The 72,089-nt window shown below is 40.0% G+C and overlaps 1 protein-coding gene across 3 annotated transcripts; it reads right to left on the minus strand.

Moving 5' to 3' along the window:
- Nucleotides 1-16,750: 16,750 nt before the first annotated feature.
- On the minus strand, nucleotides 16,751-42,463 carry SLC38A4 (solute carrier family 38 member 4). 3 transcript variants are annotated; one of them, XM_026099915.2, is made up of 16 exons: nucleotides 42,360-42,463; nucleotides 37,668-37,898; nucleotides 36,723-36,813; nucleotides 35,500-35,615; nucleotides 32,259-32,332; nucleotides 32,034-32,126; nucleotides 30,260-30,341; nucleotides 30,084-30,166; nucleotides 29,904-29,962; nucleotides 28,888-29,166; nucleotides 28,691-28,770; nucleotides 27,424-27,524; nucleotides 26,318-26,442; nucleotides 23,152-23,296; nucleotides 21,831-21,928; nucleotides 16,751-19,318 (listed from the first exon to the last, which is right to left on the minus strand). In XM_026099915.2, the coding sequence occupies exons 2-16, from the start codon at nucleotides 37,784-37,786 to the stop codon at nucleotides 19,217-19,219; spliced, it is 1,647 nt and encodes a 548-aa protein (XP_025955700.2). In that variant the 5' UTR covers nucleotides 37,787-37,898; nucleotides 42,360-42,463; the 3' UTR covers nucleotides 16,751-19,216. The 3 variants fall into 3 exon arrangements, with proteins under 3 accessions (XP_025955700.2, XP_064364349.1, XP_025955698.2); XM_026099913.2 differs by lacking the exons at nucleotides 16,751-19,318; nucleotides 21,831-21,928 and adding an exon at nucleotides 21,947-22,718; XM_064508279.1 differs by lacking the exons at nucleotides 35,500-35,615; nucleotides 36,723-36,813.
- Between the last annotated feature and the right edge of the window lie 29,626 nt (nucleotides 42,464-72,089).

Below are 72,089 nucleotides of genomic sequence, written 5' to 3' on the forward strand. Positions count from 1 at the left end.
CCTGAAAAAGGGGTTTTAACAAAAGTCCCCACAATTAGTTATTCAGTAAACAAGTGGATAAACACCAGACCAGATCATGAACTGGTTATAGATTTGATAACACATGGATCTGTCTTGACTGAGGTTTTAAAAAAATATTGCTTCTTCTTAAGCTGTTGGAAGAGGGAATAAAGATGATCAGCCATAACTCTTGCAGATAACAGTTTTTCTAGGTTAATCAAAAATACTGGGGAGGATTGTGAGGAACTCAGTAGTCAAAGTAACCAAACTAAGCCACCCAACACAATGACACAATAGCACATTAAATACTGTGTATGCATATGCGATGAGCAATCTGAGTTCCAAATGATTTGTAGCTACTCAGGAAATCAGATGTCCTTGTGGATAGATCAGTGAAAACATCTGGCACAGAGGATCAAAAGCAAATTCTATTTTGGGTTGGAGTAGAGTGCTATTGAAAGTAATATGATACCATAATGTTTTAATCAATAGTGTTTGGTTGGTTGTGCTCAGTTTCAAGTATAGAGGAACAGCCAGAGGAGCACAGTCAAGAGAACTAGGTTTTCAGAGGCAGTGTTACTGAATAGAGAACTGGACTCTGGGACCACAACATGGCTGGGCTTGCTTCCTGATACTACTGTTGGATTGTAGGACACTTACATTGACCCATCATTTATTTAGCTGCAATAATGCAGCTATCATTGGAATTGCTTGTGTATTGTAGTGATAGATACACCAGTACCGAAAATCTTTACTTAAAGGCTTTATCTTTTTTTTCTCACAAAAATCTGGGGAGTCTTCTGGTCTGTGGTCTCCAGAGGTGAAAGTAGATAGCAATCCCTGGCCTTAAAATCCATCAGTTAGGATGGAATAAGAGGGGAAGGAAAACTATAGGAGACTGTGGTGTTTCTAAGAGAAACTATCCTCATGTGGGGGCTTTCCTATCATATGATAGGAAAGAAAGTGCTTTAGGATTGCTTTAATGACTGAAAAGTACAAAAAGAAAGACACAAGAATATTGCATGAATGGTGACTGCACAAGCATGTAGCAATGAAACCTGAAAAGCAGACAGTAAGCTAATGGCAGACAGTGAGTCACAGCTCACATAAAAGATTCTAGAAACACATAATTAGAAGGTGAAGAAACACATAGAATAATTTCTTAATGAAGAGGACTAGTGAACAGTAACAGACCCAAATGGAATACCTATGTTGCCAGTTCATCCACATTCACATGGCTGGATTGTCCAGCTTTAAAATCCCTGACCCTAAAATCTTTCGACCAAGACAGAAAACTTTTCCTTGTCCTAGGGTGAAATCATTCCTGTGTGCCAAAACCGCACCTGAATTTCTTCCTTAGAGCAGTCTGTATAGGATAAGAGGATGCTGAAATATTCCGTGTGTTGTTTTGTTCCAAACTTCTGTTTTCAACACAACTTTACCCATGAGGGGCTCAGAGCATGGGCTAGAACAGCAAAAAAATAACAAATATTTTAATAAATTAGTTATCTTCATCATCAGGTAGTGGAGAAACTCAAGATACTAAGAGGGATGGGGATTACCGTGGAGAGCAGAAGGACCATTCCAAATGAAAGCAATTGGAGAAATGTCATTATTAAGTTTCAGCTCATTGATTTCATGACAAGTGCAGAATGCTGTGTCTAGTAGGGCAAAATCAAAGGCAGAATTACCAGTAAGGAGTAAGTGCTTATGCAGCAGCAAAGCAAAATAAAGATCTGGGATACTGGATTGCAAACCAAATACAAGCCAGCTGTATGTGGAGACAGAGTAGGAAGCATGGGGAGGCATTGTCCTTCCTTTCTGCCGGCCATAAACTGACATGATGGCGAAGATAGACTGCTTACCTATTCTCCCATTCTATGGAGTTGCCACGTAAAACGATTGCTGCTATATAAAGGGCTGAAAATGTGTTTCAGGAGTATATGAGCAAGAATGCTGCAGGATCTGGAATAAAAAATGCAGATGAATTAGATGGAGTCCAGGGACAGGCAAGAGAAACTCCTAAAGGTTTAGAAGACAGGTCCTGTGAGAAAGGCTGAGAAGAATATATGACTCTCTGGGTTGGATGTTTTATTTAGGGTAACTGGGATAGAAAAAACTAGTGTAGAGTGTGGCCATTATAATGAGCTACTCTGAATATTTAGTTTGGATAGCACAGGCCCCAGAATTTCCTGTTGTAATACCTGCTTCATGTTTGATGTCATGTGGCTCTGTTTCAGAAGGGCATACCACCTTGATTAAAAAACTTGGCATGAGGAAAACTGCTAGCGTTGATTACATTACCCCTGTGTTTGCTCCCAGTGTGCTATTTTTAATCTATGAAGAGCCTTTTTTTTTGGAGCAAAGCTCCAGGAATGCTCAAGCAAGACCCGACTTGGTTTTCTGGTGAAGTGTCCTTTCACTGCAAGGCAGACTGGCAGGTGAAAGTGCCTAATGCTGTGCAGTTGCGTAAGGAAACCTTTGCAGGAGAGCAGCTCTTCCCTTTCGCACACTGTTCGGGCCTCAGTCTGTGCTTGGACGCCTACGCACAATTCCCACTGGAGTCGGAGACAGCCCTGTGCGGGCAGCCAAGGGACCTGTGTGTGTCAGTTCTTCCAGGATTGCATCCAAAGCAAATTCTGTTCCCTTTTGAAAGAAATTTTTATAAGGCATTGCTGCTCAACGACAACAAAGAGTTTTCACATTGCAGGCTATCTTCTTTACTCTGCACAATCTACAAGTGGTGTACGTGTCTGGGCCCTGCGGGTGCCACCAGCCCTCCCTGCCTGCCCCCCCCGGGGCTCCCGCCGCCAGCCCAGCCCCATCTCAGCCCAGGCCAGGGCTCTGAGTCACTGCCCCGCGCCGCTGCCGCGGTGCTGGCTCCAGGCCCGCCACAGCCTGGCCCTGCCCGGACACAGGACCTCTGGCCCCCGCCCCGGCCCCCGCCCTGGTCATGGTCCTGGCCCCAGCCCACCCCATGGCAGTGCCCAATGCCCCCTGGGGCTGGGGGGAGGGGGGTAATGGGTTCCTCCCAAGTTGCCATTGTTCGAGCCCCAGCAAAGGGACACCACAATGTCCCTAATATGTGAGTTATTATGCTAAAAGGGTCTTAGCCTCCTTTGTGTTGGGAAGTCTAATGATTCACGAGCAGGACATGTAAACTGCAAGGAGGCTGTCTTGGCCATCAAAGCCAAGCAGTCAGTGCTGTTTGAACACTGTATAGCAATTGCCCACTTCTGGAGTGGCCAGCTTTTCATGGCCTAGGAGCCACAAAACCAAAAATGGATGACACTAAAGGGCAACAGGTCTTAAGTTGCTCAACTTAGGATTTCACAGAGGTTACAAGTGTACCACATGCTATTCGCTTGATCTTTGCTTTTTTTGACTCTTTTTTAAAACATTATGTTTGTATATATCCAAAAAATCCTGTTCTGACAACGGACTCATCAGTTTTGGTTATTCAGAGGCAGAACTACAAAACGAAACCCTCTAGGATTCAGTGTCTCTGTGGCTGTTTCATGCTACCCTGCAGCACCCTGAAGGCTGAAATTTAGTGCCTCTGACACACACTGCTAACTAACCCCCAGATGCTGCAGCTTCTGTTTGATGTATTGGGATTCGACATCTTTGGTTTCAAGTAAGAGAACAGAATAAGCCTTATTTAGCAGCTCTCAGTTGCTGTAAGCTGCAGTTTTCACTGCTATCCAGACTGAAAGACTCCCCAGCATACTCACGCCTCCTTTAGTCTTGTAAATTCGCACCCAGCCAAGTACAAGTTCAGTGGAGTAAGGTGCAAGCTTTCTGCAAGCCTTGTCCCTGCTGAGGTGCAGCACAACTTCGTGATACAACAGGAATGACAGGACTTCAGGAGCAGCAGGAGCACACCTGTCTAGACCCTGATGCGCATGTTCAATCAGAGGGACCCAGTGGCCAAACAAAATCAGCTTGGGGACCCTGTTGTTTCAAATTGTGCCTCTGACAGGGAAAATGTAAACAAACCAGGTGGGCTAGTCATGGATGGGGCTGTGGAGGGATGTGCAGCTTTCTTCCTGTCAGTCAGACTGCCAAGCTGGGGATGGGTCAATTCAAGCATCTGTGGTAAATGATTCAACTGGTTCAATATGGGGGACAAAGGTTACCATTTCAAAAAAAGTCCCATGTGTTGCAATAGTTGAATGTACAACTTCATTACTGGCAATTAGCAAAGCCACAGTGGGAGACCAATGGCAATAGATACTGTGGGTTTTTCATTATCAGACTTTTTTAAAGCAGTTCATGATATATTCAATGCCGATCAAAATCTTTCCCCCATTCTGCAAATGCCCTGTGTTCAGAAGCAAGGCATACAGCTCTGAAGAATCAGATCTGAAAATCTGCAGAGACTGAGGCTTTTGGTTATTTTTCTCCAGTTGTCTCCCAAGTTCAGAGCCAAGGGTGTTGAGCTAGCAGCGCTACCTGTGGGGCAGACCTCACCTGGGAACTTCTCCTCCTCTGCCCCAGTTTCCCAGTTTAGGGGATCAGCTGGTTATCTCTCAGCTGGGTGCAGTATTGATGATCTAGAGCGTTGGGCTACAGACTGAACTTGAGTCTGAGCTGTAGATCAAGTCATCAGTGTGCACTGAGCCTAGTGGAACCCAAGCTAGCTGGAGCCTTTCAGCACAACAGCAGTAAGAATGTTAATAATAAATCAGTGAATGGCTGAGAGATTTGCCCTAAAAGGAAATCTCTCCAGCTCTATTCTTTCCAGCTATGCTGTTTCTGGGAGGTTGGTGTGCTGTTTTCTTACAAAAAAGGCCCTTTATATGCTTGACACAAGATGCCAAGACCTAAGGTCCCACTGCTCTGAATAACTGAGAACACAAAGTCCTTTCTTACAATGTAATTTAGGCCTCGTGATCTACTATGATATCGTCATATCTGATTCTGACTTTAAATGACCAGATTTTGAATTCTGTATGAGTCTGAGTAAGTAGTTACTCACACATGCAACCTGATTTCATTGAACAGAGCTAACTGAGCATGACTGCTTAGTTGCTGGTATAAAGATTAGCTCATGACCTGCCTGAAGTGAGGGTATGGTCATTTTTAGCAAAGGTACATTTTCCTTCCTTCTCAGACTTCAGGCAAATACGTTCCTGGATGCAGGAAAGAAACACAGTATGTATCTGAGATCCATTGCAAAACAGAGGAACAGTCTTAACTGAACAAAAAGGGGAAAGAGTCCTTAGCTGACTATGTCAAAGCCATGAATAAAGTTGTGTTATCACCTTTCAGCTTTTTAGACAGCTTGCTAACCCAGTGACTTAAGAGGACCCTACAGCACAAGGGAGGGCGATCTGACCTCTTTTAGCCTCCAAGGGATCCCTTGGTGCTTTTTCCAAAGTAGCAGGTGTTAATTCCAGAGTCCTGGCAAAATGTGATCATTGGATTAGAGCTGCTGTCCTTGGGAGTTATTACTGAATCAGTACAAGCTTTCCTTCAGTAAGAACTGGATGTGTACCAAAGAAGGTCTCAGGATCTGACCACAAAGTTCTTACCTAAAATTCTTTCGGTTTCTATTGAAAAAGATATTTTCTGGCTGTTTTCCTGTCTGTAGTTTTGCTGTTGCTTAGTTCTGTGTTTCAGCCCAGAGATGGTAACATTTACTAGTGGCTGAAATACCTCATCTGTTACCTCACCAGTTAAAGAGGTGTTAGACACTGATACCTCATCAGTTAAAGAGCAATCCAGGACACTTCAGACTTCATATGAAAATATATTTGTAGATGTTAGTCCAGTTGATCTGACTTACTTTTGTGGTCCTAACTTGATTATAGAAATAAGTTATGTATAATCAGAAGGTATGCAAATAACATAATTATCCCGCAGAACTCTATAAGAGATTGGGAGACAACATGACAGGACCAAAAGAGACGAAACTGGGAATACTCAACGTAAGTAAGTAATCTGGGAATTATTCAGTATAAGTTTCCTCTATTATCAAATTTCCTTGTTGGCCTCTCCAACCAGTAGAAAACCCTCTATCTATAGAAAAGCTTATGGACAGCTGCCAGTAGATGATGCCTGAAAATCAGGAATGGGACAGCTGGTGTGGAATGCTTGACCTTGCTTTACATGATCTTGATTTATAAAGAAAGTTAGAAATCTCAGGTCTCCCATAACTATAGTGGGAATTACCTTTTCCAGTCCTGTGGAACAACCTTCCCAACAAGATCTATAAATCACAGCTGAAGTTTTCCATGTCCACTGGAGCCTTCTCCTGCCAGCCATTGATTCGCTCCCCTGATGGGAACTTCAAAGGTGTTCACTGGTACTGTTTGATTTTTTAAAACCTTTCACAGGAGTCATGGAAGAAACCATGCAATAGTAGCTTGAGAAAATCTGTATAATAACCATTCAGCAGATTCATAAAATTGCATGCACAGTGGGACTTTAAAAATCTGGGCATAAAGCCTGAGTGGCACGAGAGTTTTCAGAAGTGCATTAATAATGAACATAATAAACATGATACATCATTGAGTAAAATTTGGAGGAAAAAAGGGTGAGTTATATAAGAACTCTCCAATGCTATAACCCATGGATAAAAACCAAACAAAAAAATCGAATTCCCCTCTTTCTTCTTCTTCCCCTGCTGCTGTGGTCTGTCTGCTCAATACAGCAAAAGTAGCTCAGAAAAATGTTGCACTTCAGATTTACTTCCAGAATTCCAGAGTCTTCCAGCAGAGGGAAGTATTGCTTCATTTCCTTTGGCTTTCAAAGGTTTTGCCAGGAAAATAAGGCAAAAGTACAAAGAGATGATCAATACATTACAAACACGGAGATGGAAATGGTCACTTAGACCTTAATTCTGCAGCTACATGTATACTGCACCTTATCTCAGGAGCAGACACTGAAAATAAGTGAAGGCATAAAAGCTTCAGGTTAAGGCCCTACTTCATTTAATGTGTAAGGAAGTGAAGGACAAAGAAACTGTACCAAATAAAAGTCCTGCAATGGAAGGTGAAAGTGCAAATTAAAATTTTGTATGTGCCACTATAAATGATTTTCGGATGGCAGTCTTTCTCCTATGCTTTTGCTTTTTTCCTTACTGTTATAGGATATAACCTGCTAGCTTTTTGTTATCCAAGGGAACATGGGGCCGGAGGACCTGGATAATACAGGTATTAGGGTGTCACAAGATGGTTCTGCCTAAAGCCAACCTGAAAATTTCTGCATCATGTTGCCTTGGGCGCGCGTTCTGAGAGGGCTCCCCAGCTTGTGCGCGTTGTCACGTGGGTGCCCACAAGCCCCCTCCCGGGGGATCGGAGGCCTCGGGGCTGAGCTATCATGCCCTTCTGGCGCAGCGAGCACCAAGGAGCACGGGGCAGGGTATGGAGCCCATGCAGGTTCGCTGGCTCCTGGTGCTGGCCTCTGACTGCAGATGTACTGCTTCCAGCTGGCTCAGCAGGAACGGGGGCGTGTTTGAATTAAAACAGCTGACCTGGATACCTCAATGATACTAAACAGAATATGGCCAGAGTATGGACTCAAGCAGTGGCCCTTGATTGTTCATACTGTTAATTGTTCACCCATTCCTTGGGATGCTTTCCCCCTTTACCTGGGTGGACTGGGATAGTTTGGAGAGCATGGGCTGGCGACTGTTCCCAGAAGGCAGTACAGACAAGGCCATCTCACTCTGGGGTGGAAGCGATCTGTCCATATGGACATGAGCTGTATGGTACTGCTTGTCCTTGGGGCCAATCTCAGATCCGTTTTCCATGCAAGTGTAGCTGTAGACGTGCTTCCCTGTGCAGATCCAGCTTCAGTGTTTCTACTCTGGGATGTGTGTTATCTGCAGAGTAGATAATCTGCTGACTGGTAGCTGAGAGCTGACTGAACTGATGCTGCTGCTGAAGGTAAGCCTGGTTGCAGGGCCATCTGTGCTCCACAGCATGGCTGCAGCATATGTAGGTTTACCTCCTCCAGGCACTGCTATCCGTGTATAGTCCCAGCAGCATGGGCTGCAAAATCAGCCACAGGAGCAGGTGGATCCAAAACCAGCCACCTGCTCCCTCCCAGTTCAGTGATCTGTTAGGTTTGAGACTGACCTGGCATTTTCTCAATTATAATCATATGGATGAAGTAAAACAAGTCTTCTCTGAACGTCTGTTTTTTTTTCTCTTCTAGCATCTAATCTGCGAAATGTGTCATTTTAAAGTCAACTTTGTTTCTTCCATCCTATCTGTGCTGACTGCCTCAGATATTGTGATGACGTTGCTGTTGGGAATTATGTGAAATCATCCCTCTACACATGACCCTGTGGCATGTAGCATCTTCCTCGAAACATGAGTCAAAGAGTTTGACAGACAGCAAAAAGAGGTTGAAAGACCAGGCTCTCTGCAACGTGGTATGGAACAGCACAGACTGCGTGTGATCTGTAAGCATACCTGACTTTCATTCAATCAGTTCAGGAGTGGCTATGGCAGAAATTCCTCCTCAGCTTGTTTGTAGTAGTTTTGAGGATTGCTATGTCATGCCCTGCAGAAGCACAGGAACTTTTCACACTCTTTATACAGGCATGAGCAATGTGGATATTATTTAAAAATATTCATTTCTCTCATGCATATTGTGTGCTACTGAATGCAGAGCTGTTTGACCTTGCCAGAACTGCAAAGAGAAATTTTCCCCTCGCACACAGAGAAACAAATACAAGTGAATGCAGTTTTGTTGGTTAGAATAAACAGATTAGCTCAGAGAACAGATATTAATCAAGTTGTTTTAATACCAGCTTGTCTCAACTCTTAAACTGAAAGTTAAAGGGTATCTGCTGGCTGCCTTCAGTAACCATGCATATGCTGATAGACATTGAAGGAAAGGGCTTCAACATCTGAAAAGTTACTTTCCCTCTGCTCTCTGTTACTGCCCTTTGCAGGAAATTGCAGTCCCTACAGCAGAGCCACGGGGACGGACACATGAGCATTTGGCACTACTTTCAGAGCAAAGTCAGCCAGCTTGGTTCAAACTGCTCCACAGACTCCGGTGTGGATGCTCCTGTTTGGCAGTAGCTCCCTGTAGCTAGGTTCACTTCTCTACCATCTCATGGAAGGATTTAATGTGCAACCTTTAGCAGTTTATATATATATATATATATATATATATATATATATATATATATGTATGTATATGTATATATGTATATGTATATGTATTTTGTTAATGCTGAAAACCCTTCCCAGAGAGATGTATCTGGATGTTTCTACAGGAAGAAGTACAAGTGATATTGTTCAAAGGCACTGGTCAGGGCTAGTGTTTGAGCGTTTCTGATTCCTTCAGTTAAATGCTGTTGTGGTGACTTGGGGATGGTAATGATTCATGTGGAGGATGCCGGTGACCAGTGCCAAGGAAAGGCTATTTAACACGCCATGATCTAAACAGTGCCTAATCAAGAAAGACATCTTGCCTTGTGTCAACAGTTACCCTGTGCACATGTCTACAGCTTCCTCCCACCCTCTGGTGACTATGATAAGTAGCTTTGTCCGACAGTGTTTAAAATAGCCATCTGCATAAGCTGGTTGTCTTAAAAATGATGTTGTTATGAGGATCATCAGTGTGATGAGGCACATAGAAAAAGAAAATGCAAAATACAGTTCCTTATATTGCCTAAACTTCAGAACTAGTTTCATGAGTTTTCTGCTGTCCAATTGCATCCCTGCCTTTCTTCAGGTTTCGGTGAGGTTATATCTATGGATAAATGTGACCAGTGAGGAGAGCTGTCTGACAAACATACATTCTGAATATGGGGCAAAATTTTGCATAATAATAATAAAAAAATGCTTATACTTATGGTTTCTGATTAGGATTTTACCACACAGAGATTAAAATCTCTTTGAGTCTTGGATGCAGCTGAGCTGAATGCTTTTAAAGGACACGTTAACTCTACCAGTAGATCAGTGAAAACCTGTCTGACATTCAACTCAATTCTTTGTGTTCAGTATGCATGTAAATATAAGGTGATTTTAACTAAGAAATTCAAAATATTCATCATTTTGTTCCATATATCAGGTGCTTGGAACATCATATTTTGTGTTCCTGATTACAATGAATTTCAGAGAACAATGATGCCCCAGAAAAAAGGCCCAGAGGATTATGCTGTAATTGATAGTTTATACAGGGATGATGGCCTTCATGCAGTAAGGCACATGCTTAGAGTTAATCTGTGTTAGTACTTACATGATTTCTTTCCATTAAAAGATAATATATGGGGAATCCTCAGAACTTCTGTTCAGAAACATGTTTTAATGTGTTCTTTCTTGTGATTTCATTCCCACTTGTCTTTGTGTGCATGCAAATTTCTCTACTTGCCCTTAGTAGAGTAACTTCATGCCATGCCGTTCATGCTAGATATATGGCATATCAAGTTTGCATACCTTAGCGAAGATGACCTAACTGTTCAAGGCAAACAATTAACTCCATACATTTACTGATTCCTGTGAATTGTCATAGGAAGACTTGGATTTTTATAAACATGTTTATTACTTGGTTAGTTCTGGACAGTTTTAGTCGGATGCTAGATTTCTCACAAACTATTTCCTGTGACTTGTTTCAGCCCGTAGTGACTAGTAATTCTTACAATATATGGTGTGTTGGCCATCTACATCCCATGGGATTGTTCCTGCTCTTTCATTGGTGAGCTGAAACTTTTCATGATGGCTTGAGTGAGTCCCTCAGGGCTTGGGCCTTTGTACACACATATATCAGTGTAAGCATTGCTATAGGAACAGTGTGTTTGTGTGTTATCCATCATGGAGTGTATTTCTTCCCCAGTCAGCAGTGATCTTTCTGGTGAATTCACTTTCACATCAGCACTCTCCAGGCAATCTCCTTGCACAAGAGTTGTCATGAGCAAAGTCTTTTTTTTCATTCAAGAATAAGGAGAGCAGAGAGCATTTGGAGGATATTTTAACAGATGTTTGAGAATACTGTTACTATATTCCTGGTTCTCTGCCTTCCAGTCTCTAGCTGAAAGAATGGTTATTCATGTCTCCCTTCCAAACTGAGAGTTGGAAGGCGACATCTTTCATTCTGGTGAGCCTTCATCCCTTGTCTTCTGTTCACCAACTTCAGCATAACTATTTACCGGTGTGAACACACTGGCTGATCTACCAGAGCAAACCGAGTTACTTTTCTTCATTGTTCCTTTCAGGGACAGACATAACTAACTGCTTTTTAATGGCTTTTCCCTGGAGATTTTTGCATTAGATGCATTTAAAAATTCATGTTGAGACAGCTGTGGTGACCAGCATAGACCCCCAAATATCAAAGGCTTGGATAGCCAGAATATAGACTCAAAGAAGATTACAGAATGAATAATTTCCATTGCTCAGATGAAATAGCACATAGGACGTGAGAGCACACACACCACAGGTCTTCCTTCCCTTGTATTAAATGGTGTATTTACAGAAGCTTAAAAATGCCTGTCTCTTCTTTCCCTCCCCAATCACTCAGCGACAATTTTTAAAAATGCTGAAGTTCTCCCATTTCATTATCCTTTGCTGTTTTTCTCCCCAGACAGGTTTGCAGGAAATTATTTTTAGCTTTTGAGAGAGGAATCGGGATGAAAACAAGCAATTTCTAGTTTCCGCTCATAGAGAGAGAGAGCTGTTCCTTCCAGCTGCGATTGAGGGTGAAATGTCGTATATCATTTTGTAGCAAGCAGGATGGACTTGGACATTTGGTGTGATCTGCTACTGATTTCAAATAGTTCCTTGAGCAAGTCTGTTGTGTTTTGTCTCTAACAAAGCTCAAAAAAAGTTGGCTGTATCACTGCTGATGAAAAAAGACAAAATTCAGTGTCTGATTCTTGGTCACAGAAATGAATGTTTAACACAGCTTGCAAGCCCTTTTCTGCTAGAATTCACATTTTATTGCTGATACCTATACATTGCTTAGTACATTTTATTCACTGATCATGTAGTGTATGGTAGTATGAAAACCAAAAGTGAAACTGAAAAAGCTCCTTTGTTACTGGAAACTGCCCAGTTTGACCATAGGAAAATGTTCTTTTTCTCGTTTTAATAGTTTTCTTCCTAACATTTAATGTGATAATCAATCAAAATATTCTGTTAGACTGTTCTAAGTATTGTAAATAAATTTTTCACACATGCATACAGCTGTGGAGCCTCTCTCCGATTTGGTATTGAATCTGGAAGATGCTGGCTGAAAGCTTTAGTACTTACTTGACTCCAGTGTTTTCGCAAAAACTGGGTTGTCAGTGTTTACTATATTTTACCTTTGTCCTGTACTGAACCCAGCATTATGGTTGTTGCTGTGCTTCAAAGTGTCTAGAGCACAAATTATTTACTGCACACTCCAAATTTTTGAAGTTAAGGATGTTAAGAGATGCACTCCTTGGTGCTAGTGAAGCAGCGTCTATGAGAGGGAAACAGTTCTGGTCCCACCTTTGGTCTTGAGGCCAGTAATACTCTCTTTTTGAACAGGAATACTGAGCTTGTCCTTGTCCTTCTTTTGTACCTGAAATCAGGCAAAATATTGCTATTTAACCAAGATTAATCAGTTCATGGCTCTGGCAGTGTGTATAAATGTATATAAGAAAGCAAATTATTCCTGGACAGATTGCTTCACTCACCTGACCATACATGCTGTCTGACCAAATGCAACTCTACTGTCACACAGAGATCTTGGGCATCTGAGACAGTTTCAGGGAAACTTGCTTTCTGAGTAGTCTTGTATCTATTTGATTTCCCAACAGCTATTAAGATCATAGTTGCTCTAATGGCCTATTGTTGCGTTAGTTGCCTGTTGTGAGAGTGTTTGCCCAACTCGCTCCTGATGAGGTTACTAGTATTCAGTGTCTAACAGACTACTGATGAGTAGTATAAGGGACCAAAGGAGGAGCAGTTTCCTGGTTGTTACACACGTTCCCTACAACAGTCTAGGGTATGACATATGATGATTTACCTGGAGAAAATAGTGAGGAATTCAGTTTTCTGTTGAGCTTGTATCTATCTGCCCGCTCATTCACAGGTGTAAAACCAGGAAACCAGGGGGAGTTCCAATGCCGGATTTCTTTGAAGGTGAATTAAAAAAGGTCTGAATCGTATTTAGCATGAAGTTTATAAAATGAGTTGTAGAGTTCAAAAATATTATTAGGGACAAAGGGGTGTATTAGGACAACTGACTTCAAGTATGCATTTTAGTCACTGAAATACTCCAAAAGTGGTTTCCAGGCCCCAGGGAGTCAGAAGACTCTCAGTTCCCTGCAGGTTCCAAATACATGCAGACTATATCACTCACTCGGCGGTTGATGGAGGAAAACAGGTGGCTCCTAACCCCTGCAATGGGGTTTTGAGCACGTAAGTAGGGCGCCCTATTTCTGTCCACTGATTATATTTGAGGCTGAAGTGCTTCTGAATGGTGAGGTGGTGTTCTTCCAAACCGAGGGGAGAACACCAAGCAAGCCTGTGGGAAACAGTAAACAGCATGGGCTGTCTGAAAAGGTATCTGCCTCAGAAGCTGCTTCTTCCCAGGGGGATTCTGAAATATTAGAGCCTGAAGGCCTGTACTATGCTGAGCCCTCTAGGTTTTTCAGGGTGGACCAATCTAAAGGTGAGGACTCAAAGCAAAAGTGATAATTGTAGTATCAGTGCTTGTATTAACTCATATATACAAAGCTGTTTATTGGGTTAGTTTGACCCTAGCAATCTGGGAACTGGTCATTGTTCAAGCTCCTTGTATAATAACTGTGCCCACAAATCTCAGGAAGAAAGGATGAGATGAATCAGATGTTCTGTGATGGAAGAAACAGAAGTTTCACTCTGGTCAGACAGAGAAAAGGAGGCTGCATGCAACTGTCATTTCCTGCCTGAGAGGGGGTACCAAACCACTCTGTTGGGAATAAATAATTAGGTAATAATTTAGATGTAAACAATCTGTCTCTTAGGTCAGGGTAGCTTTCCCAAGTCTTAAGATGACTGTGCCAGAAGAGGCACATGCTATGTGAAGATGAATGAATGCTGTGAGCACTTTCCATCTCAATGTGTGGAACTTGAAACATTCATTTCAATGTGTCCCAGAGAGTTCTGGCCAAGCAAGTGTCCCATTACATTTAGTTTGACTTCTTTTGGGAGACAAGCACGTTCTGTTTTATTGTTAGCAACAGCACAAGGTCTCCATCTCATTTTATGTAGCAAAATTAGGACACTGCATTGATTTCTAAAGCTATTTATCATTATACGAGGCATTAGTTTTAGAACTTAGTTCACCATATTGCCACAGGGAATTTAGGATCCATATTACACAGCTGTTTTTACTGTTATACTCCACCAATGAAGACGGTAGCTTTGTAGCACTCTGAGGTGCTGCCTGAACCAGCTGCATGTGACAATGTGTGGGCCTGCTGTAGTGAATCACCGTACAGAGGGCAGGTGCTGGCAGACTTCTGGCTTGTCGGGAGTGTCTCCTCTGTGGCTGGAAACAGTAGCTCTTTACAGGTTTTAGTGATCATGGGACCAGTCAGCACCGCAATTTTTTTTCTCCATGGTGTTTACTGAATGTCTGAAATAAGCAGCTGGATGCAACGTTCCTACCTGTAAACACTAACCTAACACTGCTATCTAACCCATGAAAGAGGTCTGGAGTACAAGGTTACTTGAGATCCTTTCCAGCTTTGTGTCTCCTGTGCTCTTATGGAAACAGTTTTATCACCTAGGTTCAGTACAAGATTATAAAATATTTGCAGTAAGTGCTGTTTTAATTAAATAGAAAGAAGCTGCAGCTTCTGTTCTCCAGAATGGGTTTTTGTGGGCTGCTACTGGACAGCATTAAGGGATTGTCCCAGCAGCACCGAGGCCAACCTCCACAGCAGGAAAATCTGCAACCCTGAGCTCACCCTAGACCCCAAGCCAAAGCATCAGGGCTACTCGGGCTCTGTGTCAGCATGCTGGCCCTATATCAAGCCACCAGCCAGATAGCCTTGGGGGGATCCAGTTTCCAGGGTACATGGAGGTCAGAAGTTACAACTGCCGGAAGCCTTCAGCACCTTGCCAGAGGGCTTAATGGAAAACCAGGCAGGTTTCCATTAGAGTCTGCCTGGGTTCTGTCAGAATTTTGTTGCAATGGCACATTTTCCGTAAAACTTCCATTGAAATTTAGAGTCATGGAAATTTTCCATCAATACCACTGACTAAACCTCTTAGTGAGTAATTGCTGACTAGCTCTAATTATTATTATGTCAGCCATCGAGAACTAGCCAAGCATGCCAAGGTTTACTGAAAATTAACACCAGAGAGCCAGCTGCTTTTGTGACTTATCTAGGCCTGACGCTTTTCTATTCAGATAGATGTTTAACATCATCTTTGATTATTTATGGACTAGAGATGACTTTGCCCTTTAATGAGTGTCCCTTGTTCTGTTTCTTTCCAAAGCCAGAACTGAAATATTTATTGATCATTTTACTTTTCTGTATCATTCCTGGCATTCTTATCATTTCCATTTAAAGACACCTCTATGACTGCTAAAATGACTAATATACTTTTTTTTTGTCCTTGCAAACATGCTTTTTCTTTTTCTTTAACTTCCCTCATTCACTTTCTACAATTTTAATTACTTAATTAAACAAACTCCTGCCGCAGGGAACTTACAGCTTAGAAAACATCAAGACAGAGCACAAATAAATGCTGCAGGGGATTAAGTATACCTAAACAAAAGGCAAGGAGAAAAATCAGTGAGGAATTTCTGTCCCAGGTGTGGTGAATGGCCTGCAGTCCTGGACAAGAGCAGGGCTGGTGGTGGTGGCAGTGTGGCCTCCATGCTAACCGTGGAGGAGGAAGAGTGAACCAAAGCTAAGAGCAGCCATTCTTTGCAACATGGGTGCCACCAGTCAAGATTCATGCCAGGATGATTTTCCTTCTAGCTGGAAGTGAGTGAGATAGTCAGAGATGGCAGAAGCAAATAGGTGTTAATCTTTCAAGATGGCCTCCTAATTTAAAGCACTTTGGGTTGAGTTGTGAACAACGGGGCTGAGGTGCCAGCCGTGATCACATCTTCAGCCTTTGCTCTGAGGATGGACAGTGGGTCTGACAGCTACATGTGGTGGACCCCTGCTCACGGCGGTGTGCAGACCTCAGTCCATGGGGCACAGCCTCGGGCAGCAGGTGTTTAGCAAGTGTCTGGGTACACAATGCCTTTCTCACCAGTAGGCAGGTTACAAACCGTGGTTTGCTGGGTCTGAGAATGTCGCTCTCATATGAGATCATCAGTGCCAGAGAGGCATATAGACCAGTATATTTTGGGCTATGATTATACACCAGACAAATATGTAACAGCAGGAAAACCTACAGCTGCAATTATAGGAGGTATTTATATAGAGCAGTACCATCTGGTGTGCACTCCTAATAGTGACTATACTTAGCTGTTATACTGTGTATCCTGACTAATCCCATGCTCCAGAGAACAACACATACAGTATCTTGCAGATAACCCCAGATTTAATGCCAGCTATTCTTTACTCTGTGATGTCTATGAATCTCCATGAATAGCTGCAAAACAGGCAATGTAAAAGGGTTATTCTATGAAGAGGCTGCCATGTCTGCTCTCTTGCTTGTCTGCATATTTATGGATACACAAGTTTCTCTCTTAAAAAGGGAATGCAGCTTTAGTGATGCTCATGTTAAGGCTACCAGTTTGCCAGTGATTCATTTAAAAAAAAATGCCTTCTCCTGCTAGCCTAAAACAGAAGAAAAGAAAATCTGCAGTCTTTGAAAAGTTCATTTATTGTATAGCAATAGAGGGTTTTGTAATAAAAATCTTCATGAGGCCTATTGTCAACATTACAAAATGAACAAGAAACTCCAACATCCACCATTCCCAGCAGTGCTAAATAAGTTAGTGTACAATACTATCCTTACTCCCAGTATGAGTGGTAGCTGCATAACGCCGTGAGCAGCATACTTTAGCTTTAAAATCTGGCCTTTTACAGACTCTCTCTGTTATGGAAGGTCATTCACTGTGTGATACCACTAGTTTTGTGCCATGAAAAGGCAGTGACTTGTGCTATTGCCTGTAGTTTTTCTGTTACTTGACTTCATCTACATTTTAGGTGGGCTACAAAATGCAACTGCAGTTACTGTATGTACTTGCATACTAAAATGAAAATGCAATTACAGCTCAATTCCTCCATGCATATAACTCAATAACATCAACAAGAAGAGAGGTGTCTGTCTATTACTGTTAACTCTAGTCCATGCAGCATTAATTGCATCAGTCTGCTTAAAATAGAGCAAAATATGATTGCAGACTTTTTCTCTAAAAATGCAAAAAACAGACTTAGTATTCACAAGGAAATATGCCCCTATATATATTAAGGATACAGTACTTAAGTGAGCATAAAATACTGCTCAGAAAGATAGTTGTTAGTGCGGAGCACATATTTGAGATGCTTTTTCAGTTAACCTGTATATATATATACACATTTATACACACGCACGCACACACACCCACAGTTTCATACGAAGCTGACTAGTGAACAGAGAGAAATTTGTTTGCTTTATGACTTTCTGAGTTCACAGGCGTGTGCTTAACAGATTTTCAAGTCAGAGGGTGAAAACCCTGATTACATAAGCCTGGATCTGTGTAAGCATGTTCGACCCAACAGTGAGGCCTCCCCACTCATTCCTTGTGTTATGGAATTAATGTGGCTGCACTGTTTTTCCATGGCAAGTACAGAGTACCCCACAGCACAGAGAAAATCACAATCTGTAGGGTACTGAGCATTAATTAATCATCCATATAACATGGAACTTCACATTTTCTTTTGGTCTTGCACAGCTGCATAGCGTGATACCCTTGGGATTACCAGTAATATCTTTTCCTTTACATAGCTTAATTATATATGTCATTGAATGCTAGCATATACATAGGCCAGCTAAGATACAGGAACAGAAGTTACCCAGATTTGTAGTTTACAATGATAATACAGAACTTTGAGGCACATATTAAAAATTCTCAAGAGAAAAGCATCTTGCAATTTATTGTAACATATGTAGTAAACATCTGAATTTCTTTTTACACAGGTAATGGTTAGGGCTCGTATATTTTAAACACTGCTGAATAAAACTGAACCTTTTTACAAACCCACCAAGCCAATATGTTTTCTTCAAAACAATATAAAGTGTGTGGCTACAAAAACAATGTGACACATGTAAAAAAAAAATCAAAAATAATGTACTGCAGGGTAACATTTTGATGACTGGAGGAAAACAAAAGACTATGTACATAAATATATATATTTATATATATATAGCAAATTACAGTTTTCCACACTGAAATTTTATCAAATACACAAGTACTGAACAATACTGAACAGTGTGTGTGGCCACACCTTGTGGTCTCCTTAAATTCTTGTGAGAATGGAAGACAAGTTTCTCTGGAGGATACAACTTGTTCAGTGGTGCAAGCTCACACAAGAACTTAAAAAATGTGGAGAAACCAAAAAGCCCACACTAGAAATGCCTGTTGTTTCCAGCACAGGCATCTTTAACAACAAAACACGGTTAATGCTCAACTGTTATTTAAGCACGTCCCCCAGCACAGGGTCTCCTTGCGGAGAACTGACTGTATGAGAGAGAGCTTTATCCTGAACGACAGCCATCACGTGCTGAGGGTGACGAATCTGGGCAGCAATCTGATGCTCAGCTTTGTCTACTGGCTTGCCAAAGCTGTCACCTTTCTTATAGACAGATCGGTAGGGAGCAGCCACTTTTGAGCTCATCTACAGAAACCATACTGTCTCTTGAAGCCAGGCAGCCACTCCCATGAGTTTCAGATATAAAACAAGGCACAAGTGAGTTTTTTGGCCATTTCATTTCCAGTGCTCTAGGAACTGTAGCTGTTAACATGAAGGGAGTAGTTGGAAAGGGTGACACCAAACTATTTTTGAGGACTATATACACAATTACTCCTATTCTGGTTTTGAAAATAAAAAAGCATCCACACCACGTATTTCATCTAACCTGGGCAGAAATGATAAGCTCAGGTTCTTAATGCATAAATAACAATCCTCAGTGGAAAGGATGACGTAGTACTCCATTGGGTGAGGTTACCAGAAACCATCTTTGAAAATTGCAGTTATTAGCAAGGAATAACATTCCCATTTAGGTGTCCTTTGGAGCACACAATGCAAATATTTATGGTATGAAAAGTACTTAGTTGTCTCCACAGGTTAGTGATGTCTGGAACTTGAAGGGTTGTAAATCCAGTCCATTACAATTAGAGTCATACTTCCAATCATGAAGATTATGCCAACTATAAGAAAAATTAGAGCCTGCAATTGGAAAATAAAATTATATTAATTATATTAATTATATTAATGAATGCACCATAGTTCACTGACTATTCCATGGGAATCTTATTTATACAGCACTCAGGGCCTGAATTTAGGACATTCTCTGTGACTAAGCCTAAATAACATCACATAGGGCTATGGAATTAAAGTTAATCCTATATAGAAGTTCATTGTAGTTTCTGTTTTGCCTGTGCTTCTACCCAGGAATAAATTTCTGATCAAGGGAGCTGCGCTATAGAACACCTGACCTTAAAAAACTGCTTTGCTAAAATGAATAATAATACAAATATAACAGAAGCACATTTTTTTTCTTTAAAAACTGGCATATCGTCAATGAATGTTCATTGTCTCTAATATCAAGAACAGCTTCAGGGTTAATCCTTTTTGTTCTTATTAGACAAATAGGCAAGCCCATCTCTCTCCTCTAAAAGCATTTCTGTATATATTCAAATGATTCAGGTGCTTACCTTCCCCCTTTGCTTTAGTGGGACTTTAGCTTACCATAATCTCTGTCCACACTTTACAATATTCTGTCTCACAACACAAAAATGAATATTGTATGCAGTCTTAGTGCAGGGTGGGAAATTCTAGATATGCTCAACACAGAGAAACTTGAAGAATGAACAGAGAGGGACATGTACAAATATTCACAGTTTCTCTCTAATGATAACTGCTTCAGAAGTGATCTTCAGAAATCATCTTATGATAGGAAAGATTTTTATTTTATACTTGCATTATGTACCAATAGAACTTCTTCCATTTCAATGCACGTTGTTTGTTGTACACATGTATATAGATGTGGATATGCATATCTATTTATATTATGTGTCTGCACATGCATTTTATCAATATATTTTTCAATTAATTTTTCAAAGGACTCCTCCTAAGTGATACCATTAAATGTGCAGATAGGTATTCATGTTCAAGATAAAAGGTACTGCTGTGGCAGTCCAGCATGACCTATAAACACGTGTTGTGTATGAATGATAGACCTTCATATATATCTCCTGTAGGTGTATGAATCTATCTCAGTGGGGAACTCACAGCTCTCTGTTACTTCATTATCTCTTCAGTACAACCTCCTCCTTAACCTTGACCGCGAATTTGCCTCTTAATCCACAGCTGGCCTTCTAGTGTGAAACAACAGCTCCTTATGTAGTATTTAAGTATTATTTATACAAGTGTGGGTCTTAACTAGAGCTTAGGTTGGATTAAATAAATGCCTTTTTCTAGTGATTTAAGACACACTTTAACCTGGACAAATACTGTTTATTTTCCAATTTAGCTGGACCTGAGACTTATTCTATTGTTTCTGTGAACAGGAGACTGCAGAAGTTCATGAATGGAGCAAATGCCCTTACATCAGAGATGCATAGAAACAGCTGGGTGTAAGCAGCATCAGTAGGTGTGACTGGTTTGTCACATTAAGCCTTTTTTTGCCTGTACTGATTGTTTTGCCTAGTGTGAAAGAACTAAGATGGATCCTCCCCCATACAAACCCTATCCTCCACTCCTGCTTTCCATATTGTGCCTGAGCTGTGCCACAGTGAAAATTCTTTCATTGCTCTAATCTCATGATCTTTACTGCAAACAAGACCGATACAATGGCTTCATTCACTATTGCCAGTCCTGCTCCAGGTCTTTGACCCCTCAAAGCTGTTCTGCACTAATCATAGCAATGATATCCACATGGCGAGGTAAGTAAAATGATGGGCCTGCTAGGCAGAGTTGGCTTTATGCTTGGTAGCCTCATCCAGATTAAGAACAATACCACAAACCTTATGAATATTTAAAAAAAATGCTTCAGCAGTGAAATTCCCCCCCTGCTTTGACTTCAGCAGGACCGAGAGTCCTTCACAATTTTTTAGGAGAATTACTCTCTGGAGTATATGTAATCTGAGGAACTGAATGCTGTTGTTTACGAGGTTCCAAAACTTTTGGGCAGACTCTACACAGAGAATGAAGCTTGCTGTATTTTTACTCACGGCAAGAAGATATCTGTAGCGGTAGGGCTCCAAAGTCTTTGACTTGTGGACACACTGGCTCTCCGCGCTAGCATGACTCATATGGCCTGCCTGCTTCCCTCTTCCACTGTCCTGCTCTAGCCTTACTGGCACCCCTGCCTCTGTCAGTGAGGCGGCAGCTCAGGCACTGAACCCTTGGTCTTCAGCGGCTGCTGGCCACAGCCCCATGTGGTGGGCCCACGTCCATCTGGATGTGGTGTCTGAGGAGGAGCCACCCAACAAGCTCTGCCCTTTCTGCTACAGGGTCATGGTGACTTGAAGAGGAGCGGGAGAGACACTGCTCAGCATGAATCACTGTGTGTCTTAAGTCAGAGCCTGAAAGTTAACAGTCACCAAGCATTCTGAGTGAAAAACTATCATTTATGATCAGCTGCCAGATGATGCGAGTCAAAGTCTGAGTATCTGTGATCAGCAGAAAGCACAAAACCTCCCTTTCTTCCGTTTGCCATCGCTGCCAGCCCACTTACCCCGATCTTCTGGGGAGACCTGAGAGGCTCCTTCTTAACAAGCCGTATGTAGAAGGCAGCAGGAAGAATGAAAATCAGCATCGTCGCAGAAGAGGCGCCTAGAACAGAAACTAGATCTGAGTACTGTGCTGTGTAAGCAAATACATCAGCGTGGCGTACGCTGCAAAAAAAAGAGTGTGTAGGGTGCTAGCTGCTGTGCTAATTCCAGCTGCAGACAAAGGAATCTGTCTCATATTCGGTATTCATGAAGAACTGTCTTGTATTCACCAGAATTTGCACAGTTTCACTTCTAGGCTACAAAAAAGTCTCAGTTTGGTCTCTGCCTAGGGAATAATTATACTGGATTTTATGGGGTCTGATTTAGGCCTGTGTTGTGTTCTTTGGAGGACCATTGTTCCCTTCTTCTGCTAAGACCCAGGCCTGAGACAGCTCTTTAGGTGTCTACACACTTATCTGAGCTTTTGGGGCCTGAAAAAGAGCCTAGTGGTGGGCGGATTTGTTGAATCCAGTGCAGCTGCCTGCGATATGGATGATACATGTGAGCTGGTCCTCCAGACTGCTGCCCTCGTCAGTGGAAACAAACAGGCACTTCCAGGGTACGATTGCCCTGGAGAGGAGGTGTCTAAAAGAGGGCGGCTGAGCTGTGCCCTGGACGTGCCTATTTCTGTCCTCTTAACGGAGGGGCCCTTAACAGAGCCCAGAGTGATAGCTCAGATGTAAAAAGCCGGGAGGTGCAAAGTGGCTGCCTGCACGAAGTACAAAATACAAAAAAGGCACCAGCACAAAACCCCCACGGGGGTGCCAGGCTGAAGGGCGTCTCAGTCCTTGAGTCCTCAAGCAGCTTGGAGGACGGAGACTCTCTGCCCAGTGGTCAGGTGCCAAAGTTGACTGGAAGAAAGAGGTAGGGAGAGAACTGTGAATTTCAAAAGAAATATGTTACTTTTCTCTCTTCTTTAACATCATAGTTTGAAAGTCAATACATTTTGTACAGGTTAGAGATGCTTCAAAAATCCTTTTGCCCGCCATGCACAAGATGCCCTTTTTTTTGTCAAAATGTGAATTCCTTATCAGTTTTTATGCTAGATTTATTAGACTCTCTGTGCCTTATGCAGGCTGACAGCTAAGCTGGGTAGAATTTGGCTTTGTGTGTCAGCTATTTGGGAATTTTTATTTCCCTTTTAACTTTTCCTATATAAACTCAAACCTGTATTGAAATTACTTCATTGTAAGACCTGAACTGAGAAATGTCATTTGGTCCATGAATGTAAATATACTGTGGAAAGGATTAACACAATAAATGGAAAGTATTTATGAAACTTACCGATAAATCCAAAGATGTCTTTAATAGCAGGGACAAAAATTACAAGCAGGTTATTAAAAGCAAGAATTACTGCTGCAATCAGGAAATGTCTTATCCAGCTGAATGGCCTTTTGGGAAACAGCAATGCACTGACAGATGAACGGATCTGTAAGATGAAAGCCATCAGGAAAAGTAAAACAGCAATTGATTTATTTTTGTTTTTCACTTTTAAAATTATCTTCTGACTAAAGAAATGTGTTTTCAGCCTTTACTGCCCTTAATGTAATCTCGCTCTGATGAAGGTTTTTGAGAACTACGTTCACAGTTTAATGCAGAAACTCAAATATTTGCAGTGCAGAAGAAAGACAAGTAAATAGGGTGTAAAATCAGGGAGATGAAATCTGTTCAACTGAAAGATGCTAGTATCAGCAAAAAAAACCCAAAGAAACCCCCAGTATGAATACTAATCAGCAGGCAAAAATGCACAGATGAAATATGAGGTGCTGTATTCCTCAACCTGTTCCCTTAGAAATTCCCACAAGAGTTCTCTCATTTACTTTCGTGAGAGAAAAAGCAAGCTTTTGTTTTACTTGCATTTTTTAAAAAAATGCATACATATCAAAATAAAAGCATATCTTATAATGTCACTTGGAAATTATATTCTTAAAAGCTATTGTAAAGGATCCTTTTTGTTCCACTGCTTTTCTCACATGAATATGAGACTCTTGCTTTTTCATCGACAAAGACAGTAAGTAGGAAAAAGGTCAACAGTAAATCCCTTTAGTGGCAGAAGATAGTGTTACTCTGAAGTACTGTGATAAACTTAAAAGATTTGAAGGGTAGGCACTGAATAAAAATGCTTTTAAACTTAAAAAAAGCTCAAAAAGCACTTTTGTTTAGTTGTTTGAAAACAACAGACAACTGTTTCTGGATGAGTTTGGCAATTCGGTAAATGTATGGAGTTCTGTCAAACTTGGAGCTCATCATCTGAAATAACAGCATGAATTTTGCATTTTATGTTTTTCAGGCTGAAGTGAGCCAAAGCTGTCAATGAAGAGGGAGGCAGATTGCAAAAATTTAGTTCAGTCCCTGATATGTAAAACAGCATTACTACACTAAAGAACTGATGCCCTGTATTCCTACTCACGTATTGTCAGCATCTTGTGTATTATTCCCGCTGTGATGTTGCCCTCGAAATGAAGTTATCAAACTGAAATTTTACAGTGACTGGTGTTATATAGACCTATCTTTAAAAAATATTTTTGCAGTGCAATGAATATTTTTTTTTGAAAAGAATGAACTCTGACTACTTTAAGAAAATATAAATGTAATAGTTCATAAAAAAAGTAGTTGGTACAGCTATGCTGCATGTTTGGAGTAATTAGATCATCACTAATGCTCAGCTGCCTATCCTGATAGGCCATATCACATTGTTTGATATTCTGGCTTTAAAATAAATGATAACCTCTAAGGAATTCTTTTAACAGAGCAATTAGTTCTGTGGTATGTGACTGCTAAGCTTCTGTACACTATTCAGGTATAAAAATAATTAGGCAGAAAACTAAAAATGCAAAATACTACATCTGACTGATACAGGTTTTTGTAATGCCTTGAATCTATTTTCACCTGAAAAGTAATCAGTTAGTTACGACTAATATAAATACTTAAGCATCTCTTTCAACATCACATTTAAGGCAGAGCGTCAGAATGCTCTGCAAGCCAGGGGGATCAACCACTCTGGATGCTCTGTACCAGAGCGGATCTTTTTTTACAGATGACCTTGAATGTGGATCATTGCTCTTAAGTATTTGTCCGTGAGTCTGGAAACAGCATGTCTGCACAACTTGTGTTTGCATCCAGGACAATGGAGCAACAGGACCCTGGGATTACTGCTCCCATCAGACAGGAACATTAAAGTGTGACATAGTTTCCTGGAAATCTGCCAACTGCATGACACTGGAGTTGTACAGGCCCTACAAAATGGCACACCAGTCTCCTGACATTTGCTGTCAAGAATCAACTATTTTCTCCCCTGCTGCGTAGCAGTGCAGGGAGGGCATGAGGAACAGTGCTGTATGTTCAGGAGTCTGAAGGACTGCTCTTCAAGCTGGGATTGATCCATGAAGAGCGATTTAGCTTCTCTTTCTGTCCCTGCTTCTATGGATATTGTATTTTTCTCTGTGAACAGCACCTAGAAGTTCTGAACTTTGCTCAGATATCCGACTCTGTGGCTGCATTTTGACTGCATCTGTTTTTCTGCCTCCTCTCCTGTCCACAGGCTCAACTCAACATGTTGCTTTGGGAAGGCTCCCACAGCCTCCTGCATGAGCACAGGATCTGAATTGGTGGGTGCACTGTGTTATACGTCTCTCTGTAAATGGCCCCAGTTTCACTGACTGGAGCCAGTCTGCAAGCAGGAACATACAGGAAACCTATCGAAGTGTAAAATGGCATGTTCCCCTTGGCGCTATGGTCCTTAGATATATGGTGCTACCTGAGGAAAGCCACCTCTGCAGCCCTCTACAAAGTTAAAACTAAAAACCACAGCAGTGCATAGAGCCTACTTTGCATTGTCTTTAACAAAGGTTTTTTTATGCTTGTCCCAATATTGTCACCCAGAATTGTTCCTAATGTGAAACAGAAGAATTTTTTAATGACAATAATTTGATCATATACTACATAAAATAATATTTGTGACATCCAAGTTAGGTACCTACACTAAGCAATATGCACAAGGCCTCTGCTTCTCTACCTTGATCCCCAGGGAGCCGGGTCTGGCAGCCCTGCATAACATGTGGCCTGAGCTGCACGTGTCTGTCCTGAATTTGGATGCTATAGGAGGTGCATATGTCTGTATTGGGAAATCTCATAAATGGTTTGAGTATGCTCCCAAGTCCTCTGTACTTACATTGCTGCTCTGTTAAATATAGTACAGAGAGGGCCAGAGAGAAGCAGGACAGTTGTTCCTGAGGGCTGATTTATTTCAGTCTTTCAATGTTTGCAGCCCTAACTACCTCAGATCCTTGCTTCAGGCAATTTATATATGAGAAAATGGACCATCTTGAATCAAAACTCAGGCTTCCTTTCTTAAATGTTAAGGACTGTCTGTGTAAATTTTGCAGCAGCTAATCACAGTCAGCATGTACAGGCTAGCCCAGATTTCAGCTTTGTCCACTCTGTTACTTACAGGGAAAAGGACAAGGGGCACAGTCAAAGTTACAGCCATCAACACAGCGAGGCGAACTGTCAGAAGGAGGGTGTCAAAAGTGTACACTTTGGTGTATGTATGAAGTAACTCATCTTCAACTTCTCCTACAGAAGGGAAACAGAAAGGAGTTAAATTACTCAAGCAATATCTGCACATGCAAAGGGGAGATCTTTATACTGCAGTAAGATGAGATTAGCTGTGGCCCAGCTGCTGTCATTAGATATGTGTTATGGGCTAGGCATGAAAAAGGTATTTTCCCAGCATGACTGGTACAAGTCCATCATCCAGAGATGACTTTAGTAATAGAGCTCTGAGGTGAGGCTTTTTATTCAAGGATCTCAAATGACTTTCTCAAAGTCATTAAATAGATGTGAAAACTGAGGCAAAATAATTTCTCTGATATGAAATAGAAAATAGCTTGCTGAACTGGGAGAAGATCTCCCAACTTCCACACAAGCCTCCCAGCTTTCAAACAGAGCTCCCTTGCCACAGCAATATAGTACAGATTGTGCTGTGTCATTCACTTCTGTGCTGTAATGGAGGAACTAACAAGGTAAAAAGAGGTGGCGTTTACATAAAACTGTGCGCTAATATAGGGACTACTCTGTTTACCTACCAGTTGGACCAGCTCATCCGTATTTTTTTTACACTAGAATGATTTGCACCTGTTTTTCAGCATAGGTGAAGCTGAACTAGTGGTGTCAGAGCTAGGGTGGGTAGCATTTAATTGTGTCATGCAAAGCTGTTGAGTATCAGAGTATTTTTAGTACTGTCACTCTTGGCCTTTGCCAAGAGCCAAGTTTACAGCACCTTGTTTGAGTTCACAAAATCAAGAGACACACAGCTGGTCCCCCTAGTAAGTACTGCTGAGTCTCTAACAGCTGAGAAACTTGTAGCCTGGCAGCTGGCTATGTCTCACCACTTATTCAGGAGGCTACACACTGTGTATTATTTTTGAATAATGCATATGCCTGCATTCATGACCATCAAAAACACAGAGACACTTGATCCTAAGTGTGAAAGCTCCATCTCTCCTGCTTTAAAGTTAGGGGAAAAATTCTGCAGAGAACAGGGCCTTGACCTACCGTAGAAGGTAAGGTATCCAAAGAGAGCAGCCAGAAGATACATGACAAGCATGCCGGTGATGGAGATATTTGAGACATTCTGCATCCTCTTTCGGGAACGGCTGAAGTAGGAGAGAAAGAGAGTAACAGTGCTATTCTTACAAAGCCCCTATTTGCACATGAAGTACTCTGAAGAGTACTGGAATCACTCTGCTGGCATCACCTCACTGGCTGGTAAATTCATAGCAACTATGTTAGTTATACAGGACTCTTTAGTTCAAGCTTCACAGCTCTGAGAAGAACAGCACAGATTTATTAAAGTGTACTGAAATTCATTTCTACTATTTGCTTAGTGACAACATGGAAATGCATCATGTTATTCTGTATGCCATTATTTAAACACTAGCAATCTCAAACTGTTTTTTTAAATAAAAAATGGAACAGCTAAAATTACAGGGACTGGTAATAATAATGAGACAAGAGCTTTCAATCAGCTCTATGTAAATACCCTTATATCAACATAGAGCTGTTCTGCAGGTTCAAGAACTTCCTGCAGGTCAGATCCCTTCTTTAGAGAGTCTTTGGTTAAAAATGTGCTATAAGAAAATCTTCAGCTTATGGGGACTGGAAGCAGGCTTCCAAGTCATCTGGGAACTTTGATTTCTTCTGAGGTTAAACAAGCTAAAATAGGAGGCAATGGGGCTTGGCCTTCTCGAGTTTTGCTGCACAACCTCCTGTAATTTAATTCCTGCTGCTGAGCAGGTGCATTTTTTAGTCCTTCCCAACTGACAACTCTGTGCTAGTTTAAGCATTATTTTATGTTTGATATTTGATAAGCAAATGTGTTTGATTTTTGATATTTGATAAGCAAAATGGGATGGATTAAGAGCATATGTAAGACACCCAAACCAATGGCATCCCAGGAAACTAAAAGTGAGCAGCAGCTGATCCAGACACAGAACTCATTAAGGTATTTTTAGAAATCAGAATTCTCTGTTTCAGTGTTATATGTTGTGCAACCAAGTTCCCCAGGGTTTTTCACATCATTCAAAGGGTTATCCAGATTGCTCCTTCCCTAAGTATCATCCAGTGTGGATCTCTGAACAATGGTTCTCTATCACCAATATATAATTATTATGTCAAAGCAAAGCCAATATCTGCTTACTATGGAATGCAATAAGTCATTAATGGGTAGGTGTTTACGTATCAGCAGTCAAGGCACAATTCCTAGAGAGTGATCCCTAGGTATGGTTAACCAGAAGTACAGAACAAAATTTAAGAACCTTACTCTTTCAGTTCACTGTATATTGGTAGCACCTCAGGATGGCATACGAACGAAAAGGCCAGGATGGGTATTGCATAGGCAGTCTGCAAAACAAAGCTTCCATTAGTAAGAACGGTCCCTACTGTATCTCTGACTTTCGGCAGGCAGCAGTTTAGTTGTGGTATGAATGGTTAAAGATAGTTCAACAGAATCTCCCTTACCCGTGAATTGAAAACAAAGTATTTTGGCTGACACATGTCATTGCTGTCACTGTGTGCTTCAAATTCTACGCCACTTTTAGGGAAGGTGTCTCTTGGCTCCTCAAGGCCTGGCATGTGCCCAGCTGTGTTGTCCATCATGAAATTCACCCCAGAATTGAGAGACTCGTTGGGTAGCATGACAAGGTGCATTGGCACAGTGTTGTTGATGGTGGTCCAGTTTCCAGCCCCATGTTCCATGACGGGGAGAGGGCAGGGGATTTGGAATTTCTTGTAGATTACCTACAACAAGAGTAGACAATGCGAACACAAGAGTACAGCCATAGGAGATTACAGTTACACCTGTTTTCGATAGCAGTAACATGAGATTTTTTATTCATCACGGCCAATTACAATTACAGTTCCTGATCTATGAATTCAGCCCTGCTCCAGAATGCCTTGTTTATAACATGATTTTTTAAGGAAACAAGGCTTTATATCATCAAGCTCTGTGTATCTGTATCTGATAGATCCTCCCTAATAACTTTTGAGCCCATTGGGTAATTTCAACCAAGTCTGACAGACTTAAAAATATTCTGTTCCTTCAACATATTCAGGTCCCTCATGCTCTTGGAAAACAGCTGACTGGGCAGAGTGAAATCCTATGAAATCCTGCACTGACAGGCAGGCTAAGATAATCATCCTTGATAAGCCAACAGAAATATAAGCAGACACATGGAAGAGGGAGGGGAAAGAGAGGGAGCAAGAAACAAAGTGCCATCACTTCTGCTACTGCTGGAAGTATTTGTTGTTACTCTGCTTCTGCTTTTGTCCTGCTTTATGTTTTATCCTTTCAAGCACTGTTTTTAGCCTGCTCTTTTTTTATCCTGATTTTGTTCAGCACTGGGGTAATTGATTTGATTTACCTGCAGGTGCTCTTCTAACATCTATATTAAATTGTTGTAGCAAGGAATTTAAGAGTGTTGCACAGTTTACAGACTCTGTATTTGCATAGAGACGTATCCTGAACAATCACCTACCACACTGACAAAGAAAACCATACAGCTCAGTGAAAAACCGCTTGTATAACCAAGATAACCTGTGAAGTAAGAGAGAGAGAGAGAGAGAGAGAGAGAGAGAGAGAGAAACAGTTCAGCCACATATAAATTCACAAATCTGGCTGAAATAAGAAATGAGGTTAAGCAGGGCATTAACCTTACCTAAGCTCTTTAGAAGGGAGAGAGGAAGAATGATTCCAACTGTTACAAAAATGACGAGGTAGTTCCCATTTAAGTACCATTCTCTGAAGAGAGGAAATAAAAAAATAACAATAATTTCTATTGACATTAAAGTGAAAAATTTTTATCTAAGGTTGAGGTTGGGCAAAGGTACCTACCCAGAACTCTCCTCAAGTTTCATAAATGCTCTGATCACTTCAGGGAGTTCATATTTAATAATAAAGAGGTAGCTTGACATTGCTGGAAAAAATAAACAAATGCCTTTAGAGGAAGCAACACAGTTCCAAAAAAATCATTTTTTTCAGAAAGCAGTAATACTCTATGAAAAGTATACTGTTTTGAGAATCAGCTTTAATTAAAATAGAGAAATGAGTTTCATTTAAATACGAGGGTGAGTAAAGAGATGGTATGTTCTTTTGATGCTGTTCTGCTTTTGGAGTGTACTGAACAACATCCAGCATTCAGCCTTGTGTTCAGCCCTGTATTCATCCAGCATTGTATTCAGAATACAATATAGTTATTACTGAATTAATAACATATTCAAATCACTGTTTTGATGAAATTTACATTCCTAATGTAAATTTACATTCTTCCATTTGCTTTGCTATTGTAAATGTTGTTTTATCAATGGGCACTGTCCTTCCACTTTTTAGTAACATTGATTGTCACTGCCTCTGAATCTCTTGTCCCCCTTGTGCCTTCGATTTCCAACTTCCTTTTTTTTGTTCAATACTTTACTCCATGGATCTAGAAGATTAATTGTCATGATTCCTGATGGAAGGGTGGACTGCTATATATCTCATTTACAGACATGACAGAAGGCTTTTTTTTTTTTTATTTTCAGCTATCTTACTTTGGCCACAGAGAGGTCCCTGGAAATCTATGGGTCAGCATTAGACAACAGGTTGAAAACCACTGAACTAGATGACCAGTTATTCCTCTCTACCAGAGAAGCATAATTCCACCTGAATTCAACCACATATGATATGCAGACTTGTGGAAGGAAAGGAAGAATGTGGAATGGGATCTTTTATGAACAAAATCCCTTGCAGTAAGGAGATGTGCACCAACTCTGGATAAAAAAATTGCTCTAAAAGGACAGCTAATTATCTGCCTATGGAGATTTGCAAAACATACCAAGTTCTAGGAGAGATCACAAAAAATCTACATTTCATTGACCAATGATACATTTAAATTATTTCTACTGCCTCTCATTAAGAAATCTGGAAAAAAAATGCAGACTTCCACAAGCTTTCAGAGACTTCCTAAGAAGTTTCTCACAGGAGTGTAAAAGAAAATAAGTTTTAGTGTACGAAGGCTCAGTCCTACAACTGCTATTTATGTCAATAAGTAAATGGTATCTTGTGCTGAGTGCACTGCGGTTATTTGATGAAAGTATTTCACAAGAAGTACCTTTGTGAAACAATGATTTCAGTGTCACTGTTAAGCATTCAACATCTTAGAGCCATCAGAACCAAAATGTGGCTTCAAGAAGAGAATTTAGTCGGAAAACCAAGTACTGAAGAGTCTCTGTTTTACAGAGAAGTCAGAACCATGTGCTTTTGTGCTTCCTCCTTTTAGGTGGGATTCATCTTTCCTAACCTAAGGTAGATGTCTTGTCTGAGCTGTAGCCAATGAAAAATAATGGCCAAATCCATGGGGAAAGACATCCAAGCCATTTTACCCATCTTCAGAGTCTCTTCATCAGTCATGGAGAGATCCCAGGCAACTAGCACTGACTGGACACCAAAGTGTCATATAGCTAAAACCAGGCAAGATAAATTCCTCCTGTCCTTCCTTACTACAATACTAGTGAAGGACATGCACTGTGGCTTGCTAATCTCTGATACCACATAGGTAGAAAGCACTGGTATTCTGTAGAACAACATTAGAAGTTAGAAAATCTTTTTTTTAAGAAAATTTTCCCCTTACCTCCAATATTCTGCATTGTAACAGAAATGAAAACACCACATTTTCCAGGCCATCCAAATGCCTTTTCTCCCAGCTTTTCATATATTAGTGAGCCTGAAAAAAACAAAGTGAAACAAAAAAAGAAATATGGGCCACTACCCTGGATGCGCTTCATAAATTGCATTCCAAGATAAAATATATGCAAGTAGTAGGAACTTTTAGTCAGCCACAGCTAGATCCTCATACCTCCTTCTTTTGATATCTTCAGTAAGAGGTGGACAGAGTAGAGCGACAGTATTGCTACGCTGAGCAGCAGAACTCTGCAAGGCAAAGCAGAAATCAGAATCCCAAACAGGACATCAAAGACACTCAGTTAATTTGTATGAGCACAATTTATGCTTGCTTGTTCTTCTGAAGTTCAATGTGTAAATAGCCCTCAGCAAGTTTGATCTTTGGACTTGTGCTACAAAATGCAGAGATAAGTGTCACCTGTAGCTTACTAGTGGCTGCACTTGGACCTTATACACCCCAAAGTCCCTTGGAGCTTGTTTAAGTGCAGGAAGGTGCCAATTCCATATTCTTCCACAGAGACAGAATTGTGCATCTTAACAAGACCCTACTGACTTAAATAGATCTCTGTGCAAAAGTTGGGTGTTTGGTCTCCTGCTTGCTTCCTGACCTGTCATTTCAACCTCTCTCTTCACACAGAGCTGTGTCCCCTGGCACTGTCCCCCCCCCAAAAAAAAAGAATTGAAACAACTTCACTGCCAACTCCTGTCTTGTCAGTACTTTTGAAAATCAGGCTGTTTTACCATATAAACATGAAATTGTGGAATTTAACTTGAGGTACCCACTATGCAAAGTGCGGGAGAAATCTTGCATAACGTTAAAGCATAGCATGACACTGGAAAACTTGCTTTCAGAGAGCTTGCGGCATTCTTTCCTAGCCTAGTCTGCTTGAAGGTATTGGTGCCTGAATTTATTAGTTCTGATTATTGCCCTGTTCCTTCCACATAAGATTTGCACTCTGTGTGATTTTGGTTATCAGCCTCTGGTGAAAAATGTATCTTTGTATGATATTTTCAGGCCACAATACCGTGGGCAGCATATTTTATTACCATAACTATCTTGTCTTCAGACTGCACAAGTGCTGGTGCAGAAGGGGACATGGTGATAACATGATGGAGCTAGAAAATATTTAATATATGTAGTGATGTTCCTTATTCAGTGGCTGAACAGGAGGTTCTGCCCCCAGTGCTTCCCTTCCACTGAAGATGAGGTTCCGTATAGATATGGGAGACAATGACAGCCAGCTTGCTAAGCAAGCTATAGTCTAAGAGCAGAAGTGACACTGGCTTAGGGGCCGTGTGATGGCCACCAGACCATCACAAGTTGCTTTTAAAGTTCTTTCTCCAAGAGAGACAAACAGAACCACAGACTTCATGTGAAGAGGGCTGTGCCTCATTCTGTGGACAGAATGCACATAGCACAGGCTATGTGATACGGGCTGAGATTGCAGTCATAGCTCATGGCTCAAGTCTCATGGCTGAGACTGCAGTGGATCAAATGGCAGCCTTCTTGACAAAAGGCACTCGTGTAGCTGCTATTCAGAGACATGGTCTCTGTGCCCTGACATGTGAGGTGCACCTTTGAAAACCAAAGACATCTCAGTTGCCCCTGCTGAGTTGTGCCAGGCAGCAGAAGAGGATCCAGTGCGTGCTCCATGCAATTCCAGACCTCTCCCATGGCAGAGGAGGAGATAACGGGAACTCCTGGGGTCTGCTGAGCTTTAGGAGCCCTCCTCCCGTCTTCACCCTGCAGAAATTCTTCCAGCATGAGAGTACTTGGGCAACATGAGAACAGTAAATCATCTGCTGCCAGCGTAGTCTGAATTAGCATTAATGTACAGCAGCTTCCATTTAGTAGGTGGAATTTTTCTATCCCACTGACACTAACGTCACAATCTGTGAAAACAGAAGAACCTCCAGCAAGTGGATGCATGCCATCCGGGTAACAATATCCCCTCATAGTTCTGTTCTTTTAAATAAAACTCCTTCCTCTGCCAGAAGGGAGAATGTCCTCATGCACAAAGTATGAAAGTAGGACAGAGAAGAAAATGAGCTGCAGGGTAGAGACGTCCTTTGTTTTTGCTATATAAGACTCCATAGGGTTGCTTTAGCATTACTCAAGGCTAAGGCTTGCATTCTGCTTCGCACTGCCAACAGAGCTAATGTAACCAGACTCACACCAAATTTTTTTTCAGCCATACTTGTGGATGCGCAGGGCCTTAAAAATAAAGATATTATAGAGGTAGTTTTTTTAACTAGTGAGGCCTGATATACCACGGCTTTCTTTCCAGTGGTATAATTTATGACCATACTAATTAGTACAAATGTTCAGAGAAAGCAAGGTTCCTAAACTAAGGAGTTGGGGAAAAAAAAAATCTTAAGTTTTTTAGTTTCTAATGCAGTCAATTTTAGAACTAGGTCCCATTTTTATATGTGTAAATACTACATCTAAACCATTCAACTGCAGGTGCTGAGAAGTACTTATCTCAGAGAGTGGCAGCATTTGCATCTACAATTAATTTCCAGTTACAAACTCTACTGGAAAAATAGGAGGTGTTTCTTAGCAACTGGAAGCTACACATAGAATTTCAAGTGCTGTTGCAGTTCTAGTTATACAGCCTCCAAAAGTAAGAAGTCATATAGTGATAGCATTGCCACCTGATTTAAAGGCTTCTTAGATTTAAAAACAATGACCTAGTGTCATACACTATTCCAGCCTAAAGAAGGGTTAAAAATTAAGGCTCCAATTAAGATTAAAGCCAATTGTTAAAGAGGAACAATTTTTCTGTACTCTCCTTCTCATTTGACAAGGTTAGCCGTAGATTAAAAAACTGCACATGGCTATCTGTCACTGTCAATCAAAACCCATTTTGTATAGATGTTGTATGTCAGCTACATACCATGGTTGTCTGTGGTAGTACATTGAGTACAAATAGACTTGAGGGATTGGGTGACATTAAATTTGAATAAATCTGTGACTGCCTTTCTAGTCAAACATACTACCATTTCAGACTTGCATTGAATATTCTTCTTCCATTTCTACTTAGTGATTACATAGTTAAGATGGTGTAAATATATACTTTATGGGTGATTTATTGCCCTTGTAGAATTCCCATACTGAACCAGCAAGATTTCTGTTGTTATTTTAGGACCAGTATATTTGTTCTTCCCCTCTGTTTTTTGCCTGGACAGGATCAATTCACAGTTGTGTTCCTGATACAAAACAGGCCTAAAATTAAAGAAATGGTTTGTCAGCACTGGATGGTTTCTTGCAGTGCAGCTAAAATGTTTTCGTTACAAGAGATCTTACAACACTTTTCAGCTAACAAAGCATGGTTCTCAAGCTAACTTACCTCTCTAACCGCAAGAGCCAATAGCTCACTGCTTCTGTTCTGCTCACTTTTTGTCTGTGTACTTACACAAAAAAGATAATTCCAGTGTTGGCCATGGCATATGACAGCCCCAGGATACCACTGCCCATAATGGCATTGCTCAGGTTAAAGGATGACATCCCAAAGGAAGCCGTTCCCCGGTGCTGTCGGGAACAGTAACAGCAAATGGCGATTAACCTGCATTTTGCTGAGAGCAACAGGCTAATTATTTCTTTCTACTTATCAAGGTTCCTGAGCCCACAGTCATTTAAGAAGTCCCTTTTGCCCCAAATGCCTGCTGTGCTGGCACGTGTTTGTGGTGTTCCCCTCAAGTTCTCCCTCATCTCCGTGGGGAGGAGGGCCACATCCCTAATGGACATTGGAGATGACACAGCCAGAACTGACTGCATTGGCCAGCAGCAATGGCAAGAAATGCTTTTATCTAACAGGTTTCCCAACTACTAGTTTAAGAAATTCAGATGATTATTGATTTTTATCCTAGTAGGATGTGCTTCTTCCTCTGAAGAGCTAAAGATGCATCTAGAGGTCGCGGGAGAGAAGGAAGCACTGTGTGGCTGGGAAATCCACTGCACCGGGGGAAGGAGAGTGGAAGAGGATTAAAATCTAGTAGAAGGGGGGAAGTCTGTGTCTCAGAGAGTAGCTTCTGTCACCAGGTGGGAAGGGAAGAGAAGGGGGGAAATACAGCTGTTAATTTTAGTTGCAATTACAAACAGCAATGTTCTCTTTTATTAGATGTTTTTATCTGAACAATCCTAATAAAACCTGTAACATATCCAGTAAAATAACATCTTTCTTTGTCATCAAATTCAGTATAACTTTGAATAAAGTTAAATCCTGAGCAGACAGATACACACAAATGTGTATCTGTACACACATGCACACATGCTGCGTTCCCGTCTGCACATAGAGTTGCCTAAGAGTTTGAGGAGTGCTAAGAGTGAATGCTCAGCATTGTAAAGCTAAACATAAATGTCATCTGTTTAAAGAAATGAGCTTGGATGTAAATTCATTTATACCAGTTCTGGAAACAAACAATAGAAGCACACACACAATAAGGCCTAGAACTACCTTGAAATGGGAGTCTAAAAATGGATTTTTTTGTTCCATGTTTAAAGGAATGTTGGCTTTTTTATTCACAGATTCTCATTTCAATTGCTTGTAAGCCTGAACCCAAGACAAGAACTTTTGTAAAAAGATTCAGGTCAATAAGTCTTATTTCACGATAACCCTTAAAAAAGAATAAAACTTACATATTCCTCACTATATTCTTCCAATTTCTTTTTACCCAGATATCCATTTGTAAGGAACTTCTGACTTTCTGCATCATCACTAGCAAATGGACTGAACACAAAGAAAAATGAGAAAACATTAGATAAAGCTTATGGTACACATTAGGTTCAACCAGTGCCCTTTGACATTAGTGGAAACTTTCCTTTGGCATTGGGACAAGTATTTAAAAGTCCTTCAGAAAAGTCCTTCTTTACTCCTGCAAGAGTCTCATGTCCAATTGCATATTTAATGGATCTTTGCATTGCTTTGAAATTCTCTTTTAAAATTAGTAACCTTCAAGTGATATCTGATTGTGGAAGTTGGAAAGTAACAATTCTGACTTGCAGCAGTGGGCTCAGCTGAGATCGTACTTCAAATCCAGGTAACCCAGAGCCTTGCAACTGTCCTGGCAGAGACCCACGCAGGGGTGCCGGCAGGCTCAGGGCTAGAGGCCAATGGCTGGTCTTGAGATGTCTCTCTCAGGCCACCTGAACGCTGGAGCTGTGGGGGCTCCTTCTGTAAATGCCTGAGCATGGGCAGTCCTAGCGGGAGCATTAAGCTGCTGACCTCTGTACCCTGCCCTAGAAACCTTTCCCCAACTCCTGCGAGGCTGAAGCACAGCGGGTGCATGCTCGTGTTACACTGCCCCGTTGACATATTGTTTCCACTGGGAGCCTGCAAAGGTCACTCCAGGCAATGAAAGGCAAGCGCAAACCTGGGACGTCCCTGCTATGCGAGGCACACCATTCATCAGGGCACAAAACAGGCAGAGTTTTGTGCTGTAGGAAAACAGCAGCTAAACCATCAGACCGCTTTCAATGCATTGCCTATGAAATGTTTTGAGTCTGAGATGCCATTAGTGAAGCTGTTTTTTTGATTACTGTTTTTTAGCCTTAACAGAGCAGCCTTCCCATTGAAACGCTTACCTCCTAATAGGAGCCTTTTCTGAATCAGCCATCTCCGTGTAGCTGTCTTCAAGGCTTTCCCCGCTGTTGCTCTGGTCATCAAGTTCGATGTTGACTTTTTGCAGCTCCATGCGATCCATTTGAGCGGTCAGCGCTTTCCAGTGCACACACTAGCTTCTTCAGGGTAAACAGCACTGAGCCTGCTGCTTGCGGGTTCGCTTTACCATGTGGCGACTGCCAGAACACTCTGTTCTGCAAACAAAACACAAAAGAACTCATTAGAATTTTCCTCAAATTAGATAAATGTGTGTGAATTGTTTGGTTTGTGTTTGTTCTTTGTAATAGCATTAAGAGACAAAACTGTGTTGGACTGGGAAAATTCTGTATGAACATAATGTTCCTTTATATACCAGCAGCTGGCCCCTCTGTCTTCCTCAAACTGATAGAAGAATGCAGTGACCAACAGATGCAGGGTGGATGTCCAGTATGTGGTGAAATAACAAAACCAGAAGAAAATAATTTCTTGATTTGCTGTTTCTGAATCACAAGAGGATGGTAATGCAGAAAAGCTCACTTCATTAGAAATGGGGGGAGTATATCAGGGTTTTACCAGTTCTGCAAAACATACATACTCTTAAAAGAAACGCTCAGTATTTTGAATCATTTGTTGTAAGATCAATATTGTCACAAATTTAAATGTTTTTGGTAATTTGTCCCTTTCGTTGGGATCTAACCAAGGAGAAGAGCATCTCTGCATGGTCACTTCTTTGATAATTAAGAGCTGTAATTCTATTATAGCAGTTTCTGTTCCTCAGTATATCTGTGTTTAATTCTCATCTTTCTCCACAACTAGAAGATTTGTCTCACACAGGGTTGTCATATAGGTGTAAGACTTACTATCTCTACCCTTGTTAGAAAAAATCCTGCCTTTTTAAAAATCACATGGATAAATGCTCCGTAGGCTGTTTCTCTATGGACCAAGGGAAATGGTACAGAGCAAGTTTACAGAGAGGACTTTGCCTCCAGCATTTACAGCAGTTTCTTCTTACAATCTCAACCGCAGATACACATTTACATTCATTTTCTCATTTCCCAGGTTTGATAAGAAAACATTGTGCAACAAATTTTGTAGCCTTACAGAACTTTTCCCTTTCCAAAGATATTCCTTGAGACATCTCAGCATTGCTGTTCCACAGGCGAGGAGACAAAGACACAGTGGTGAAACGAGTGAGCACAGATCAGGAAGCACGTTACTGACACACCTGGGACCACAATTACAGATTCCTGGCACTTTAACTTCTACCTTTCAGTCAGGCACACTGGTTGGATCTGTTATGATTTTTATAAATATCACATGCGAAATGCAGACCATTGCTGCATAATAACAATATCAGAAAACAGTGCAACAAATAACTTCCATGCCTTGTTGTAGCACTAAACCTGCAATTATTTAATAGTCGTTCTCCCGGTTCTGCATTTATGGGTGTATAGGTCCTCTCTCAGTGACAAGACTTTCAGGATCCTCTGTTGCTGATTGCATGCTATTCCTAAGAGAATCTACAAACTTATTTATAGTGGCAAAATGTTAGAGTGCATGTGCTTAAAATGTAAATGTAAACTTTAAATGCCAATCCTGGAAGCAAGAACTGACCACAGGTCAGAAACTAAAGTCAACTTCCTTGCTTCTTACTAAGAGCATTCACCAGACTGAACAACTGAAAAGGAAAACAATATCATAGTGTATTAGGTGATTTCCTACCAGAGAGAGCAGCTCTGTTTACTCCTTTCTGCTGCCACTCCAGGACTGTGACTGAGACTGATGACTGACTCTAGCATTAGGTCAGAGCTACTCGGCAGAGTTGCATTCCTGGGACCTGATGCTCCTGCCCACTCGGGATAGGAATAACTCCAGGAGACAAAACAGTTAAAAAAACGGAACCCTTGCAACTGTGGTTTCATTCACAGAACTGGCTTTAAACACAGACGTTGTCCTGTCTGAGGAGCAGAATCATACCGATTCCAAATACCTATTTTTAATCTGCTATGTAAAAATCAGGCAAATAAATCTGACTATATTTAGCCCTATTCTGATAAAGATTAAAATCTCCACTATGCACATTACCTAATGCTTGCTGGAGAAACATCTTTTCCAGAAATGGCAGTCCAAAAAATACAGATCTTCAAAGAGTTGAGGAACAGAGAAAACGTAAGCAAAAAAGTTGCCAGGAGTTAAGTTACATAGCAATTGCACCGAGAAAAAAATTCCAGAGAGCACAGCAAACACTGTTCGGAAAGGAGAGCAAATTTGACCAGAATCATACATTACAGTGTAAGGATCATTTCAGACATTGTCCTATCAAACATTTACACAAGTGAGTCATGAGTCATTCCCAAGACTTATGGGAATCATCCCAAGAGGCTGTAGAATTGCTGCATAAAGCAGTGATTTGGTTTTTTTTTTTCAATTTATGAATTCACAGAAATTTTCCAGTGGAGGTGCACACCTGTGGTTGACAAAATTAAATCTACTGAGAACACAGCAGCAGGCACTTTTTAGGGAGCAGATGATAGAGCTCAAGGGGTCTGCAGACCTTGAGATGAAAGCCTTTGGCATAAACGTGGGCAGGATCAGACCCATGAGACAGACTCAGAGCTAGAGTTAGGTTCAAATCGTGCAAATGCTATTAACTTTAACATTATTTATAACCAACATTTGCTTTGACCTTCAGCAGAACTTGGAGAAACTGGTCCTTAGCTGGTGGAAATCCATTTCTTCACATTCCTAACACTGTAAATACTGACAAGTGTTTGGGAAGACGTTGAGGTCCAGGTGTATTGTTAGCATGTGCTCCCCAAAATTACTTGAAGGAGCAAAGCTGCTTACAAGGTCACAGCCTACATCCCAGCACGTCAACCACTTGAGCAATGTATGAGATCTACACTCATTTGACCCTTCTATCTTCACTTCTCATGTACTCACTCACATGTTGCACCGAGCAAATATGGAAAAAGTCAAAGAAGAGTCCTGGCATCTCTGCTGTGAACTCAAAGCCTTTGGGATGAGGGTCCATACAACCAGCCACCAGAGGCAAGGTCCTCTGCACCCTCTCACCCCCCACCCCAGCCCTGTGAGCTTTGCGGAGTGACCAGGCTACAGCATATAAGGGCGTACAATACACATACACATACATATAATACACATACATACAATACGCATACATACAATAAAGGGCACCCTTCGAGTGATTGCTCAGCCCAGGGAGAACATGGAAGAGTCCCACACTTCTCGTGTAGCTTCCCTAATGGCGAGACATCATTCATAAACACAGGACGCATTAGCTGGCTATGTTTAAAAGAAAACTGTGTCTCCAGTTGTGTATCACACCCTGTCCGAGGTGTGACAGGCATCAGACCGATCCACTCTGGTGATCTGCTGGCACCACCAGCTGCTCCAAGTACCTCACGGCCACCTGGACTGCGGCAGTCCTGTGCCCTGGCAGAAGCATAATCCACAGTCCTGGGGGGATTTTAGAGCAAAACACTGAGATATGTCTACCTGGGATTTCATGCTTTCTGTTTCAGAATTCTGGATTTGAGTGCCCAAATCCTATTTTGGGCATCTAAACCCACTGACTGACTTCCTTTCCCTATAAAGCATATTTGTAAGTCTGAACATAAGGCGGAAGCTGTCCGCTTCTTTTTCCTTTCCTTTAGTTAAGATCAACACTATTTTTCCATTATGTTTACATGCAAGAAAAATCTGTTAGCTTTACAGTATTCCTTGAACTTGGCTTCAATGAAATGATGCTTTTGCTGTCTCCTGTGGTCTTTGGCTGAACAGAAAAGACTTTTCTTAAAATATGGCATTAAAATGGAAACACTAGCTGCAAAAAAGATTCACCTATTATCTGAGGAAAGTTATTTATCCCCATAAAACTATTTTTCTTTTAAAGTACAGGGTACAGTTCTGTATCATTTATTAAAAAATGTTTTTCAGAAATAACTCAGAAAACTATGAACTTTTTTGACATCTGATTTCACAATGTTACTGACTTCTTTCCAGTCTGCAGTTAAGATATTAAGAGAATGGACAACCATCATACAGGCAAGTAATGCCAGATCACAGATATGACTAACATTTTTTTTTAATATAAATATTTTTAAGACCTATCTAAATCAGCAGATTTTGCCTGATTCTTCATCTGTGTGATAGTGAGTTTACAAAATTATTGTCTGTGTAGCTATTTCAGAATGAAAAAAGTGTTATCATTGTGAAATAAACAATTAAAACATAAAGCCTGCTTTCACAAATTCACTTATTAAACTCCCTTACCAACTCCCTTAGCAGCTAAATCAGGAGTCTCGATAAAAATTCTCAGAAGTTAGCCAACGGCTCCAATAGAAAGCAAGCGTACTATTTCTTAACTGTCTGGTCACTTTTAAGCATCTCCTGCTATTTCTGTAGTTGCTTAGATTTTGATTTTCTGCACAAAAAAAGACTGAATTTCATGCCTGAAGAAAAACAAACATACTCGCCAACATAAATTATCATGACAGTAAATCTTAAGGACCCCATCATTCACATTACACTTATATTTACAGCCTAATTACATTTTTGAAGCTTTATTGTCATTTAATTTTCAATTTTTAAAGATGTGGAAAATGTCTAAAATAAATTGATTATACCTTGTAAAGAAAAAGTTTTAGGTTTACCTCTGAGTCAAACAGGTTCTCTTGTTTGCTTGCTAAGCAGGTTATATCTTTTAGGAATTGCACCTGTAATGAAAAGTTTGCTCATGTGCAACCTAGAGCAGTTGGACAGTGATTTAAAGACAAATGGGAGTGTATCAGATGAACCAATCAACAGCTGCTACACCCCAACAACTCCCTTTGACAAACTTGCGTCAGCTCTTTTTAACGAAAAGGGGAAAAAAAAGAAGAAAGGTAAATCAGTTTATTGGAGCACACTGAGGGCAAACATCTCAGTTACCAGAGCTATTTGCTCTCTGAGCATAGCACTGTTACAAAATGCGTATCTGCAGAATGCTCCACCTAGACTTCATCATGCTTTCATTTGATAATTTTGGTTTTTGAAAGGTGTGTGTGTATTAAACTTGCATTAACATAATAGTAATAAGCCTTAAAAATATCACCTAGGATAAATAGCTAAGGGGTCCCACCATTTTCTCCCTCTACCACTAATATGCATCTCGAAATTGCAGTGAGGTTTGCACAGGCAGGACTCATCAGAAGTGTGTACTTTCAAATATGTTGGTTGACCTGTGCCTTAGTTTCCTGGTTGAAATATTTACCACAGCTGATATTGCAGAGGGCTGCTGTGGTATATGTCAAGTGACAAATGCTATTCATTTAGCTGCAACGCAGAAGACCTGCGGAGAAGTACTTTGTTATCTTTGATGTGCCTGTTGTATTTTAGAATTTATACCCTTTTATCCAAATATATACTGGCCATCATTAAAAAACAACCCCTCCACTCCCCCCTCCCATGTAGGCTTCGTGATCAAAACACTGAGGCTGGCACGGCTGAGAGAGCAGAAAGGCGAGTGAGGGTGCGTGACTCGTAATGCCCATGGTTTCCTGCAGAGCATTTCAGGCTGTTTTAGCCGAGCTGGAGAACAACCCGCGGGACCCTCGCCCTGCTGTAAGGCAGCGGCTGGGCACTTTCCAGCGCAGGGTTTCCTGTGCTGGAGGGCTGGCTCTGCACCGCCGTGGCCGTTGCTGCTCCCATGCTTGTGCAGTGCCGTGGCCACGGCCTGGCGCCCTGGCTGGAGGGACCTGGGTGCAAACGCCCTGTCACCTGACACCGTGCTGTGCTGGGCGAAGCCAGGGCAGCTGGGCTTCTGCCGGCTCGCTGTGGCTGCTGCACTGCCATCTGCTACATCTTGATTTTCCCCTCTCACCTCAAAAATCTTAGACTCATGTGAACAGTTTCAAAAAAATAAGCTCCATCTCCTTCAGTTGCACATGCCCGTGAAAATATGATTGATTACAAAGACAGTCATGTAAATCAAAACTACCCAGCTAAAACAAGTTTCTGCTGTAAAAGTAGTGCAGTCTTATCAAGAGGCGCAAGGTTTGGAGCAAGAGGTCCTGTGTCGCATTACACCTATTAGCATAGTTGGAAAAATGGGCAAACTTCTGGGCTTAGACTTGTTGAAAGGAGTTGGAGTCTGAAAGCTGTCCATATTTTCCATTACATCATCTGGTCTAATGAGGGATACACTCTCTTCCTATAAAGCATACAACACAGAGTGCGTCTTTAAGGAAATAATGTAGTTCTTAATCACTGGAAAGAATCATGTTTTGGCACCAAAATATTCTCTAACATTGCTATAAGTGAGATGACTGAAATTGCAAAAGGGGATGGGGGAAGTAAGCCCTGCTCTGCTTTGCAGTTTGTTTGTTTTGTACACTTGACAGAACTGTGGCTATAGGCAGTTTCCTCATTGCCCTGTTGTTCATGTGGATGTCTCATGTAACAACAGGGGAGAGAAAAACATTTCTTTAAAACAAATGAAAATATGATTGTAAACCATAAAACAAACAGCAGGGGGATTTAGGGACAGATGTACTAACAAACCAGCAACAGCTGTAAAAATTACTTCTAATACATTTTTTGAACCTGATTAAAAAAATAATAATCAAGATTAGTATTCACTTCCTTTTCAAATACCACAGATACCAATATCTGTATTGCTCTCCAGAGAGTCTAAGCAACATGCCACAATTCTCTCTGTAGTCAAATCATAGTGCTTAGATGGATCTTTCCTCCGTGCATGGATGGAGGGGTGGAGTCGGCAAGACTGATGGCGCACTGGCTTCACTGAGATTGCCTCTGCCTGCCCAGCAGCTGCCTCTGCTCTAGGACCTAATGCCCAAAAGATGCCAGTCGGTATATGGTGAACTGCCAGGTGAGCCTGGCATAAACTGTCCACGTGCTTGTAAGCAATTTTATCTGCAGAAGAGCCACCTGCAAAAATATGGGGTTTCTTGACACTGCCAGTTCTTTCTGCATATCCCTAACTAGAAAAGCATTGGTTCATTTTCACCAGGAAAGACTTCTCTCTGCAGAGCAACTGTCACTGCCTGATCTTGCTTGAAGGGAGACAAACAGTAACACCTTGGATTGCAACCCCCTTTCTGTCTTGTCTTCAATGTTGCTGTATTTTGTTTCACTGCCTCTAAAGAAAACTTTGTCTTTGTTAAGATTACTCAAGACCATGCATGAGTTTAAAGAAGCAAATACATCTTCTTGCTTTCTAGCAAAGAAAAAAACCAAGTTCTTGATTATAATGTTGGGAACACAGTGAGAAATAGAAAATGTGACCTCGGGCTATGCATGTTATCCATCCCTGGTTCTAGCTGGCTCTGGTCTTGTGCAGGGCATGTCTTAGCTGTAGGCATGCTGCAGCAGGAGCAGCTCCTCTTACACTCAGGGCCAAGTGTACTGCTTTATACCAAAGGCCAAAAGAGCTGTTAAGCAAATCTGCACAGTTCTCTTATTTCTCTGTCAGTTTGTGAGGCTGATTGTACAAACTCTGATAGTCACCTATCTGTGCTCTGTCCATGGAGCACCCTCCAGAGAGTGCCTCACCCTCAGTACGCAGACCTGTGTTTACCCCTTTTCTGCGGAAGCTCAGTGAACTGCAGCTAGATAAAGCACTATAATACTGGGAAATCATATACTATATTTTCTTCTTCTGGTGCCTTTTGGCTAGCCAGCATCTCATAGAGACAACACATGATGCAGTAATACATTTCACTGCTTACAGGGAAAAAATTGCAGACACGGGCTATCTAAGGACTGGGGGCACATTTTTTGCACAGAATAGGCCTCCTTTCAACAATCTGCTACTCCTAGAGGGGTGTTTGGACAACAGAGGTTTTCAGTTAGACATGGAGTTAGCAATGATGGCAGTGCCACATGGTAGGGCACAGTGCCACCACATTCCCGACTTTCAGGAGTTCCCGTTTTCTGAGCACTATCATACTTTTTAGGGTGCTTGCATTAAAATCTATCAGCCATTGCTCAAAGCACTCGTCTGTGGCAAAGAGCAATCAAAAGCTTGTTTAACTGTGCAAACGGGGAGTGCTGGCTCCAAGCTCAGCGCTTCAGGTCCCCCAAACATAGGGACCACCGAAGCACTGACTGCTGCTGGCCTCCCTGCCTCTGGCCAAGTGCTGCCCCACATGTGTGGGCTACAGCAATCAGCCTCTGAGACAGACCAGAGAAATGCTGACAGAGTTTCTAGGGTTTTGGAAAAGGCAAAACTGGTCTTGGCTGCACTGCTATCCCTGGCAGCTGCCTACTTTCTTTGCGCCTGGAGCCTAGACTGGCAAAAAGGCAATGGATGGATGAAAACAGGTTGATTCTGAAAGTGCAAGAGATGTGTTTATCAAAATGCTAAGCAAATTTTTACTGTGTTTTGGCCTTGGGGTTTTAGAATGTGAGTTTATATAATATGCTTTATTAGCATTTTCCTGTTTTCTACAAACAGGAAACCCCACTCTTACCTATAAGCTAAAAATAATAACATGACTATTTTGGAGTAACTGCTACTCTCTGACTTATATTAGCTTCCTCTTGCTACACGATCCTTATGTCTGTGCTTCCATGTTCAATGAACCATCCTCTGAAGTCACAGGAGATTTTGTTGGAGCTCTGAATTTATCTTTCAGTCTCTACTAATTGTCATAAAGGAAAGCAAAATTTGATGCTTTGTTGTGACTGTCTACTGTTCTTCAGTATGCTACAAGGAAAAGTAATACTGTGACACTTAACTACCTGTATTCAAAGCACCCACCGCTATTACACGTCTACATCCAAACCCAAATTTGAAAGGGTTAGAATGTATTATAGAGGAATCATTTCAGATTTAGCTGAATCTAGCTGTGCTTTATCCTTAGTAATACACAGAAATAAAAATTTACTCTTTATTTCACAATTTCATTAAGTTTAAGGCCAAGAGTAATGTCAAACACCCTGAATTCTCACCTAGATCATGCAAATCCAAGGAGCTGCATGACTTCAACTAGACTAAAACATTTGGATCTTCAGGGTAGAAAAGGTTGAGTGAGCAGGGCTTATTTAAGCTGGCAAGGAGGGGTTAAAGGGAGACCTGAGAGGAAGCTCTAGCTACTTGAAAGGTAGTTACAAAGATGACAGAGGCAGACATTTCTCAGTAGTGCCAGGCAACAAAGACAAGGGGCAGCAGCCACAAACTGGGGTGTGGGAGGTTCAGGGTGAATATTAGGAGAAAGTTTTTTCTTGAAAAGTAGAACACATTGCTCTGGGAGGCTGGAGATCTCCATCTTTGGAGGTTTTCAAGACTTCACAAAGCAAAGCTGTGTCTGAACTGAGCCAGTGTTAGTGACAGTCCCACTTTGCGCAGGCGGTAGGTCTAGATGACCTCCAGAGGTCCTATCCAACCAGTGCTTTGATGATTCTGAGAAACTGCTTAGTGCCACAGACAGGAAAGTAAAGATATTAAAGATGCCCTCAAAACTACTTATGGCAGGAATATGATTAGGTGAGACATGGCCAGATGTTAGGCAAACAACACTCCATGTGTCAGAAACAGGTTAAAAAAAAGTCTTAGTGAGGAATTCAATACTCCATTGATTTCTTCAAGAGATTTCCTGAAGAAAGAACAGAAGGTTTTGGCTTAAAAAATCATTTCGTCTTCACACATACACTGTAAATACAAAACTACCCACACAGAGTTGAAAGTGCTCTTTTAAAATGCTAACATTTACAAATTTTGCAAAACAAAACCGAAGATAGTTGGTAAATGTATTAAATTTTCTCTAGCAGTATAACTGTGGTATGTTTTGAAAAAATGCTTCAACATCCTGTTTTTAATTTCCAAATCATAATTTCTTGTTATCCCCTAGTTTATGCCAGTCTCTCTGACAATAATGACCTTCACAAGGCAAATATGAAAAGCTGCATCTAGCAATTACCTACAGTAAATGGAGGAAGAGCTAAAATAGACTATTTAACAAAACTCAAACATTCATTTTAAGAACTAGGATTCCTCATAATAAGCACAAGCTTCAGAATCATGGCTATGATTTACAACATATTAATTGGTTTGCTACCATACTTTTGACCATTCGCTTACCACATTGAGTGTGACTGTAGATGGCACTGGCTATTTTCTTTGAACCATTACCGCATCTCCCTTTCATAATGATTCCTGCCAGTGCAGACTGTAAGGATTTATTGTTGCCCAATATTTTTAAGCTGAAGGTAAAGACAGAGAGGTTCAGATTCATCACACACACAAAAAGGCACATCAGTGCAATGACTAAGCAAAGAGACAGTTTGCCTTAGGGTTCCTGTACCTTCAACAGAGAGAGACAGGAACATCTCAGACAACAATTCAGCCCACCTAAGGTCTGTATTGCTCCCTGAAAATGCCTCTTTCTCTGCTGAATGCAGAAGTGACTTACGGTCAGCAGCCAACTTTCAATACTTCAGTTAGGTGCCTATAAGTTGGTGGGATGCATGTAGGCCATGGGAAGGATATACATGTTATTTATGTTATTTAAAAGAAGGACTAACCATGCAAAACATGTTTTGCCTTCTTCCTATTTGAATGATGTCAGGAATGGACAAAAAATTCTTCTCTCGATTTTTACCCCAGGCCTTCTTGTTGTTCCACACCCTTGCATAAAAAAAGTTGACTTCAATGATGCCAATATCCCCTCCATTATTTTGAGAACACATTTGGGAACATCCTGCACTGTTAGGACAATTATTCCTGGCTTCAAGCCTTGTCTGAGTGAGGGCAAGGGGCTACCTGGAGATTCTTGCTGCAAGCCTGTCTATTGTTTGTGTTCTGAAAGTGCCCATGTGTGCTGCAAAGAACATATTGTCCATGCTCTACACAGAAAGAAGCTGAGCAAACATAGTTGCAGGACAGAGGAATGACAGATTCACTCAGTAACGAATAACTGCTGGATAATATGCAAGATAATACCATGGTTTTGTGAACAATGTTTTTAAATAGAATAACTTGTAGAGAAATACTGAGTTGTTAAACTAGGTTAGCCTTTCCCTTTTCTGTGCTGGTATGTGTAAGAAGTCTTAAAATCCCTGATCTTTTGGAACTATATATTGCAATTTATCCAATCTCTTTACACTGTGCCATTTGCTAAATGTAGAAAACTCCCTTTTATGGTGACGACAAGAGTGCTTATGTTTTCTCATAGCTGTTGTCACTTTCTACCCTACTGAGAGAGAGTCATTTTGGGCACTTGAATGTACCCTCTATTAGATACTAGTGACTTGGGCAGTGAGTGGTGCTGAGACTCAGAGACCCTGGGAGCATCCAGAGCTGCACGTCAGGCATGTCTTTGAGAGCTGTGCTTCTTTTAAGAACCCCACTTGCAGGTCCAGGTCTGCTAGGTGAAAAGGAAGTGATCATCATTCATTTTTTAATGGGGAACACATTTTTGGTCATGTCTAGTCAATCGGCTATTGAGGGCTGTACACTGTTACACAAATACAGGTATATTTGTGTGCATGTGTGTATATACACAAATATGCCTATATTTGTGTAGCAGTGTACAGCTCTCAATAGCCTCCATAATAGCTGGTATGGCCTGATAGGGCTAACAACTTGGCCAACACCACTCCTCATTTCAGGGTCACAGAGCAAAGGGCTGGAAGAGCTCTCAGAAAACCATCTGGGCTGTACTAGCATGAGTGCAGCCAGCAGGCTGAGAGAAGAGATTATTTCCCCCATCTGGCACTTCTGAAATGACATCTTGCTTTTGGGCCCACCAATAAAAGAAAGACTGACAAACTGGACTGCTGCAGAGGTCAACCAAAACAGCTTGGAGCTGGAGTACAAAGGATATGAGGAGAGGCTGAGAGAGCTGGGCTTGTTCAGCCTGGAGAAGAGAAGGCTAAGGGGAGATACTATTGCTGTCTACAACCACCTAACAGGTGGTATGGAGAAGACAGAGCCAGACTCTCCTTGGAGGTGCACAGAGATACAGTGAGAAGCACTGGACACAAGGTGGAACATGAGTAATTCAGATTTGATATTAGGAAAAGTTTTTGACATTGAAGGTAGTCAAACATTGGAAGCAGTTACCAAAGAAAGGTTGCAAAATTGCCACTATTGGAGCTATTGAGAACTCCACTGCACACAGCCCTGAGAACCTGCTGCAGCTGGCCCTGCTTTGAGCAGGGGCTGGACCAAATGGGCTTCTAAGGCCCCTTCCAGCCTACATGACTCTATTCTACCTACTCCATTGCCTTGCCCACTGTAGGATTGACAATACCTGAGTCCTTCCTGACTGAGACCAAAGGTATAGCTGCAGCTCCCATGGTGAGCTAAGGAAAGGAGATGGACAAGGGGATAGATCACAACTTTTATTAGATCACTGACCTAGCTGGAAAATGTGAGCAAGCCCTTGATAACAGGCATTTGTCTAATGTATCCATGAACATGTTCGTGTTAACTGTGATTTGGCTCTGTGTGTTTCAGTTGTTGTTGTATATTGTTGTTCAATAAGTTTGTATAGAATTTACTAAAACTTATTTATAAAAATAACATGTTCATATAAACTAGATACAATTAAAATCAGTCCATGAAAGCAATCAGTTCCCTTTCTTTAGCAGACTCTGCAGGAGAGCAATACTGTTATTTGTACTGCCTGAACAGTGTATAATACTTTGCAGCACTCAATAACATTACTTAGACCCTGAGAGCAAAGTCAGCTCTTCAGAAGAAATCAGGGTGAGGTGTCACCCTTAAAAGGGTTTATATTTACAAGGAGGAAAAAGCATGCCTTCAGAGACCCATGGGTGTTGATAGCTTACAAGGATTTCCCATTTATTAAAATGAATGAACAAAGAGGTGAAACTGATACATTCCAGGACTTAATTCTCCAGTAGAGAAGGAGTCCATTATTCTCTTCTGGTGGTAAGATGGAGATGTATGTAATCAAACAGTGATCAAACCTGCTATCCTCAGCTTCTACAGGATGATGGCCCCATAGGTAGTTTGGAACATGAAACCAAATTCCTGGTTTTGCTGCAGACTTTTCCCAGATCTTGAACACAGCTCTAACGCCATATTCTCAAAGAACTTAGGCACCAGCATGGCAGTTAAAGCTCATGCCAGTGTGTTAGGCACTTGAATTTTCCCTAGGGAGGTCCTTGAGGTACTCAGTGTCCTTGTCCTGCACTGCCACCACACAGGCAGGGCTGAGCAACTTAGGACCTGGGGAAATCAGACTCCACAAAATCCAAATTCCTTTGCTCAAGTCTTATTTCAGCCTTGTCTGTTATATATGTTCAGAACACACCAAACAGTGGTATGAGACACAGGAGTCTAATGAAGCTTCGACTCTCCTCCTTGCTGGAATACTGAGTCCCATGGGTTTGACTGGCTTTGAGCACTGGCAGTGTCAGCATGCCTCCCCAAAACACACCTTGTAGACAAACTTGTAGCAGCTCAGAATAAGATGTGTACATGTCCGTCATGGACCTAAACCATTCTCTGCTCCCCAGTCCTCCATCTGCAAAATGGGGGATATAGTACATCCCTATTTCACTTAGACTTATAGATAAGAACAGCAAAGGAACACAGAGGTTCTCAAGGAAAACAGGCTACCATTTATCAGCTGCTATTTAACAGAATGAATGATATAGTAAAGCTGCATAAAAACAACAAAGTGCCAAAGGGATTAAACAGATCAAAATCATACCCTATGTGAAACATTCCTGTTCTTTTGTGTTGAAAGTTCATATCTGGAAAAGCTTTGTCTCTGTCAGTTCCACATACTTTTCTTGATAGTGGTCCTTACCCCATGGTAGTGACTTTTTGTAATGCTTTATTAACTTCTAAAAAAAAAGAAAAATCACCAGATGACTTGTAACAATGATTCATATTATTGTTATTGCTCATTATTATCATTTGTCATATGATACAATGCCTGGCTGTGCATTTTTCCTCTTTAAAAAGAGAAATCTGGCTCAGCTCTGAAGGCTCCAAACTCTGTTTATTATACTAGCTGAAACATGTTTATTACACTGTCATGTTTTTATATCCCTCCTGCTACCTTGTGAAAAGCATACTTTTCCTCTGACCAAACTGTGAAAATTTTACAAGGTTTTGCTCTCTGTGATCAAACCATTGATCCACTGAGTTCAGCAACCTGGTGTGATGGAAGCCTGTATCTGACCCAGCTGGGTGCCCTTTACCTCTCAGTGACGTACCTAACTCTGAGAGGTATTCCATGGGGAGGATTCCTTCCTGACTCCTAATCCTGATTCATCATATTTCCTGAGTTTTAAGCTCTATTCTTTCCTAAAATGTGAGATAGGAATGGTTATATGCTGCCTGTCTGCATGATTATTACTATAATGGTATTTGATCAAGAGGAGAAGCTGCAAGAGACGTATGTAATAACTGAAAATAACAATGATAAAGAAAAACTAATGGCAATCCTATTCTCATCCTGCAGCTGCAATGAATTTATGGAAAACCTTGGCTCAGAGGCTTTCCAAGCATTTAACTGAGCCATTTAGACTTCTGAGCCACACTGAGTCCACAACTTTTGATGGCAAGAATTCTGCCAAGTGACTTTCTGAACACAAATAATGATCAAAGAAAGTCACATCGTGGAAACTGTGGAAGCCCAGTCACAAGTGATATTTCTTAATTGTGTACCTTATCTGAAAGGCTAACAGATGCAAAACTCTGTATTTCAGACCTGGAGCCTGGAAATGTGAATTTTCCCTCCTGAATTCTATCATTTGGTCTAAAGAATTACATTACCTTCCCCTACAAATCTTGCTTCATGAGGATTGTCTATGCTTTCGTAACCAATGGGATGCTGCTAGAAACACACTAGAGGTTCATTGTGGCATAAAACCCTCCCAAGCAGTTTGCCTGGCTTTGCAGTGATGTAAATATTTATTGACATGGTCACAGACCCAGTAAGATTACCCAGACATGGTCAGCACACTGTGGTCGCACAGACGCAGGCTAAGTCTGAACCACAGAGGAGCAATTCTAACACTATAGTCCCACAACTAGCTTAAGTCAACATAAGCAAATGCTGATGCTAAAAGAGGCAGTGCCAACTTCCCACTGACCCAGTCACTGTTTTCACTCTCCTTGCTTCCCCAGTGACTGCAAATAGTCATACATACATATGTGAGGGGGGAAAAAAAGGCTAGTTTTAACCTAAAGTATTGCCCTGATCCCATTCACTGTGTGGCTGCATGAACATCTGGCAGAAGGGAGAAAAAGAGGTGGAAGTGGCAATAAGCAGGCACAGGTGAGGACTGGAAGGTAAGCCAGGACTACTTTTTCCAGTTTAAACTGATTGAGGAGCTATAGAGGAGCTTACAGCACTTGTATGAAGTTCCCTCAGGGCTAGAGAATAGTGGAGGATGGGGTGCATGAAAGCGGGGGTTTGACTTCTCTGATCCATTACACCTGGATTAGGCAGATAAGATGAAACCAATTTTTCTGATATAGAGAAAATGCCGCCAGAAATGTTTAACCTAGTCTAAACATAACCACTAAAGTACCCTTCTCTTACAAAGTGCTTCACTTTATTTATGATGACATCTAAAATCAAGTACTGATAACTTCAAATGAAATATAACCTAGTCAGGTTGCTCTTTTAAATCAAAACCATTGTGTCATCTTTTTTAAAAAGGAAAAGCACTTGCCTCATAAAAAATTTTATGTTTCAGAATATTATATTGAGAATAATGTTTCTTAATAATGACTCTTATAACAGCTTTACTTAAAACAATTAAATCAATTAGTTCAATAAAATTCTTCAACTGAACTGCAATATTTTGGCACTGTGACTGATTGCGTTTACTGCCTTTCCAATTAATGAAAAATTGGTTCCTTTAGCAATTACTCTCTGATTAGTCCGCTGCAAGAACATTTTCCATTACTCATCCCCTACTGCTATCAAAGGGCCTTTATTGCTGTCTTTTCATTTTCTCTTTAATCCTAAATTAACAGAGTTTATCCCAATCCTTGGTCACTAGAACTCTTGAGAAAAAATTGATTTAGAATTTTATCAGTGCTAAAACTTTGTGGGCATAGGTAAATCTGCTCTGTACCAAGAAAGAACATTACTACCCAGTAAGGGATTATCCTAACCACAACCACCTCTTGCTTTAGGCTTAATTTAAAAAATGGTAGTTTTGACTGTTCGCAAACAAATGCAAAGAAACAGGACAAAAAAGTGATTGTTTACCATGAAACATTATAAAATAGCCTAAAGAATCTTTTCATAGCCCAAGTAATCAAGCTTCTGTCAAGGTGAGATAATTGTCAATCAAGCTCTCAATTCAAACACAGCTGCTGAAAATCAGAGACAAACGAAGCCAGGCACTTCACTGCAGTTTGAGCACCTAACTTAAAAGCAGGGTACAGAGTCTTGGCAATAGCTGAGAACCTGTTATAACTCCATGCTGTTATAAAAACAGTCAGAAAAGAAGTCCAGACTGGAAAGTTTGGTCTTTCTGAAGCTGAAAATAAATGTATTTACCATGCTGGTTAAAATGGCTCTTAGTGAGAAAATTTGTTAGTATATTAGTATTTTTTTTTTGTCAGTATTTAAAAAGAAAAAGTATTTCTTGACTTGTAATAGGCGGTTAGTATTTATTTTTATTAAATACTATTAGTAAAAGCTTTTTCCTGGCTCAGCAGACTGAATGAACATGCCAGAGAAGACTGCAAGTACAGTGCAATGAACAGTCATCAATCCTGCAAAGACATATGCTTCTTTACTTTTCTTTCCTATTGAATGCGATGGGAAATTAGATATACAAGTACTGCTAGAACAGAATCATATTCACATTTGATTCTGCACCATTAGTTTATGTGCCTCTTTTTGCATAATATGTTAAAATATAGTCATCATGTTATAAGTTTTGTCACTTATTCTTTTTGGCTCTGTTAAGTACAATATGACTTAAAATCTGGATATCAACAGCTCTCACAGGAAACAAACTTTTAATTTTTTTGCACTGCACACTATAGACTGCTATTATTTATACACTGTTGTGTAATTTTGCACAAATAGTGATTAGTAATTTCGTAAATCTGAAAAGCACAATTCCTGGGTTATGACCATGACCTTAAAAAAAGTCTAGAGACAACAACCTCATTACGAGACATACCTTGCAATAGATGTTTGTTTAACTGGAAATCCACAAGAGTAGCTGCCCAGTGCAATGGTACATATTTGCTTCTGAATCCTTTCTCAAAGGCACTATTTAAACATGTTGATGAACTGAACTGCATTTCTCCCCACCTCCATTCGAGCAAAACAAGGAGACTCGGGAGATAAAATATGTTTTGTTTTTGCAAGTAGCATAATGTGGTAAGTGAGAAATTTGCTTTCTATAGTACTATTTAAATAGGAATGTGGGAAACATCCCTATTCCTATGCAGACGCAGTGTCTCTGTGTACTGCTCGGTTATATTTCTATTTGAAAGTGAATATACTTCTATTTCCAGAAGTGTTTGTGTATAGAGCTCCTACTTGTCCATATCTGGCTTAATATTATCTAGCTACTCTAGCTTCACCAGTTTGGTAAAAGGAAATCAAGAGTCGCTGTACAGAAGACATCGGTCCAATCCAAGACATGATTTGTTTCAGATTTGATTCTGATTTACCTTAGACTGCAAAACAGTGACAATGATAACAAGAGTTTTTATGATGTGGGCAGCTGGACTAGCTATCAATTAGTTTCACAGAGCATCTTCAACAGCAACCAGTGACAGCACTGATTTTTCAGTCGCCCCTGTCCTGGGCGAGGTTCAGTGCTGGGACGTAGAGGTGAAAGTGTCTGTCTCCTGAGACGATCACACTGGCCAGTTTGCACTTCCTTTCTGGGCTCTGTTCTAGCCTTTCTTCTGCCAGTGTCTGTATGGGAATCCCTTCAGCCTGTCAACACCAAACTTGAATTAGCTGGAGAAATTTCTCCAAGTGCTCTTTCTCTCTTGGTGCTGGTTTGCCACTTTCTGCAGCAATTCAAGCTCCAGAAAAAGAGGAGTCAAGTGACAAAAGGCAGGACATTAATGGAATGTGTTTGAGATGCTGTCACTTCTCCTCTCCTCCTCTGTTGGCCAAGGATGTAAGCTGTAAGAAAGGGCTCGGTCCAATGCCCCTTCTACTTATGTGGGTAGCATTTATGCATGTGATCAACTTCACTCTCACATGGAGGAAGATCTGAGCTAATTTAACAGTATGCTAAGTGCTGCAAAAACAAATTTTCTTAGAGCAGGAACAATTTTTTCCATAGCAAAATAAAAACGAAAAAGTGAAAGATAAGTAACACTTCTAAGAGCAGAGCGTGTTCTGTGACACCTATTGTAAACAAAACTAAAAGTGTCTCCCAGCCACCTGCTATCTCCTTTGCTCTGTATCTTCTCCTGCATTGGTGTCTGTAGGCAATAAACCATAAAGTAGAAACATGGACTGAATCCTGTGATAGTCATTCAGGCTAAACTCTTATTGCTGAGAAAGGAAATTCTGTCTGAGTAACTTTATCATCCCCTAATGTTCACATTGTAAAAGGAAGAAAGGCTAAAAAATTCATTTTCCTTTAGCAGCTAGCAATTTTGCTCCTCTTAGTTCCACTAACCAGAACTTTACTTACCAATCTATTTTAAAAGCAGAAGGGTGAAATCATGCCTAACAGGACTTGTGGTGGCCCTGAGAAGCAACGGTTGGTTCTCTGACTCTCAATCTTTGGTTTCACAGTTCTAGTGGAATTTTATGATTCTTGTTAATTTATCATGGATTTTCTCCTCCTTTGCAATTTCTTTTACATTTATTTCTGAAATATAAGATTTAAACTTTCAAATCTAAATGCTAGATAATGTAAAGGGATAAAGCAGAAAATATGAGGAACAGAGATAGTAGCAATTGAAAGTGTCCTGTAAATTACAGTTCTGACTTGATAGAAACTTTGGAAGATGTTATAGTTTTTGATGCAATGTTATGAAATTTTCTTTTTGATCAATACTTTGAGACAAAATGGGCTAGTTCTATTGTTTATTAATAGAGTTAGCAGTATATAGAGATACTACCAAAGGTAGTTATGAAATCTGTATCGTCAACTGAATCATTGAGACTAGGTGGTAATCTTTACCAGTACTGCTGGCAAAATGGTTTGCATCAGTGTGCTATGATATTTTTTAAATCCTAATATTAAGTTCTCATGATCAGAAAAGTGTGATAATAATTTCCTTCCTATTTTACAATGATTTTGTGAAAATCAGTTTGTGCTTGTAGAGTATTTTGACCAGCTAAAATGCTGTATGAGTGCTCATTTTTTAATTGAACATCTGACCTTAACATAGCATTTCCTAATATTCTGAAGTATTTCTTAACAACATAATTCTTATTTTTTAAATTGTTTCTATTGAACTCTGAACTCTTTAACTATGATGTGGTCTAACATCTGATATCTTATGCAAGGCTATGGCGTCCATGATTTGAAAGTGAAATTCAAAATATTAATGGCACAATGATGAGTCTTCCTCTTCTCTGAACTTTATGCACTCAGATGGTACTATTGATTTTTGGTGTGATTAACACTATCATACTGTGGTCCTGAATTTTTGCTTCCTGGTCCTAAGAGTTTCCAGCAACAACCCAAAATCATGTCAAATCATGTACCAAAGTTTACTGTCACATGACTTTCAAGATCTACAATCTGTGTCTCTAAAGATGCAATACAAAAGGTAGTATTTCCAGATTTAACTCATAAATTTTCTATCATAAAGGTAAAGAGGGTGATAACAATAAGTCTTACAGACCACCAGTGTCCACTAAGGAATGCTGGATTTATCACAAAACAAAAGCAATGGGAACTTAAGTTCAAAACAACCCATTGTGCCACAGGAAAGTGGTACATACAACAAGCAATATCAAACAGGTATGACATTTAAAGCATGTTTTGGACTTATAATTTTTCCACTTCTTGTAGCTATTTGATATTATGATTTATTTTATTTTATTTATTACGCCTTTGTCATCTCAAGGTTATGCTTTGAATGCACTCTGGTTGGGACTGTCCTTAAGGAAACCAGGAAAGTGTCAGCTGTTTCAGCATATAGCCACTTACGTCCTAAAGGGTGGTGAAGGTTGCTCTGAGCACATTGCCCTGATTTTATCAGGATAGTTCAAAGGATTTTACTTTCTGGAATATGCTTATTCGAAAATTCATTGGTATCTTATCACGAATGAGACTAACAGAGCTGCTGGTGAGTCACTCTTGGGGTCTATAAACTATGTTCTCTGATGAAGATCCTTAAATGTAGAACTCAGTCCTCTCCTTCCAGTCCTCCTTCCTTCAGTTTTATACATACAAATAGGAGGAAGAGTTAAATATGCTGACCTGCTGTCTTAGAAGGATTTCTTTGCACATCGATGAATATGCCTAAAAATAACTGCTGTGGAAAATGTGGATCCAGGGACATATGGAAAAAATGATTAATTACTAGTGCTTCCTGGTGATGACTCTTTTGAAAAGTGAATAGGCTGGTGTTTTAGTCATATTTTGCTCATGGCTGGGTACCGTAAAGCATGTAGAATTCATTATATTCAATTATTCCTTTATTTGTATTTTTAGACAGTGTTTTCTAAATTTGCTGGTGTTGCAGCTCTTGACCTTGAACACTGCATGGTAGATATTGGCTTGTATTTGGAAAGAAGGCCTTAAAATGAAAGATTGCAAGGGCACAATCTATTTCTTATCTTCTTCTAGTGCTGTGACATTTGATTTTGTGGAGATGGATATCTATCCTATTATATGGTGCTGCAGAAACTGAACAAGTATTTGGGCAGTAGCATCCTAATTCCATAGCGCTTCAAAACAGTCACCACCACAAGCACCATCAAAATTATTTCAAGGATCTCCATTTAACACAAAGGGCCTTGATTTATTCTGTGTAAAAACCCAGCTTCTATAGTATATGTTGAGGCAACATCTGAAACATATCCCATCTCTCTCTTTTTGACTATGGGAGTAAATTCTCAAAAAATATATTTCCCTTCTCATTACCAGCTAATGATGTACATTTATGATCTGTTTGAGTTTCTCCATCCAACCGTGTTTTTCCTGACTTACGGGAAAGATGTGTTTGTTCAGTCTCACTGTTCAGCCAATTCAGTAACAAGTATCTACTGTTACTGGCTGACATGAAGCACAGAAGAAACAGTTCCAGTTAAACCTATAGTCTTCATAAGGTCAATATACAAGCTCATATGCAAGTCCTTGCATAATAATCAGATCTTACAGGAAGGCTGGACAAGGATGTTTGTTTGTTTGCTTTTTTGGTAAATTTTGATTTTTCCACTCCCAACCTTAAACCCCACAATTTTTAGAAAAAATATGTGCATTTAGAAATATGGTTGTAGAAGTTTTGTTTGAAAAATAGTACTATTTGATATAAAGAGTTTTGAGGAATATAGACATTTCCTACAAAAGTTGCTTTAATTAAAAAGAATGTCATGAAAGGAAAACATTTAATCAGGCCAACCTACAAATTTATACAAATGAATAATGCAAGAGTTATCCTGACATACACAGGGGATCTCATAAAGAAAAACCTTCTCAGAAAGTTATTTACTCATTTTCAAAGTTAATGATTAGAAAAATAAATAAGTGTCAAAAAGATAAACGTATTTGATTACTTCTAGCAACGCACTGCTTTCTTATATGTTATCCTGGAGAACACTCAAGTAATTGCTCCAAAAGAATGTGCTGGAGTCTACAAGTTAAACTTCTGATGCCATTTAGTTAAATTGAGTCATTAAATACAAGAGCTAGGGGCCTGATTCTCCTTTATACAAAAGTCTCTTTATGTCACTCTGGCAGTACAGAAGGGCTGTAAAACAAGTAACGCAATTAATGCCTGACTGAATGCCCACTGGCACAAACTGGAACGGTGCAAAGAAAATTAACCCCCCCAAATTTTTCAGAAGATTTTTCTAAATGAAAAATGCTGTAACTGACATCAAAATCATTGGCTTCTCAAGCATAGAAACAAACTCACTGATTTTTTTATTTGACTTTTAAGACAGAGGTTTTCAGAAAGTGATTGAAGCCATGAAAAAAAAGCCCTGGAGAAATGCAAAAACTTGCCTGGGTTTGGTTTAGGAACAGATTTTTTTCATAATTTGTCCAATTTGCAACAAAAAAACAAGTATTTACGATAGAAATGCTGACATAACTTTACTAATAGCACTTCTAACAGGTTGTTACAATGTCTGTTTACTCAGGTACAACATTAAATATGAGATGTGAACTCACCATAGCAACCCCTGCATCATATTGCAGATATGCTGCTTCTAAGCTACGGTGAATGCTTCTGAAGAAATACACATGAATAATAGGTAAACATCTGTCAATTTCAAATTGTGTTTCAAAAGTACTTTGCCATACAATATAACAAAAAGCAGAATAACTTTATGCTATTTAAATTATTGTTGGACTTTACTTTTCATTGTTTCATGTTTATTGTTGCAAAATGTAAGTTTAGCTAACTCCCCAAATCTCTGTGACAAAAATTGTGGCAAACGTATTATCAAGCTCCTCCAAAATGTTGATACAAATCCTTGCATGCCCTGCTAATCCAGAAGACCCACTTGTCCTTTTCAGTCCTCCTCCTGCTGATGTCCTGAGACCTTGCAAAAAATACTATTGTTCACCATAAGGTATTCAATAGAATTACATGAGTATAGTTAGAGCTGCAAGCAGATTTTCTGCTGAACTCTCTTATAGCCCCCTTTTAAGGGTATGACTATTTTGTTTTCATTGTCCCTCTGATTTTAGTTTTCACCTTTAATTCCCCCCCCATATATATATATATATATATATATATATATATATATATTCCTTTAATTTGTCTTTATTCAGGTTGGCATCCCATCTTTTGCATAAATAAAAAAGTCATTGTGTTGTCAAAGTCACTGCTTCTTTTTTCTTTAAGTGTTTTCATCCTTTCAGTAAGTTGCCTATGATAGATACAAGCATTATCTGTGTGGAATTTAATTTTAGCACTTTTCCTTTTGAGGCGTGATCTTTAATGTATCCAGTATTATTTTATATCTTAAAAAGAAATAGTTCTTTGGTTGCCACTCATGTATCATTGACTTCAGCTTCACCAAAATCCTTTGCAGGTTGCTTGTTCATAGAAATCAATGTTAAATCACTTACAAATGCCTAAAGCAAGTTCCTGATAATATCCAGTGGGTAGCTCTTCCTCCTGCAGTCAGACATTTGCTGCCAAACCTTCCTGACACTTTATTCAACAGCTCATGGAAGAATTTCCTCATGGAAGGAGTAATTTATCACATCTGCTTTGTTTTTTTCTTGATGTTAAGCAACTGTATTCTTTCTTTCCAGATCTCACTTGTATAGGGGGAACATGCATTTTCTCATATTACCTAATAAGATTGACAAAGAATATGCCAGTTCTCTGTTTTGCCACATTAAGTTGTCTCCTTAGGTTCTTTCGTCACTGCTGGCCAACTTTCCTGATCCTGGGAGACACTTACCCAAATCTTTGCGCAGCTGGTTATATGCCGTAGCAAGAGCATCATGTGAGCAGCTCAACAACTGTGTGCAGCTCAGGGCCTACAAGCCCCCCTCCCCTCTGAGTCTAGCCCATGGAGACTACATGAAGGAGGAGGAGACTGAGAGAAGACTGCTAGGTCTAGCGTTACTAAATTACTGCTATTACAAAGTTATGCAATATAATTACCTTTTCCTGTTTCTTCTCCCAAGTCTGCTTTAGCCTACTTGCACTGAGTAATTATTCAATTTGTCAGTGAAATGGATATTTTAAGATCTCCGCTATAGTCTGAAAAAAGGAAGAGATGCTGGGTGTTGTTCAAAATAGTTGTTCACCTGGATACAAACTGCAATATGCATTGCACTTGTGATTGTCTAGAGCCAGCATACTTAGATGAACTGCAATACAATGGGATGCTCATTTTCTGTATAAAGAACGGGGGTTTTATACCTGCAGTTTTCTTCTACATAATAGCATAAAACTTATCATCATCATTATGTGACCGCCACAGAATCAGCTGCCTGATAAAAGTCTGAAGTATTATCCAGTGTAATCACCAATAGCAACTGCTTTCTACACTTCGCAGCAGAAAGTTCAACACTTCACAGAGAATATCAGCAACACTTGGTAATTTTCTTTAACTTCAGCAGTGCCTCTCCCCTCACCCCCGATATTAACAGCAGGCCAACAGAGAGATGCTTCCCTGCAAGAAGACTTTGCCACCCTCTAACACCTGTCTGTCATGTAACTGAATAGACACTAGATCCTGAGCCAGCCCAAAAGACCTCTGTCCACAACAATGTTAAAACATGACATAATATTGCTATTTTTCTAAATTAACAAGCCTGGCCAACCTTATTTCTAATCTCAGGGGCAACTGCAAGGGTTCATCAGCCACTGTTTCCATCTTAATCATGTTTCAAGACTTCCAAGTCACATGAAGAATAGAGCCACCTGAACAAAACAATAAATGAATAAAAACCTTGAGATTTTATTCTCGGGACTAACAAGTAGAGAAAAGAAGATGTTACTCCAAAATGCTCATGTATCTTGAATAAATGAAATTTCTCTTAAATGCCTAAGTCTGGCAAAAAAGGAGAATTAATAGATCCAACAGGTATGGTTCATATATATTCTAGATTGATCTCCTTCTACTTAACAATCTGAATTATGCGTTAGAAATATTTTACATCAGATATGAATAGTGAAAAATCCTGAGGTATATCAAAACAAATTAATCTGCTATATGTCAACCGAAAATTATGAAAATGCCTGTGTTTTTGCTAGAAAAAGTATGTGAAAAATCAAGCTGCTATTGTATATTAGCTAAAAAACACCTTGGAAATACCTTCACTGACATAGATATAAATAAAGAAATCTCAAAAGCATTAATACAGCTAATAAAATACAAAAGTTCTGAGTTCTATAAAAAAAGTTCTGTGTTCTATAATAATTAATAAAAGGAGTCCTATTAAGCAGCTATAACCTACTATTTGTTACATCCTCAAAACACATGGATGGGCTTTAAGAAAAAAAGGCTCTTCCTAATTAGAGAAGATAGGGAAAGACTTTTTTGGAACAGATTCAGACAAATTATTCCTTAAGGCTTCTACTTTGTCACAGGTGACGTGCAGTGAATTAGCAGGAGTAAAACTAACAGTATGTCCTTGGTTACACTGTCCTCACTATTACTGAGAAATAAGTGCCAATAGACACAGATTAGGCTTAATGTGATACTGTCATCAAATTACTGAAATTTTTGTCTTTGAACATACATTTTCTTTCATGGTCAAATAATTTAATTTCTCCTTTGATACACAGAAAGTGATGTTTTGAAACTCACAGGCTTCTGTGAGAACTTGTAAACCTGCATTGCCGAATTTGTGAAACAAGAAAGCATAGTGTCAAGGAATACAGCTTTGATAATTTATGCACAGCTAAACTTATTTTCACTTTGTTGATGCTGGATGCCACTTACCTGAGCCCTGAGTGGCTTCTAACACCTCTTTCCCCCTTTTGCTCTCTCCCCATGCTTGCACTGCCTCATTTTGCGGTAGCAATGCCGTTCACTCTGTGGCTTTAACAGGTCCCAAAACATTATCAGATATCTTTTGATAAATACTTGCTATGTAATCTGCAATTAATACCAAAAGACAGAGGGAAATATGCCAAGGAGTAGATACAGTTTTATGAAAGCTATTTTTTTTTAAATGCACAGTCCCTTATAACAGCAAGTTTGTCCTTCAGTGTTTCTGACCTGCAATGAATAAAGCCTGCCCTACCTTGCTGTTTCAGTCAACTGATAAATTCTCTGCTGCCTTTCTTGGCTCTAGATGTTAGAGCAGTTCCATAAACTAACAGGATTTGGCTATAATCTCTGGAGCGGTATTGCTAAACTGCAGACAAAATATACCTCCCCAAACATATGTTCACATGAATATATTTACTGTTATTCAGTACACCAATTCACTAAAGATCTAATCTTGATCACTTTATGATATACCTTACAGGTCTTCTTTAACCTTAAATTAGTCAGTCTGGGGTGTATCATGTTCTAACTGGTTTTCATAGCAATTTTGCTGAACCAGCTGGTTTAAAAATGTGTAAAGACCTCTCAAAATACAGAAATTTATGTTTAAAATAACTGTGGAAGCTGAAGTTGAGAGGATACTGACTACAACTGATCAGTTAGCACAGATGAGAGCAATATCATGTTCAATATCATGTATCATTTTTGTATTCAACATTCAGGACAAGTGAGTTTTTGCATACGCTTGTAGGTGAAATAATGAGCAACATTCAGAATAAAAATAAACACACATGTTCACTTTCCCTATCACTACTGTAATCTTTATGTTATGCTTTGATTTTACTTGTCTGAAACTGTACTGTTTCTTCTGGAAGTTGCATTAATGAGGTTTATTTCTTCTTCTTTACCTGATTATGGTCACATTTATCACTGGATTATTATAGCAATAGCTTTCAACTATTTTAAATTTATAGACGCTGTAATTAACTTCTAGTGAATAAGGATTCTCTGCAGTGAGCTTGATCCTACTGACAGAAGCCTTGCAATTCCTAGCTACCTGTCATGGGCCCTCAGAAACTGCCAACTTCAGTCAAGTTAAAAGGTTAAAACTACTGCTATATTCTGTGAAGCCTCTGCTGCCATGCTGGAATTCCCAAATTCTTTCTCTTTGCTAAGCAGTGAACTATTTATTACTTTGGCATGCTCCCTTCATTTGTCCTGAGAATTTGTGCTATTCCTTAATTAGATGGTTCAGGAAGGTCTTCTCTCTGTGGTACAGAAATGCAAAAACCTCAGATAAATTGTGAATATTTTGATAGCAGAGGTAGAGATTCACTTAAAGACTCTAAGAATTTGAATAAACCAAAAGGCTTAATCACCAATCAGCATGTCTCCATATCATCAGAAGGAAGTGATTTTCCTTTACAAACTCGCACCTTTCTGTGCTAAACATGTTTACAAACCTTATATAGAAATCTACTGATGAAGTGGATCCACCTTGAATGCAATTTTAGCGGTAGGAGGTGGAAGGTGGGAGGCTGTCAAGGCAGCGGGCTCTCCCCAGACCCACAGGGCTGGGCTGCCTCCCTCCTAGAAGGGCTACACTAAAAGCCATATTTCACCTCTGTTTTTAAAGCCCTTGCCATAACTGTGTGTCCACACAAAATCAGCCACTGCCAGGCTCCAGTGAGGAAGAACAGTCCTGCTGGCACTAGGGAAGTGCTACTGAACAGTGCCTGTCTCATTAGTAGTTACAGATAAATATGATTTCTAGCTGTGTTATAATTTGCAAGTTTCTTTAAGCTACTCATTGTGCACAGTTTTGACTGCCCCCTGTTCACTATAAAGATAGCCGGAATCCTGCCCCTGTTTCACAGAGACCAGCGGCAGCACAATTTGTCGTAGAGGGTATGAGCTGCGGGAGATGTTCCCTTTAACGTATCACCGTAACTTCCTGACCTGTCTAGCCCTCCATCCTCAAGGAATAATACCTCTGCATTTCTGCATTTTGTGGAGCGGGTGCCTTTTATTTTCTTTTTAACCTTTGATATCAGCTGGACTTGGTTTTAAACTGACTGGTTGATCCAATGTACATTCCCCACAGTTTCGCTAGCTCCTGAAAAGTAGAAATTGCTGGTTGGGGTCCTCAAGTGACTGAAATAATAATCTAACTGAAACTGATTGCAAAATAATCTGGATTACTTTTCTATACCTAGGATTATATATTTACTTCAGTTTAAGCCATGGAAGTAGTCTAGCCACTTTTGCTTTGATTTTCCTAGGGGTGCGATGTGGCCATCACCATATTCAGTTGTCTTTCAATTCCTAACTTGAATGGGCAAGTTTCTAGTTACAACTGGTTTTACTGAAAATGGCCTTTGGCATGCATACAGAGCAGAGCTTGAATTTTGGTCTTTGGATCCCAGGTGGAGTGCCTTGTCGGTCTCGCATCCCCGGCCTCTTCTCCTGCACAGAAAGGAGCCACAATAAAAAGCCATGAAGATATAGCATGACATCCTAGCATAAGTATTGTTGTAGATATTCACTGAATGGATCCGTTCATTAAAAATCAAGTCACATCCTTAGTATCCTTTAGTATCTCTATCCAGCTTTAGTATCTTCTCCTCACAAGAATGTATTTCCTCTTTTCTTTTCCTCCACCTGTATTCCTCCTGATGGAAGTAATCTGTTCTACATATCACGACCTGACATAATGAATTATTGTTTTATAGTGTTTTATGTTCTGTTTTCTTTAAAACTTCATTTCTTACTTTCTTTCTAAAAAAAATTCACATCAGCTTTGTAAAAATTAAATGTCAGCATTTATGTGGCTCAAAGAAGTACCACAAATCTTCCCCTGTTGCCATCTTAGATTTCTGGACATCATGACGTATTTTTTGTTATATTTGTGTTTTTGCTTGGTGCTTTGATTTACAATATTTGAAAAAGAATGGTTCTTTCTCTTTTGCAGTAAATATTTCTGTTTGACATCACATAGTAGTTATTCATCAATGGTGTTTAAAATAAGTTAGCTTAAGAGACTGATGTTGTATTGTATAACTTAACGCTCAGTAGGCACTACATACCAGCCAAGAGGAAGGGACACCCTGCGTGTTAAGCAGATTTAGAAAATGACTAAGCCATTCCCACAGAGTTATTGATACAAATGGCCAGTTTTTAACATTGCACTCCAAAATCAAATCTGTCAATCCACTTTTCTTTCCTTATTTCTTTTTCTCTAAAGTTTGTTTTTCAGCTATTTGATTTAAGGGAATGAAGAGACCCAATAATCTTCAGTTATCTGTCTTACTGGAAATATTTTGAGTAACTTATTATAATTTTTCCTGCCACTGCAGTAACTTTTCCATAGATTATCGTTACAGACATATTTTTCACTAAAGTAACGAGTAACATAACACAAATACATCCATTCTCCTTAATTAAATGAGCAACAGATTTTTGGCTGGAACAAAAAAATAATATTATTTATAACTCAAATTACATTACATAAAGTGTGCTCTCATCTATAAAGAGACTATAAATGGCATGGTAGGGTTCCATATTTGCTTTTTCCCCCCCTTTTTTCCAATGACTTTCCTGTTGACCTCTCTTTTAATTTACAAATAAAACCATGACTTTCTTGACTGCCAGCCCTGAAAACTCACCCTGGGATCTGAGATCAAGCTGTGTTCTTTCTGGTTTATGCCAAAATAGACTCTGGTTCACCTCCCCAAAGCTGAGGTGGCTCTGCAGGGCTAGCAGGAATGAAAAGTAATAACAATACCTTTGCCAGTAAAAAGATGAAGTGAACAAATTCTCTCATAAGTAGGAAGATACCAATTTTCAAGTCAGTTTTATAGAAAACAGCTGCTGTTGAAAACAAGCACTTGTAGCAGAGCTGGAATGGCACATCTCATTGCTTCGTGCACCCTGTACAACCTTCCTTCATCTCTCCCCCCCTCTTCAGGCTTTTCAGCTCAACCTGTAGTACACAGCAGTTCCTCATCTGAGGTGCTCGTGGTGGTGGTTACACAGCCTTTTCTCTCATGGCAATGCTGGACTGAGGTGTTTCTGCCCTCTTCTATTTTTTTGCATCCCTCCACTTGTGTAGGGACAACTATGTGTGGGGCTGCTCTGTGAACTGGATTGAGCTGGGGCTGCTCTGTGAATTGGATTGAATTTTCTTGTGGAAGTTTTTGTGGAAGTCTATGGGTTCATCTCCTCATAGCCAGGTCACAACACAGCTCTGCAAACCGTTGCATGGTCATGGCTATGCACTCACCGTCCCGCTTCAGTATTTGTGGGGCATCAGATGAAATCTAGGGAAGACAATCTCCTATTTTTGTTGCCAGATTCTGGTCAAAGATGAATACTTAGCCAGTTCTTTGCACAAACCTTCCAAAATCTGCGTTTTAGAAAATCACTCTTCCATGTCATAAATGGCAAATTTGGTCTTTACGGGGAGACACTGATGGAAATACAATGCTTTGGAATTAAGCATGAAGACGCCACTCCGCAGTGCTACCAGGATGCCTAACATCCTTTGGGAACGAGGCATCACGGTGGGATTCGGATGCCTGGGTACACTCGGGCCTGCAGCTCCCCTCCGAAGACTTGCAGACAGCCCTGCCTCTGCTTTTGGCTTTTGATGTATAGAAATATCAGCTGCCTAGTCCTGACGCCTGCAAGGTGGGCCTGCACCTGCTTGTGTGCATGCTGCAGGGTGCTCTGAGAGGGTTGAGCCTGCTCTTCTCCGTGGTGAAACTTCCAGGGAACGTAACCGAGATCTAGAAGCAAATCTGAACAATTATTTACATTTGCTAACAGGATAGATTTGACAGAAGAGAAACTGAGACACGGGCGATGTGTGCTGGCATTTACAACTCCTTCGGCTGACAAATCCCCTTTGAAATCTGATACTTTGTGAAAGTCAGCGCGATTCAGGAAAGCTGTCCATTTTTGCTAAGGTCTGAGAGTTTGAGGGAAACAACAAAACAGGCAGGTCTGTGTGGCCAGAGTAACCTCCGTGGGACACTGGCCCGTGCTTCGGCAGCCAGTGGAATTTTGTGAACTGCACTGCGAGACATTGGACTGTATATCTTGTGCTGTTGAACACTTGGACAGGATAGAGCTGGTGTAGGAGTGTTTGATATGTAGCAGAAATAGATGTACTTTTTGTTTCCACAACAGATTCCCATAAGCTCTGTTTCATTAGATTTAAAGAAGTCAAAATATAATGGAGCCCAATTTTTGTCCTTATATGTCATATGATGCACTGGATACATACTGGTGTACACTAAGAGAAATAGAAGATAATTGCAAAAACAGATTATCAACATAGCCTCTAAACAAAGCAGAGATTTATGCAGAATTGTTTTAAAAGGAAAAGTAACTCTTGTGCTTGTTTTGGATGGTATGATGCACTTTAAATTCTTTTTTCTTAACATATTTTCATAGAATATTTCTGAAAATCTGCAGTTGAGACTTCATTTTAATAATCACAGCAGTTTGAATGGGCACTTGTTTCTGCCTGAGGGGTAAATGTTTGCATTTTGATAACATCTGCACATGGTAGAAGATGCAGCTGTGACACTGAACTCCTCTAAAGCCCTGCCTTCACACCCTGAAAGAAAAATAACCAAACAGGTAGTTTAATATTAGAAGTGGAACCCAACACACAGAAGTACAGACATTCAGAGTTAAGACATCAGCTTTTTTTCCCTCTTACTTCATCATGGTTTGTTTATGTGTTACAGCATCTGCTGTAGATTATGTAAATTCTGTTGCAAGAGCTTGCTGTATCTGATGAATAAAGGACAAAGTCTCAGTTTGATTTTGAATTTTCAGGGTTTAGTGAATTCTGCTGTAACCCCTTCCATCATCTTACTGCTTCAGCAGGTACAATTGCAAATGATGTCTTTCTGTGATTAATGGCAAAACTACTGCCACTTAGTGCCTTGAGGTCGTAACTCTATGTGTTAGAAACTGTACAAATGTAACCAAAGGATTTTCCTTAGGCCAAAGTCCTAAAATGCAAATGTTAGTTAAAAGAAAATTGTCCTTTTGAATGGATGAACTGCTACATTACATTATTAGAAATGACTTTTGCTTTTTTATGAGCTGTTAAAGTCATTTAAATTAGAAGAATGATCCTCAGAATCCAAATTCTGTCCTTAGCTCAATTTTTAATATTTAAACCTCACCCGTAACCTGTAATTTTGAAATCACACAAACTAGTTAGCAATCAGAAAGCCTAATCCTGTTCCATTTATCCAGATGAGTAGTCTCACGGGGGTTAACTGAACAGCTCATAAGAATGCCATGAATATGGTTACTTACTTCTTGCTTAATGTTAAATCATTTGATGAAATCCTTTTTCTCCTCAAAGGCCATCAACGAGACAAATTAACAGAGACTCAGAAATATTCAGCTATGCTCTCCAATCAGATGTACAAAACACAAAAATTCCAAAGAAGACTAACGAAAATAAGAGATCTCTTTTGTCATGAGGAGCTTGCTGTTCTTAATATCAGAGTGAAGCAGAATAATACTACTAGATTACCATAATTAATTAGGCCAACATTTTAAAAGACTGTACAGACAAATTGCATTCAGAAAGTAATTGGATTCTGCACAAGAATTAGATATTTTGCATGCATAACTTGCAAATGTACACTTTTCCTGTGGAAAAGTGAATGTATACTCATTTAATTAAATAACGCATCCTATGACATATCTGAGAATATTCAAAGTGACGGAATAAAGGGCACAGGAACAACTCAGTTGTTGCACTTCCTGACTTATTTCTGGATTTGGCAATTAAAACATTTATTAATTCCTTCACACCTCATAGGTGAAATGCACTCGGGGAACACAGGTCATACATAATTATATCTCATTATTTCATGGCTATATAATTGAGAAGAGATAAGTGTTTTTTACTAGTGTGCATATGGATTCCATGCAGAAAACTGCATTAAACAAATGCTAAGGATTGTGCTGTGACCTCCCTACACGGAGGAACATTTTTAGTCAGGATTGTATGTGCAAGTATGTACTTTGCAACAGTCCTAACATAATCACATTGTGTGGGTTAATGGGTAAAATAAAGAGTAGGTAAAGTAGGATTCTATATTCTATTGCTTTAGTAAAAGACTGGCATGTTAGTAAATAAAATGCCATTCTGTCCTGTGGACAAAACCTGGCAATTGCTTCAAGCCATGCACTGAAATGGAGCCATTTCTTAATAGTTGTTCAATGTGGCTTCTGCTTGATCTCTGCAGTTAGGTAGGTAAACAGGGCGTAGGGAACAGTGTCATTTATTTTGACCAGATAACCAATAGCTATGGCTAGAAGAAAGTCTCATGGAGTAAGGTTATGCTTGCAACCTTTGGCATTTTCTCCCTCTTGATTTCCTAGTTTGGTAAATAGCTATTACACGTTGCTCATTTGATTTAAGTGGTATTTCCAGGTTTGCTTATTTATTTCTCTTTTAGAAATACATAATCATGCAAAAAAAGAAGAACAATAGGAAGAGTTTTAGTTTTTTTGAACTTTAATTTATTTTTGAGAAAACACGACTTGTTTTCATACGGTCCATACAAAAAGCTACCAATCTCTTTTGATCAAACTTTTCAGGACATTTCACCTTCAGTCAGAGAGCAAATGGAAGCTTTTAGACTGAAAGAGGAAAATTTTATGAAGTTACCAATATGTGGTAATACAGCAAAGGTAAATATCAAACAGTTGTGGAGTTCTGAGCTAAGATACTCCAGCATCTGTCATCATCTTTGCACTTGGAAAATCAGTGTGTGTTATTCTTTGAGAGTATCTTATCTCCCTCTCTTTCCTTCCTCAGTCCTTCCTTTCAACCCCCTTGTGTTTTTTTCTGTGAAAATAAATGTCAGCTAAGATAAAGATGAGAAGATAGAACAAGAAAGAACATGTAATGAGAAGATGGAGCAGATTGTGGAAGACAATCAGTCTGTAAGTAAGTAAATTCAGGCTGATACTGGGATGAGACGAAAATAGAGTATTTAATGTTTGCCTGTGGCAATTAGCAATATTAGTATGAATATGTAATGGCTATTAGAAGCATAAAACTAGGTGAATAAAAATTGATGATAGAATTTATACAAACCATTATGATAATTTAAATCCTTATGATCAGTGTTTACTTACGTCTTAGGGTAGAATAATGAGCTTTTAATTGCAGGCAAGCAATTTTATGTCAGAATAAATCAGAACTTGGTCACAGAGATTCCATTTATCTAACAATACTGTTGATTTTGGCATTCATTCAGCATTCTTTATATTAAGTTTTAATGCAAAGCATCTGAAGCACACTGTTAATAAAGCTGTTAAATACAACCCATATATGATGAAATATTCCCCATTCCTTTTTTTTTTCTTTAGACCCACACAAAGCTTATTTTCACAGTACAGATTCACTTTCTGATCTCTAAACTAAGGGAAAAATGAGCCAGACAAAACAAAATACACATGCAGCAAACGTAGTTGATTTCTGAGGCTGAAAGGGTGAAATGCAGAATGAATTCTTGTTCCAGGAATGTTTTGTTAAGCATTCAGAAATATTGTTTCTGAAGGAAGTCGAGAGATTAAATGGTCTGGAACAATATCATATCAAAAGACTGATGACTGTATTTAAAAAACAGGAGATGTTAATCTTAGTCTAGAATAAAGTAAGCAACATAAGTTAAATGTTTATTAATTTATTTATTCTTGTTCAGTGTACATAAAACAAGAGATGACCTGTCCTGTACTTGCAACTTATTTGAGAAA

The sequence above is a fragment of the Dromaius novaehollandiae genome, chromosome 1 (assembly GCF_036370855.1).
Source record: "Dromaius novaehollandiae isolate bDroNov1 chromosome 1, bDroNov1.hap1, whole genome shotgun sequence".
In the NCBI taxonomy this organism is placed as follows: Eukaryota; Metazoa; Chordata; class Aves; order Casuariiformes; family Dromaiidae; genus Dromaius; species Dromaius novaehollandiae.

Excerpts from the sequence above, each read along its gene's own strand:
- SLC38A4 (XM_026099915.2), bottom strand. The coding sequence starts at position 37,786 with ATGGATCGCATGGAGCTGCAAAAAGTCAACATCGAACTTGATGACCAG. Across the intron at positions 29,167-29,903 it reads TGGTTTTCTTTGTCAGTGTG|GTAATCTACAAGAAATTCCA; the intron begins GTAGGTGATTGT and ends CTCTTGTTGTAG. Across the intron at positions 28,771-28,887 it reads ACTTTGTTTTCAATTCACGG|ACTGCCTATGCAATACCCAT; the intron begins GTAAGGGAGATT and ends TTTGTTTTGCAG.